At 39.6% G+C, this 71,754-nt stretch overlaps 2 protein-coding genes across 4 annotated transcripts; one reads left to right on the top strand and one right to left on the bottom strand.

The window, feature by feature from the left end:
- Nucleotides 1–27,270: 27,270 nt before the first annotated feature.
- TIMM21 (translocase of inner mitochondrial membrane 21) lies at nucleotides 27,271–33,602 on the bottom strand. The gene is made up of 6 exons (XM_030489559.1): nucleotides 32,959–33,602; nucleotides 31,255–31,317; nucleotides 31,058–31,155; nucleotides 30,003–30,076; nucleotides 27,850–27,955; nucleotides 27,271–27,756 (listed from the first exon to the last, which is right to left on the bottom strand). The coding sequence occupies exons 1-6, from the start codon at nucleotides 33,266–33,268 to the stop codon at nucleotides 27,664–27,666; spliced, it is 744 nt and encodes a 247-aa protein (XP_030345419.1). The 5' UTR covers nucleotides 33,269–33,602; the 3' UTR covers nucleotides 27,271–27,663.
- Nucleotides 33,603–34,136: 534 nt separating this feature from the next.
- FBXO15 (F-box protein 15) lies at nucleotides 34,137–62,675 on the top strand. Of its 3 annotated transcripts, none has more exons than XM_030489527.1 (10): nucleotides 34,137–34,392; nucleotides 37,641–37,760; nucleotides 39,652–39,756; nucleotides 43,898–44,140; nucleotides 44,418–44,627; nucleotides 46,597–46,726; nucleotides 49,152–49,234; nucleotides 50,437–50,582; nucleotides 57,470–57,594; nucleotides 61,249–62,675. In XM_030489527.1, exons 1-10 carry the CDS (start codon nucleotides 34,259–34,261, stop codon nucleotides 61,516–61,518), a joined length of 1,566 nt encoding a protein of 521 aa, XP_030345387.1. In that variant the 5' UTR covers nucleotides 34,137–34,258; the 3' UTR covers nucleotides 61,519–62,675. The 3 variants fall into 3 exon arrangements, with proteins under 3 accessions (XP_030345387.1, XP_030345397.1, XP_030345405.1); XM_030489537.1 differs by having other exon boundaries at nucleotides 34,252–34,392; nucleotides 43,898–44,020; XM_030489545.1 differs by lacking the exon at nucleotides 34,137–34,392 and adding an exon at nucleotides 36,033–36,092.
- The last annotated feature ends 9,079 nt before the right edge of the window (nucleotides 62,676–71,754 follow it).

Genomic DNA, 71,754 nt, shown 5'->3' with positions numbered 1-71,754 from the left:
TCCAGATCTGAGTCTAGTGAATGGTATGGAGTGTTTTTGCTTTCACATGTTCTCTTTTGTTAGTGTTCTTAACTTATTTTGCAAACTTCAAAAAATGAAGTCCTTGAGCTGCCTGTGCTCTGGATCTAAGCCACTTGTTTATTGTCTAAAGACCATATGTCTCCATCCTTGAAGTTAATCAGAACTTGACTAGACGTGACCCTGAGCAGCCTGATCTAATTTTAATGTTGAATCTATCTTCAAGGTTGGCAGGGATCAGAGAAGATGAGACCAGGATGATCCTTCTGACTATGAGTTTTTCTATGAGTTTGTCTGTATATGTCTATATGTTTATGCAAACAAGTACTGAAAGGAGGTTATTCCTTGGCTGCAGCCTAAGGATATGATTTTCCCTGAAAACATCAGTATGAAATTTGTCATAAGGCACTCTGGCTAAATCAGAGAGTAAAGAAAATGGTTGTCATTTATCTTGCTATTCTAAAGCATGTAAATGTGGAAAATCTGCTATAGAACAACCAACCTATGTGAGTAAGGGGCTACTATTTATGGCTTTCTGCAAGCTGAATTTCTTTTTCCCAAGATATTTGTTTCTTGAAGGAAAAAACGTAACATAGAAACAAGCTTGAATGCTGGGTGTTTTGGCATTTTTAGTTCCAGAACAGGCAAATCTAGAAGTCTTGCCTGTCTGTACAGCAAAAAATTACCTGCAGCAACATGACAGTGGTGGCAGCCTAAGACAGGGTGAAGGTAGATTGTTGGTATCTCCACCAGCCTGTCTTGATCAGCCTTTGCTGATAACCTGTTCATGATTTCCTTAGTTTTTTCTTTTCCTCCCTCTGTTCCTGCTCTCCTTCATCTTCTTCCTTTCTCTGCCAGTTGTTATTATCTAGGAATAATACTTAAATCACATATAAATCCTTTTTAAATGGCCATAATATTTGTGCTAAAATATATGTTCATAGGAGAAGAACATACTGTTAGGAGAAAAAGCCTCCTAGGACACGTGATGTATTACTGTGTCTTGGTTTTACAATATGCAAACACAGACCTACTCCAGTTTTTGGAACAGAATAAGAAATTTTGAAAGTTAACTGGATTTTGACAGCTGTTCAAAACTAGAATTATAACAAGAGTGCAATGTATTTGCCTTCACAGCACCCCAGCTTTCTGCTTGCCATGCTTTTCACTTACAACTGTTAATTTCCAAATCGGCTTTTTGGTCCCAGGACTTTAAAATCGGACAGAACAAGGTGTCTTCTATATCTTTTTTGATTACCAACAGCAACATGAGGAGACTAGCTAGGGAAAGAGCAGCTGGAAGTGTTTTTTGCATGTCTCAAAATGCTGCTGTTTCTTCCAAATTTCTGTAGTTTGAGGGCTGGTGGTGCAAATAGCCTTCACTGCCTCCTTTCCTGTTCTGTCATCAGGGTGATAGCTTTCTGTCCTGGTTTTGGCTTGGAGGCACTGCTGCGGGACCCTTGGACTGCTAAGCTTGGCCTAGTTTGGGATTTTCTTTTTCCTGGGAACACTTGTACTCCAGCCTCTTCCTTTGTATTTTCTGGTGTGATGTGATGAGACTAGAAACAAATTCTTCTGGGCACCCTTCTGCGAGAGGGAAAAACAGTCGTCCCTGTGTCGTACTTGGTTGCTACAACTCTTGCATCCAACTCAAGCCTGTTGCACATTTTGCAGCTCTGAAGGGTAGTGTGCCTACCAGCATTACTGAGAAGAGCACTGTAAAGGACTTCCCTCTAGTGATGAAACATGTCAACTGCAGATTATTCTACATATCTAAAGTACTGGCACAGTGGGAGTAGTTGTTTCTCCCTTTCTTTCAAACAGCCACTTTGAGAAGGGAAGAAAAGAGAATAAGAAGTTTATTTGATCTGGAATACTATGAAGTCAAAGTGTAAATAACAAGCTACTTTACCATAAAAACAAGAAAAAAGCTCAGCTTTTAAATTAGAAACAAAGTTGTGCACTAAATACACCTGTGCACGAGGTTTGTTATTCTGGATAAAAACCCCACTACCTCTTCCAGCAAGATGAGTATCATAATGTATTTTCTGGTGGAACAGGTAACTCTTTCATCAGTTCTTTGTTTAGTGTTTAGAAAATATCTTCTCCAGGCCTAAGACTGTCACTATTTTAAGAGTTATCATACTACACCAGGATTTTAAAATTATAGCAGAAGTAGGTGCTTGAGGGCTGAAAATGTTAGATTCAGGTGTGGACTCATCTAATTTTGCTCAGCCAATGAAGAAATTATTTACGTAACATTAGCAAAAAAAAAAAAACAAAAAAACCAACATTTGCCCATCTTTTGCTTTTATTATTTTCTAAAGAATTGTCACTTTTGGAATGAAAAGTGTGTATTATTTCCCCTGAATAATTCTGAAATGGCTATTCACAAATAAATTTGGTGGTGGGAAAAAGGTTTTTGGAGATATGAATTTTGACACTACTTGTAAAAATAGCTAGCCGGCTACAAAGGAAAAGCCATTAATGCATGTCCTGCAGCACAGCAGTGTAGGAACAGAGTCTGTGTGGACACAGAGTGCCTCCGTAGAAGCTGATGTGGAGACTACCCAGCCACCCCTTCACTAGTGGTTTATGCCAGATTAGACAGCAGTTAATTTACACCTTGCACACGGTGTCCCTTGCACGGATCTTCTTGGAGACAAGAAGGTGTGAACACAGGAACAAAGTTGTTAGAATTCAAACGTTTTGAGAAACTTGAGATAGGGATCACTTTTATCATAGTGATAAAAAAAAGGTGGTACGGGTTGGGCAGGAGTCACTGAGCACTGTCACTGCACAGGAGAGGATCAGAGGACATCTGGGGATTGCAGGTCCAGCAGTGCTACAACAACGTACCAAGGATAGGAAGCAATGGAAGAGGCTGCATGGGCAGTTGTGGAGCTGCCATGACCAAAGGTCTTTAGGATAGGCAGTTAATTTTTACATGTAATTTTCCCTGGCCTTGAATCAGGACTTAGACTAGCTGCCCTCTTATGGTCTTTCACTGCCTTACAGCTACAAGAATAGTAGCCATATAGTCACCACCCAATGCAAAGATGTTTCCTGTGGTTAAATCATAATGTCTGATGCCTGAGAAAGAGGTAGGTGTTGGCACTGTGGTCCCTGAGTGATGCATTTAAAGAGTCAATCAAAAATGAAATGTAAGTAAATGGGGCCTCTCTATTACTGGTTAATTTGATGAGCACAGAGAACTGAGTGATTAAATGATTAGGTACCAACATTTTTAACGAGTCAAGAATTACTCACAATTTACTAAATGTGGAAACACTGGATATGCAGCCTGATTTGTATAAATGGCTTATATCCTGGTTAAAACCACCTTCTTGTATATTATCCTTTAGCTTTCAGACAGCCCTCTGGGACACACCGAACACAGTTTTGGAAGGTTGCATTGATGTAACATGCAGCTTGGTAAGGGAGATCCATGCTTGATATGTCACAGAATCACAGAACGGTTTGGGTTGGAAGGACCATAAAGCTCATCCAGTTCCAACCCCCTGCCATGGGCAGGGGCACATTCCACTAGACCAGGTTGCTCCAAGCCCCGTCCAACCTGGCCTTGAACACTGCCAGGGATAGGGCAGCCACAGCTTCCCTGGGCAACCTGCTGCTTGGGCTGGAAAGTGCCCCACTGCCTCTGTCCTGGGTTCAGCTATAGCAGTCATTTTTCTCCTGCTTAGTAGCTGGTGCAGTGCTGTGTTTTTTAACTTTCAGCCTGGGAACAACGCTGATAACACCGATGTTTTTAGTTGTTGCTAAGTAATGTTTATTCCAACCAAGGACTTTCTCAGTCTCATGCTTTGCCAGGGAGGAGGGGAAGCCGGGAGGAAGCAGAGACAGGACACCTGACCCAAAGTAGCCAAAGGGGTATTCCATACCACAGCACGTCATGCCCAGTATATAAACCGGGGGGAGTTACCCGGAAGGCCCAGATCACTGCTCGGGTCGGGCTGGGTATCGGTCGGCGGGTGGTGAGCAATTGTATCCTCTCCCCTTGTTATTCCACTAATCGTTATTATCATTGGTGGTAGCAGTAGTGGTTTTGTGTTATACCTTAGTTGCGGGACTGCTCTTATCTCAACCCGTGGGAGTTACATTCTTCCCATTCTCCTCCCCATCCCTCCGGGAGCGGGGGGTGGAAGAAGGGGGGGGGGGAGTGAGCGAGCGGCTGTGTGGTTCTGAGTTACCGGCTGGGCTCAAACCACGACAGCCTCCAGCCTCCAGGCCATGGCAGTGGGGCTGAAACGCGGTGCAGGAGACAAAACCAACATGGTTTAAACATCCTGGTTTTGGCAATCCTTGCAGGTTTTCAAGACCCAGCTGGATAAAGCCCTCAGCAACCAGTTCTGGCCTCAGAGCTGTGAGCAGGAGGTTGGGGGGAGACCTCCTGAGCTCCTTTCCAGCCCAAATGGCCCTATGAGCCTGTGACCAAGTGCTGGGCTGCTCTGCAAGTACCTGCAGACTGCCCAGATCACATAATTTGTGAACCTTCTCTTCCTTTTCCCTATCCTTTCCTTTTTCCTTTCTTGATCATCTTTTTAGCTGACCTTTTACCTCCCTTTTTCCACCTCCCCCTATCTCTACCCAAGATCAATGGCTTGCTCTAATCCCTTTTCCCTCATTGCTCCTAGTTTTGCTGCATCCCACCTCAATTTCACTGTTTGTGATACCCTCAGCCTTGAAGGGCATTACTGAAGTGGATCCCCAGGCCTTGTCGGCTTTATGAGGTACAATGTACCCAAATTCCCCCCCCCACAACCTTCAGCTGTCATGTTGGCCCTTGCTCACACACCTTCCCTTAGCACCCTGTGAAATGCAGCCATCCCTCCCAGCACTCCCCTATAACTTTTGTCAGATTCTCCCATTGTTATCTGTCACCTCCAGCAATTTCTCCATGTCCTGCTGAGATATATTTGGATGTATAACCATCCTGCTGAGATAGACAGTGTCAGCATGGATCTCCCTTACCAAGCTGCATGTTACATCAATGCAACCTTCCTAAACTGTGTTCGGTGTGTCCCAGAAGGCTGTCTGAAAGCTAAAGGATAACATACAAGAAAGTGGTTTTAACCAGGATATAAGCCATTTATACAAATCAGGCTGCATATCCAGTGTTTCCACATTTAGTAAATTGTGATTAATTCTTGACTCATTAAAAAATTTGGTACCTAATAATTTAATCATCTCATTTCTTCCACCCAGCTTTCTCTTTCAGTGATCTGCCTCACCCCCAGCCCTCATCTTCTCTCCACACATTATACTCTTATTATTGAATGTGGTTTTATCCACATAATACTCAGCATGTGCAAGAAGATAAGGTTAACAAATATTTAAAGAGCTTCCACTGATTTTTTAATGCATTTTGAAAAGCAGTGTTTTCTTCAAACCCAGCAAGGGAAGGTGGGAGAAGGAGAGACATTACAGGAGTCATATAGGAGGGACATATATAGGAGTTGCCAGATATTATGCACATCCTGTACACTGTGGTCATTACAGCAAGAAAAAAGCCCAGCACCTCAGCCTCAGTGGTTATGCAAACACGTAACACCCACAGCAAAAACATCTTCCAAAGCTGGAAGGGTGCAGAATCTGAAAAACAATCAGCATCACTTTATCAAGACCTAAAAATTACTAAATATATAAACTGGTCTCTGAGGACTTTAGTTATATTTAAGAGCAATTCTTCTTGTCTACTTGACAACAAGAATGGTGACTTCCATGACAATAAATTTTGCATCCAGGCTGTATGTGAAGTCAATTATGCATATTTTAGAAATTAAAATGAATTATTTCTGTCTTTTAGAGGTGTTAGCATCACAATACTGATGTAAAAGACCCATCTGTAATTAGATCTTTTTCATTCCCTCTGATGAGATCACATCTTCAATGTTAATTTTGGATATATTACCATACAATATACTTCAGGGCACCTCACATCTTTATTTTCAGCAGCACGTTAAGTGTGTATCTATCTTCTCGGCTTTACTTGCTATAACGGGGTTTTTGTGTAAAAAATACATAATGTAGGCAAGAGCCATAAGGCAAGATCTCACAACAAATTATTTTCTCCTGCAAGTGCACTTAGGACCAGAATTGATGTTATTTGCAATCAGGAAGCCAGTCAAAAACTCTCAAGCCACTTCACAGTTTTCAGTGTAGTTTAAATAGCTTAATGAAGAGTAGGATATAATTGCTGCTGTCGGAACATTGAAACCTTCTCTCCTGCGAGACCTTAATTAAGGAAGATGAAAAACGAAAAGAGAAACCCCCTCAATCTGACAACTCTCTGGGAGGCTTTGCAGGGCTGACTATGCAAGAACTGTTTGACCTTGTAAATCTACCAGATTCAAAATGCATCCGAGAGGCAGTGTAGGTACCCAGCCTCATTCCCACACTTGCTTAAAATGTGTCTGTTCAAATCAAACATTCATATTCAGGTATATATATAAAGATCAATTAAAAAAAAATGGGTTTTAGAGGTTTTATTTGACTAGATTTTGACCAAATTAATTTTTTTACTGAATTGTCTCCAAAATACCTATTTTATGTCAGTATCTTTCTTTAACTATGTCTACGCAACGCTGTATGATTTCAGTTTCTTCAAGGCAAGAATTGTTCTCTTATAACCATTTTGACTTAAGGCATGCAGTAGCACTCCTTAAAGCAGGAAAATCAGACCAACTTCTAAGTAAGTACTTTACAGCTTTACATTAGCAGCAAGATGCCAAAGTAGCTTTGCCTGGCGTGTTGATAACTCCTATGTCAGGGAACAACAAGAAGAGATCACAAAAGCGTTAGATAAATACAAAGAGAAGAAAGCTGTTAAATGCATTTCAGTGGGTGTTTACATGTGTCAGATTACTATAAGGCAAGGCATACAAAACTGTAAAAATAAGCAGCTCCCAGAGATAAGCAACATGACACTGCATATGTTTTGGAGAAGGGTGAAATGTCCCAAAAGAATTAATCATGATTTATTCAACTTGAGTATAGCATCCACAATGCTCCTCATCCAAACTCATTCCTCATAAATAAGCTGAGAAATGAGAGAGACTCGACTAGGCAGGCAGCTATCACTGTTGCCCTTGTGGCAAGAGAAGGGGGTTATTAATTTTCTGCTAGCAACATATAAAGGAATAATACATTTCTATGCCCTGAACTATCAAATCAATCACATAAAAAACCAGACCAGCAATTCTTTTTCTTTGGGACATACCGTCTTCCATTATTCGCAGGTAGCAGACTGCCATCCCAGGCCTTAGCGGGAGCTAGTAGTGAACCAAGGTAACCCATCAACTCCAAGGGACATGTCTGAGAAAAATGCTATCAAACTTTCTTTGCAGTATGGCTGTAGTCACAGCAGTTCAGTCTCACAAGTGGCCCATCTATAAGCTGCTGATCAGTTTGAGTTACAGGCAATCTTGAGAGAGTGTTTTCTCTCAAACCCCAGGGGAATAAAGTCTGTACCTGCAGCTGGAAAATATTTAAGGTAACAGTAATACAAAACCATGGATTTTGCAGCCATAATGAGTTACCCTAAATACTGGGACTTAATTTTCAGAAATAAAAGTATGTCTGTAAATGTTTTTACCACATCAGAAGTTAATATCCTCTATTAAACCAAGGCAAACAGAGTGAGCTTGCTGACATTTGCACAAGACAGGTTCTGAGATGTCTGTTCCGCATTGTGTATGTCCTAGAGAACAGCACAGTATTTTATAGTTCCCTTCAAGTTTCTGGGGGAAATCTCTCTTGTGGCCTACAAAAGTACTTATTTTATAACATTGCTAGGGGCCTTTCCTGTAGCAGTTGATGATCAATTCAAAATAAGTAGCATTAAAAGTTCCCTTTTTCTTGTTCAACATGGCATTTAATATTTTCCAGGAGGACCAAATTTAGTATAAGGTCATCTAAAGTTTCAGTAGTATTAATTTTTATTCATTCCTAGAATTTTATCTTTTGGGAAAAATATAATTATTTGATGTGTTTCTCTCATGCAAGCTTCTCTCCCAGAAGGTCATACAAGAACTTGCACTTTGCTAGACCTTATTTTGTGTATTTTCTCTAAGTTATTTTCTATAAAGCAATAATTTGGCTTCTTTTAATCCTGTCAAGTTTTAATATGTCCTTTCTGTCATGTTTGAAACCTAAAAGCTCAGACACCAGGTACCGATGGTCTATAGGCTCATTACTGTACATTTTTTAGTTAAACAAAAGAAGGAATGGAACAACCCAGGAAAGGAAAGGAGGGAATTCTGGTGCTGTAGCTCCTTAGTGGTATAAAATCGTGGTTGGTACGCCCAGGTTAGGTAGAGGCTGAGCACTCAGTACAGCACTGGGGCACCAGGTGAAGCTGTCTTGGGGCCACCTGTGAGGGACATGAACAAGGGCAGCTTTTGGTGCCCCAGCGGGTGGAGCACTGCTAGAGACAAGGTCCTGGTCTAGGTGGCTCCTTGGTTTGGGTCAGTACAGCTTCTTCTCATGTATTTCCCTTTCCCTTACTTTGAAGTGAAAAAAAATCCATTGTGAATAAGAAGTGGGTGAAGCACACAAAGCCCTGAGCAACCCAGTCTGAGCACAGAGCAGGCCCCGCTGTGAGCAGTAGGTTTGGCTGAGGTGCCCTGAGCTCCCACCCAACCAGAATTATCCTGTGATCCCAAATGGCAATTTCTTTTTTCATGTGAAAGTACTATTCAGCCAGTTATTCAAAGTTGTGGTATATGATGCAGGATTTTGTAAGGGTAAAAGAAATTTTATTTGGGTGAAAGATAATTCACCTCTATCCCACAGTTGTTTAAAAACTTTCCCACTGCTCATGAAAATTAATTTTTCTTTAAGTTCTGATTATATAACTTCTGGTGACCTTCTACTGTATCTCGGGTATAAGGTTTTCCTAACCTTTATCTGCCTTTGTTATTAGTTCCTGCAGGGAATAGATGATCATGGTTTATATTTCTGGAAAGTCCCTAGCTGTTGTTCATAAATATTCTGCAGATATTTTCGTTACAACATATTTTCAACTTAGTTTCCATTTAATTTATTCCCACTTACCATTTGTTTGCATATTGGCAATGCTGGCTGTGGGATCTTCAGATTACTTTCATAAGAGTAGTCTGTCTCTTCCATGACTTCTCAGGTTCAGAAACACAGCTTGCAGTTTTGACATACGGTTGAAGCTGAAACAGCGGGTGTGCGTGCACTGGCTTTCTGCAACAAACATCCCATTATGCAAGCACAGCAAAAGGTCTTTGGAGTTTAAATTGTTGGCAACCTGTGAAGCTAAATACTGAGAATGGCTGCTGAGAAGAGAGTGCATGATTGTCATGGCTGGTGCCTGCAGAGGGGAAGTGTTAGTGAGGGGCAGGGCAAGGGCATTACTGCTATCTTCCTGGGACTCCAAGCCATGAATGATAACCTAATGTGCACCTAGGTAGGATCCATGTATTTGCAGATTCTGCTGTGGGGCTACGCATCCTGGTGGGTGCGAAGATGTGTTGGACAGTCTTGCGTATGTTGTTCTGACACAGTTTGGTAGCACTGGCATTGTGGTGTCCTGTGGGTACTTCACCTGTAATGATGCAAATGGGCATCATTAAGGTCAAAGGCAGCGTGAACAGCAGAGTCATCAAAGAAACAGAGATAGGTTGTCACCATGATGCAGGTTGTGTGGCATGTGGATTCAGAAAACATAGCTTGGTGTCCTCCCTGCCCCATGCAAAAGTGACAGACTGCACATGTGGTCTGCACAGGCTTTTGGGCAAAGCTGGAGGAAAGCTGTTGAGCATAGCTTCTGTGGGTGCTCACAACTTCTTGAACTGAAGTACATTTTGATTTTATCTGAGCTTTTGTCTATACAGAACAAAGTGTTTGTGGGCTGAGAGGGCATGATAGCTGGCCTGAGACACAGTATAAATCAAGATTGGCATGACATGATGCTAACATGCAGCTTCAATCTCAGCTATTGCAGGTATGTCGCCAGTACTGTTTTCTACAGTGAAGACATATCCTTAGTTTCACATACTGCCACTATACTCCTGGAGATATATGCCTTCAACACGTATGTGACTTGTGTTCTTTTTAACCCCATTTGGGTGTGCAGAAGCGGGGCTGGATGGTTTCAGAACCTGCTTGTTGCAAATTTCTGCACAAATGTGTGAATGCCAATTTAGATTTGCCAAACACTCCACTCCCATTTCTAGTAACAAAGCGAAGCAATTTTTGCAAGCATTTAATCATAAAGAGGTAGGGCATTCTCACCTGCTGCTTTGGAAAATAGGCATAACACATCAGCCACAGCTGTAAATAAAACATTGAACCTTATCATATAAAAGTAATCAGAGGCCTGTTCAGTAATTGGTAGTGTAGAACTTTCATTTATTATGACTGCCAGGCAGGAGCTGAGGTGAAAATCTTCATCTCAGTGAGCCCCTTTGTAACGAGCCCTCACTATAATATCTATTTTTACAAGGCTGCCATCTAATAACCTTCAATATTTATTTACACAATGCCCATCTAAAGACTCAAAGGACAAGAAGAACTTGAATTCGATCTTTTCCCTTTGCTGTTCTTTGTGAAAGGAGCAGGAGCGTGGAGCTGTACTCCCAGGTCAGTGGCCTGCAGGGGTCTCCATGCCTGGGGCAGTATGGACAGCAGCAGTAGACCAAGAATGTTGCAGCCCTCTTCCCTCAGCTGTGCAGAGATACAAAGCATGACAGATAAGGACAAGTGACTGCTGCCAGTGTGGCTTCATTGTGAGAAACAATAAAAGTAGTTGTTGTGGGTAAAAAACAGAATTGTGTTGCTGAAAACACTCTAGCTTTAATAAGGTATTTACTAGTTAAAAAAATGGATGACTACATTTCAGGAAATACATTGCAGAGGACTCTACAAGTGTGAACAGCTACTGTGATTTCATTTAACGGTCTTAACATTTTCTCCTTACTAAGAATTACAGTAAGAAATGTTGCATAGGTTGTATATTCAGTATACTGTCATGTAAACTAGCGTGCACTTTCTCTTGAATTTTGCCATTATATGCTAAAACATTTTGCATCTACTCTAGAAAAAGGTACATGTTTTGAACTAATAGGCTACTTCTGCTTTAACGGTGGTGCAATGTGGAAGGATTAAAAGTTATTCACTCTCAGTACTTACTAGGGTTTCATGGGCATGTTCTTGATGGTTATTGTGCAATGCAACACATTTTGATTGTTATGTTTGCAGTAGATAACATGTACTGCATAGACACTGTAGCTATTTCAAATTCTTTTTCCTGTGTTAATCAAGATCAATGCCTGCAGGCTGACCTGCCAGGATGAATTCCAAGCAAGTCTGCAGTTGAACACCCTAGGAAGATCCACCCAGTTAGAGGTAGTTCAGCTAAGTCAGTGGGAGTTCTGCCACTGACTTACTGACACTAAGGTACTACCCATGGGCTCTGAAAGACATTTTGTCAGTTCTCAGGAACTGTGAGGCGTATCCAGCTCAACAGTTCATGCCTTTGCCTGCTGTGGCCCCTTTGTCACTATGTTAATCTCAGTTATAACAGAAGATTTGTGCTGAATCTGTTTCCTGTTCACACACAAAACCTTTGAATTATTTGGCTTTAGCCAGAGTTAATATCCTCTTAGGGGCTATGTGAATTTGGTATGAGTCATAGTTTGTTGACATACAGCATGGAAAGAAAAATACTTGGATCTAGCCAAGTCTTCTGGTCATCAGGAAAAGTTTGTAAACTTGGCAGACTTGATTGGAAGCTGTTTTCCCATTTTTTAGTATGTAACTGTAGCTATGTAAAAAGTGATGCATGCTATAGACAAAAGCACTATTAAATCCTATACCTGTTTTTTGTAAAGAGAGCTGAACAAGTTAGGTTATGAATAGAGAAAAAAATATTGGTCTTGTTCAGAAGAAAAACCCAAAGAAACTGCATTTCCAGCTAACTTTCATCTGCTTTTCATTCAGGATAAAATGCCTGTCATTGCAACACTGTGATGTAGTGTGAAGCATCAGATAACCACAAAACAGTTTCAAAGCAGACATAATTCACAGGTCTGATTTTTATGTGGTGATGAATCCCCCCAAAAATGGAGTATCAGCAGATCTGAGGAAGCAGACATCGCTGTGTAGTCAGTTGATGTAAACCCTCCTGCTGTCAATATACTTCAAGCCTCCTGCATGTCATAAATTCTAAAGAAACCACCAAAGGGAAGAGATTTTTCAATTTCTAGAGGAGAAACAAACATTTTCTGTACCTCTATAAGAAAGAAGCCTGGCTCTACTTCTGTAGGAATTGCCATACAATTTTTATTGCTCTGTGCAGCCTCAAAGACACCATCTTCCATGGCTATGGAAAAAAAAAGGCTTAAGGTATCTAATCTACTTTTCCTACTTTATTTTCTTGTCTACTCCTGGAATTGGATTAAAATTGGAAAAATTAGCTTTCCTTTTTGTTTATAGACTTTTACATGCGGTGCTACTAGACTTGCATTGCTACTCTTGATTTTTAAGATGTGTGCATAAATCTTCTGTTTCTGGAGTCATAGAACCATGGAATGGTTTGGGTTGGAAGGGATCTTAAAGATCTTGTTCCACCCCCCCCCTCCCCCCCACCATGGGCAGGGGCATCCTTCCAGGGATGGGACAGCCACAACTTCTCTGGGCAACCTGTTCAAGTGTTTCGCCACCCCCACAGTGAAGAATTTCTTCCTAATATCTAATCAAAATCTATCCTTTTTCAGGTTGATAAAACTCCATTTCTTAAAAGTGTAATATTTTTTCAAAATCCTAAATTCTGGGCTTGCAAAATCTAGAAATATTCTTTGAAACATAACATTTATTCCTCATGGAGAATCTTCTTTTTCAGGGTTTTCAGTGAAACAGCTGAAGATAAGAAGTGTTCTTATGCAGATCACAAGGAACTTGAAGAGACACCAAGGCCCCAAATAAAACAGAAAGACCTACAGAGACACATGATTTTTCAGAACAGATGAGGCTGGATCTAAGAATTCTACTGACACTTTCAAAATCTGAGGATAGCAGATAATAAGAGATCCTGAAAGTGTTGTGTTTCACAGCTCTTCACTAAGCTCTGGAGTGCTAGAGATAACAACTGTAAAAATAATAATGTAATGATTAAGAATGTGAACTATTAAGAATATTTTTTATAGAAGCCTGAAAATGAGTTGTCATAGGCCACAGTAGTTCAGGTAGGAGCAGAGATATGGACAGTTGTGTCACTGAAATTGTTAATTAACACACATGTGAGTACATCAGGTGCTGAATATGCCACTGGCTCCTTCCAGTTCTGCCTGGAAATGGTTAAAGGGCGAGTCAGAGCAGAAGACAAAGAAGAGTGGGAAAACAAGTTTCCCAGGGCGTGCGGTAGGATATTTTGAATTTACAGCGAAAAATGTTCACTGTTTTCAGCATTGGTGGATGAAGAAATCAGTAATACCTGCAGCATACAGCTGCTGCTGCTCATGGGGAATAAATGCAGAATATGGCTAGACCTGTTCCCAGTAAAGCAATTAACTGTATTCTTTATTCATTGCTCTATTGCAGACCGGCATCAGGATGACCAAAAAGACAAAGCCTGACAGAATGTGATACGTGAGATGAAAAATGTGATTCTTTACTCTTAAGTAACTGTTCTCTAATATCTGTACTTGTGCATCTCACTGCTACTGACTCCTGTCTGATGGATGTTGTTTTCTGTTGCTTGCTTTATAGCCGTTCAGCACTTTTATTGCCCTGCCATCTGTTCTAAACAGTTAAAGACACTTTTATTCTCAATTTTTCTTCAGGGATGTAGAAGAGGCATCTGTCTCCAAACACTTAAAATCTCTCAATATACATTTGCAAATTATTTATGCACAATAACTCAGATACATTTTCAGGAAGATTTACAGATGTCTGACAAAAATGTAATTTGCTTACACCTTTAAATAAAACATTGTTGAAATTTGGCATACATGCCAACATGGAAAACTGCTCATTTTGTGTAAGAAATTCATAAAGCTAGGCTTGAATCTAGTAGAGTTCTCAACCCAAATCATTATCTTTAAACGTGCTTGTAAGTATCCTACTGAATGAGGACCCCTAAGTAAGTTCATACTGCATTTTTTTGAGCCTGTAGTCCAAACAGTGCTAAATCTACAGAACACATTTTACCAAGACTTTCCATCACAAAGCTCTGTGTAAACACCGATTAATCCAGTTACCACATTGGGAGCTCTGAAGTGGAAAAAGAGACTTGTTAAAGGCATCAATGTGGATTTAATGAGTCTAAGCTGGGCCTAAAACGAAGGAGTTTCAGTCCTCACGCCATGGAAATAAATCCTCTCCTGACCCAAGTGTATCAAGGGAAGAGATGATGGATCCCAATGGGTCCTCAAGGCTGTCTGCTGGCAGTCTCCTCCCCAGCATACCCATGCTGCAAAACTTGTACATGTTAAACAGGTGACCTAGGACAATTTGGTCATTTTTTGCAAATTTTTCAATTGCTAGCAGTGCATGGTTGTTTGCAATCATTCAATAAGACCTGCCGCTAAAAGGCCTTGGGAAAAACATCCTCTTCCATTGCTATAGACCTCCGCTCCAGCCTCTGTTTATCACCTTTCCTATGGCAATAGGAAAAACCAAAGGACTTATGGACATGACAGGGTATAACTGAGACATGGTGGCTGAAGGAGCCACACATCCCCAGGGTGAGCTGGGATGTGCTAATTAAACCAGATCTGCCAGTCTCTGCCCCTGACAGGGGCTCTGCTGCGGCTGCTGTAATTACGGAGAATAAGTGGCTGATAATCTCAACACAGAACAAATCCATGTTGGAATAGTTCTCTAGATAAGGTTTATTTTGTTTTGTTTTTCCCTTTTAGTTATTGATATTCTTCTCTACAGCAGAATCTCACAGCTCTGCTTAATCAAAGTCATGCCTTGGGCGCCCAAGTAGAGGTCCCAGGCTCCCTGCAGCAGCTGTGTTGGGTCTGCTGAAAGGATTTTGCAGCACTCAACTCCAATTCAGCAGCGAGCTGCTCAGCTGGCTTCAACCATCCTGAGCGTGAAAGATGCAAGGATCTGTCAGCACTCGGAAAAGTTTCAGATGTTACCATTTAAAAATACGACGAAAACGTTTTCCAAGAAAGCTATTGCTAGTTACTTGCCATAAATCCCATAGGAAAGGGTGAGATGCTAGGAAAAGGCTGTTTGTGAGGCTCCAGGGGATTTTCTGCTGCCCAGTGGAATATCTCCATGGGTCTGAACCAGCAGCCATGATAGGGTGGGGTATGGTCACCCTGGGTGCCCAGGCTTGGGCACCCCAAGGCATCTATTTGTGCCATGGCCCAGGAAGGGCTGCCCTGTCCCAGTTACTGGGGGAGAACCACAGGCGGGGGTATTATCTTCGGCCTGTGGGAAGCAGACAAGGGTAATTATCACTTTTTTGTGTATTGACAAAGTTTCTCTGGATTTTCATAGGAATAAAAGACCACATTTCTGCCACGGAAGCTGTCTGCAGGCAAATCCAAAATCCTCGCTTCAAATCAGAGGTTGCTGGAGCTGCCAGAATAGGATCTTTGTATATTTCATCAGGCAGGGGAGAAAGGGAGACACGTTTTTTTGCTCAGCCTTGGCCCCAGAAAACAGGCAAGCTGTCTTGGCTGAAGGTTTTGGTGAATGAATGTGGGGGAAAATTGGCTGATAACAGATGCTCATTGTGTAAAATTTAATTCCAAGTTGTTAAAGAACTGTAAGCAGGACTTCTCTAGCTTTTATAGTTGATGTTATCACTTTGTATTCATCAAACAATAACTGCTAATACTGCCTGCCTTCTGTTGTCTCTGTATGCCCTTCATTCTGTTCAGATTTCTAACAACACAGCAATGCCATCAAATTTGAAGTGCAGCAGCTGGAGGCAAAGACAGCATCCTTAATGGCACTACTTTCATGCAAACACCATGCTCAGGGAACTAATTGCAAAGTTCACTTACCTGAAAGATGGAAAATCATTTGGCAAACAAATGTCTTCACCAGGTCAGTACATTTGAGGTAGAAATACCTTACTGACCACAATACTTTGACTTACTTATTTATCAGTCGTTCGTGAGGGAAGATGGATTACACTGAAAAAAAGCATTAAACCAAAGTGACCAAGTCCATAACTGCTGCTCATGGGCAGCCCACAGACTCTTCTCCAGGCCCCTTTTCCATAAGACCTGAAAGCTCCTGAGTGCTGCTTTCCCCTTTGTGGGGACAACCAGGCTGTGGCCTCTGCAGCAATGCTGTGGGCGATGGTCAGGAAGGTGGAAAACTACTATCAGCCCAGGGCAGCTGCCCTTCCAGGACCATGTTTTTTGATGGTCCGAGCCTCCCAGGATCTAATTAATGAACCTGGGATATAAACATTATGACTGGAAAATGTCATGATACTTGAAACCTCCCTATGGCTTTCCTGACAGAGCTACCTGTCCCTCATTGTGACTGGTCTGGATCTGATACTGAGAAATCTGAGAGGGGTTTTAGAGATAATGATTGTTGTCTGAGAAGGACTGGAGAGTCAATGGAAGTACAGATATCCAAAAATAATTTCCCTGCTAAGTAGGAGTTAATTTGTTTACACTGGGCATGTCTGTATGAAAACCAGTAATTTCTGCAAGTATAAATGTCATATTCAGTTGAAAGAAGCCCCTGATATATTTTCTATGCAAACTCCAGGTGTGATTGAAGTCAAATTCAAATTTTAAAAGAAGCATCAAAAATACGTGCCATTAAGCCTGCAGATCTGTTTATGCAGTTGCCTCAACTGAGTAGCAGCGTCTATGGAAATATTTATATGTTCCATTAATTGGGACAAGAAAACAATATATACCTGTTAAGCATTGCACACTATCGTGACATTCTTCAAATAGTAATGCATTTGGTGTTTGCCTTCTCAGGACCTCACTGGAAATGCAGTCCAAACAAACTAAAGATGTGAATTGAAAAGTCAAGCATTAAACTGCATTACACAGTAATATGTGGACACTGCTAGCCGGAATTACAGTGTCCTTAATTCAATCTGCTTTAGTTCTCCTTGGAAATAAAATAAATTAAATAAAGGCCACTTTAGGCTTTTTAATTCTTAATGAGAATATCCACACAAAAGTGTAAAGAAATTAAACTAATCCACATTAAAATACTCACATGCATTTTCTTGAGGCTGCCTCCAGAAACCATACCTGACTCACATGTGGAATTCAGGGAAGATTTTAAAGGCTGACACATACAGCTCCTCTCTTCTCATTTATCATCTTTTCTCTCTGTATTGTTGCCCAGTCAGCAGACGTAAATGTGTGTCTGTTCCTTTAGCTTACTGCCATAACTAAACCCACTGTTGGTTGCCACTAGGGTTCTGTTTTTGGGCAATTAAATATGTGCTAGAAGGGTGGAGACCTAGCAGGGAAAGTGTCATGGTTGCTTAATACGCAATATCTTCACCCCCTCCCCCCCCCCAAGAAACAAAAATGAGGGGTTGCTTTATATTCACAGTCTGATTACGCTTGAGTAATTGCATAGGCAAAGAAACTAAGACGCAAGCGGTTTCCCCTGTATTAAAGGCATTTTCTAGGAGGAGAATAATTTTACAACCAGGGAGATTGCTGCATCCTCTCTTAAGCAGACTTAAGAGGGGATGCGGTTGCAGCATCCAACATGGCAGTGAGCAGCTTAGCCGTTAGGCTGTCCTGAGGAACACAGGCAGGACAGACACAACCATCACACAGAATTCTGTGACTGCATCTTGGGGAACACCTCCTGCGAGTCTCCAATGCAGCAGTGATGGGAAGCACCAAGCCGAGCAAAAGTACACAGACCTCTTGGGTATTTTTAAGTCTCAATACGTGAGACTTTTGTAAAACAGGTCATGACATGGGGGGTGTATGCAGCTTTTGGGCCACAAGATAAGGAGCTCAGCCTAGAAGGAGGTTTTGCAGAGGGTTACTGTAAGGTAATTTTGTGATTAAGCTTATTCTTGGTTAGCTGATCCTGGACATGCCCCATGCAAGTGAGGGCATGCTGGGGAACACGCAGAATGGGAAAACTGAAGAATGTGTTAAAAAACCCCTACATGCTTTGCTTGCATTTTCTTTGAGGTATGGGCTTGTCCTTGATGCTAATGCAGGTCAGTTACCCCTACGTCTGTCACCTTTACTGTTTTTCTTATCATCTCCTTGGATTATGGAAGAAAGTATTTATATTGTGAATTATGAAGCTGCCAACTACAAATCTGTTTGTTTTGTCAATCCTGTTTTTCAAGAAATCATTGAAACTCTTTCCTTAACAGTTATTTCTGATGAAGTATAGAAAACAGGTTGAAATTTCTGCTTGCAGTGTTGAGTAAATATATCATGTTCAGATCAGACACTCACAAGCTCCTTTTTAATACTAAAATATGCTATTTTCAGCATAAACTACAGTTACAGTTCAGTTTTCATGACTTGGAAACATATATGTTTGGGCCCTGAAACTGTGACAGCACAGATTCACAGTTACAGAGCCGTGCCTGAAGTGCTACAGGGAGGACTAGTTCGTGGGATAGTTTCTAAAAACTGCTGAGCTCCAAAAACTGCTGAGGACTAAGAACTCTATCTCATTATTAAAAATATCTAGTAATTGAAACAGATATCGGTAATTGAAACAGAAATAACCACCCTTCTTTGTACTTCCCTTTTTGTACAAAGGTTTCAAGCTAAAAGATCTGGCAGTGCAAAGCTGTCATTCTTTGGTGTCTAGGAAGGTGGTGCTAAACTACAAATTATGACCAAAGCCGAGGGAGCTTGCTTTCCTTGCAGGTAAAGGACTTAATGATGGTATAGTTAAGGTTTGTTGAAGCCTTGAAAGATGTTAGAAGGAATGCAAAGGGAGTCAAAAAGGAAGGTGAATGGGCTTAGGGTAATATTATTTAATGTCTACTAATGTAGTTCCCAGTTCAGTGTTATCATAGAATCATAGAATCACAGAATAGTTAGGGTTGGAAAGGACCTTAAGATCATCTAGTTCCAACCCCCCTGCCATTGGCAGGGACGCCTCACACTAGACCATGTCACCCAAAGTTCTGTCCAACCTGGCCTTGAACACTGCCAGGGATGGAGCATTTACCACTTCTTTGGGTAACCCGTTCCAGTGCCTCACCACCCTCACAGTAAAGAACTTCTTCCTTGTATCCAACCTGAACTTCCCCTGTTTAAGTGTTAGGAAAGCTCAATGCTTTCTGCAGTTTCACTTAGTTTTGCTGTATGAGAAGAATCAAGATCTGCTCTCAGCTTTATGGCTTTTATTCATGCAGCCCATTACATCATGGAGCAACATGTGTGCTCCCACTCATGGCATGTGGTGCTATGGCTCCTGTTTGTATCAGAAGAAAGCTGCATCCAGCTCAGAGAAACATATTTTATTCTTTATATGCATAAAGAAGTTCTTACTGCCCTTAAGCGATGGGTTTCATTCTGTTCATACAGAATGAAGCTCTATGGTTTGCTCTGTTTTTTAATCTGAGCTTAAAAGTGAGGTTCTGCTTCTTGTCACATTCTTTTTCAAGTCCAAAAAGCTTTTCACTAAAACCAGAGATTATTTGCAGTCCAGGGATATGGGGCACTCAGGAATACCAGGCTTGGACTACTGGACACTTTAGCCCTTCATTATCAGTGCTAATATTATCAGTTTCCAGTGAAACTTCCTGTATGATCATGGATTTCTTGAGGTATGGCCTGACTTTTTTCAATGTCATGACCTATTATGTAATGATTTCTTTACTCATCACTCTAATAGACAGAAGCGATGAGATCTTCTTCCTGGAAAAATACTTTTGAGTGCCTGACTTGAAATGTGTTTAAGAAATGTGCTCAAGAGTTTCTGAAAACTTGTCCCTCTGGATTTCTTAAACTCATTGTTTTATTCTGAGGTCTCCTGCCTACCTGCCCAGGCTTTCTGCCATTTCCCTTCATTACCTGATTCTCATAACACTCATTTTGTGACAGGTGATTATTAGAGCAGGGAGAAAGACAAAAATACTTGCTCCAGGCCCACGGAAGGGATGGATGACAGAATTTACTTCAGAATCAGTATTTCCTGAGTCCCAGCCCTGTGCTCATTACTGGTTTAAGTGATGCAGAAAGTTATCTGTATCATTACTGACAAGTCCTTATTGTTACAAAGCAAATTATTTCAGTATGAAAGTGCTCCTCATGTAACCCTGTGCATTGCGGCAGTGATATATAGGCCGTTCCAAAAATATCCATGTTATTTTTTGTCTTTAAAATCCCAGTGAGATCTGCAGGGTCAGTGCAGAAAGCATGGCCTGAGGAATGTGTGTGGTACGCAGAGGTCTGAAAGACCAGCCCACAGCTGGCCTCCAGCAAACCACCTCTTATTCCCAGGGAAGAGATCCTTGAATTAGAGACAGAAACCTTTCCCGAGGCTCCAAGACTGACCAGAATGTAACTTTCAGAAAGCCATCAAATGTCTGCCATTTGAAAGGTGGAGATTCCCACAAGTATGAGACCAGCAGGCACAGCAAGCAAAATACTTTATAAGTCATCTCAGTGACCTCAACATGGGTATATATGGGCTGGTTGCTCCCGAACTCTATCGCAAGGTACAGCAGTGGAGCCACATCAGACTGGGCATATAGCAGAAGCGTTTAATGCTCCTGCACAGCAAGATTGCTCACTGGCTATGGCGTTGCCAAACAATGTTCATAGAAGCGTGTTAAATCCAAAAAATTAGACTTCACTCTGTGGAATACACACTCATTTTCTTCACCTTACGATGGTTTCTCAGAGCATTAATTTTTCTTTGATCTTGTATGTGTTGATATTTATGTTGTGGTGGATAATTATTTTGTAGATGTCATGTAGGAACACTTTGCTTAGGCAGCACAGGGCCAGCCCTCTGTGGAAAGGAAGTCACTATGTCACATCCCTCATGTGGCTGGTACAGCACAATGGCTAGCCTGTGGGTAAACAGGGCTGACTGTGACATTGGCAGTTGGTTTAGAATTAATACTTTCAACATGAAAAATGCAAATTTTTACAAAACCACCAAAACCAAATCATTATATTTTCATTTTGCTATTCCATCCCAAAGGCTGACTGACAACTACCAGTGAAAGCAGCACTATTTTTCTAGCCTTTACCATTACAATGCAGGATTGAGTGAGGGATTATCAAGGAGAAACTGCCATCATGATTCACGCAGTGCAGCAGATATTAGAGATGACAGGCTCTAATCACAGCACAAGTTACATCCTTGTGCTTATCTGATTTTTTCTTGTTAATTCCCCTTGAAGCATTTGCCATTGAGAGATGTCTGGAGCTTTTGTATATGTCAGTCTTTGCAGGTTTGGATGGGGTGCTGACATCAGTTAGAAAATGAAGGGATCGATCTGACCCACCATCCAGAATACATCACTTGTGAGTTCCACATGGCTTATGCAGACCCCAGTGATCTCAGATCACAGTAGGAACGCCACTGGAGACCTGACTTGGTCTGTAATGGTAGGTGTCTGTTTCTGAATGGCCTCAGAAGCTGGTTTACTTTGATGTTATATGAAAAGCTTACCAAGGTGAGGTCAAGAACGTATATACATACATACATATATATATGTATGTAGGTATTTCTATTATGTATATAAAATATACATGATATAACATATAAGCTTTACGTTATATATTGATATATTTTTATGCATATGCATGTATATGTATTTATGCAGAAACATATGCCACATTAATATGCTAATAACTGCAGAATATGCAGAGGCCTGGTTTGGATGACATTGTTCTTTGGAATTAATTCCCCTTAATCAGGTTTTGATGGGGCAGGGATGAATTCCTTGACTTTTACTTTGGATATAAACCATTGTGTATCATATGGTATAGTGATCTAACCATACTTCCAGATTTTCATGGGGAATACATTGAATGCTATACTGCTGCTGTTACATTTAGAAATAAGACACTCAGTAACATCAAAATGATTTTCCTGAAATACTTTCACTTTATTTACCTTAACATATGGTAAAATATTTCGTAGCTGTAAGACTACCTGTCATGCAGATGCTGCTGAATTATAGGCTGTAAACACTGACTTTATACCGCCTTTTAAGTGAGTCAAGTATGATGGAAAAGTTGGAAAAAGCCACAGGAGAAAAGCCGCCGGCTCTAGAAACCTTGGAAACTGGCGGTGTAATATGTCTTCCTCAGCTTTCATTCTGCTGAATTAAATATAGGTAAAGAGAAATGCAGACATGGAAGCTAGGCATAATATTTTGAAGGAAAACAGAAATACATTTAGAGATTCTATTCTATTCTATTCTATTCTATTCTATTTTGGGGGCAGGACTCCCCCAAAAAAGGTGTTAAAAGGGAAATTCAGGGAAGAGAAGTGGGAAGAATGCAAAAAAATTAGTTAAGTAGGACACTTTTCACGGATGTTTTCAGGCAAAAATGTGACTTATTATGAGGCTTTTATGCTCAAGACAATTGATAAAAAGCTGCTTTCTGTCTTAAATCTTGAGCTGTCTCAGCTATTTTTCTCCATCACTTTTATCCTTACCACTGCTACACCCTTGAACATGGTGGCTCTGTAGCCTAAGGAGGAGGAGAGGGTACTTGGATCTCACCAGCTATTACACCGAAAAGCAGCTGGTGGCACACTGCAAATCTGCACTCTGCCTTCAGGATGTGGCTTCATGTTATTAAACCCAGGGTAATGCATGGCCCCAGACAGCAGTTCACTTCCAGCCCCTCTATGGCTGTTGTAGCACTAATGAAGCAAATCAGTTGTCAGGGAATATAGCCACGTTATGTATGTAACTGTAATAAGGCACTGCTATGGCTGAGATCGTTATGTTTCTGGTGGGGAAAAAAAAAAAAGAAAAAAAGAATTGGGATTGGAATTGCAAAGCAACCCCATTCCTATAAGTGAAAACATGCTTGGATAAATGAAGGTTAATAGAGTTAATACAAGAAGGCAACTCATGCTAGAGAACATAATTGTGATTCAGATAGAGGGGAATCGTGATTAAATGGAGATTGGATAAACATGATTATCCTGGAAATGTTTCTCAGCACAGCACCGGGAGGTTTTAAGATGCAGAGGCAGGCACTTGTACATGATCTGGAAGCAAAGATTATGTACACCGCCGCCAGCTCCCCTAGGTATTCCACCACTGCGGCTGGTTGCCCATGCTGCTGCACAGTGGCAGGCAATAAATTCAGTTAACTTTAAAGTCTATTTTGCCTGCAACTGTAATTGGCAAGTGATCTCCATCTTCATCCCAAACCCCAAGATTTCTCAAGCAGCAAACTTTTATATAGGTAGGTAAATATTCATACTTGCCGTATATGACAACTAAACCTGACACTTTCTATTAGTTTAAAATCCCTGATACTTTTTAGATGTATTGTCATCTCCTTTATGTTGATAATTATAAGCTTACTTACTATGTTTTCTCCACAACTTGTATCACTTTTTATGTGGCTATTCAAAATGAAATGCAGTTTGATACTGAACACTGAGAGGCAAACACGACGCTTTCCAAACTGAACTCCTTTACTGAAACAGGTACTTGTGTTTCTTTCTTTTATTTGTTGAGTTACAAATGTTCCTTGATGACCTATATGAGATGAAAGGAATCATATATATTCCTCCTAGGACAACCACAGACTTCCAAACAAACTTTTTAATTTTTTTTTCCTTTTCTTTCCTTTTACTTGAAAATATTTTTGCTACATTTTCAACTTTTAACTATGTATCATTATTAAGAAAATCTAAATATAGTGAATCTGAATACGGGATGGTATTAATTCACATTATTCTAGAATTCCTATAGATTATTCTATGTAACACATGCAGAATAAAAAAATCCCTAAGAATTTACTAAGAAAAACTATCAAATACTTCTGCTGTTCAATTATTTACAGTACAGGTTGGAATCATTGTTTCATGATTCTTGGTATATTGTATCATAACGACTTCCCAGCTGCCTAAGGAGAATTTGCACTGGAGCTCTATTATTCTCTATTCTGAGCAAGTGAACACCTCTCCAGTGGCTAAGCCTGTCCCCCCTCCCCCCCCCGAAAAAAAGAGGTTGGGGGGAGAACTTTTTGCTTTCATATTTCTCTATTTTTCCAGTACCAACTGTACTCCAAATCTTCAAGCAGACTTCACAAACCCATATACAGGGGCCAGTTATGAGCCCCTACTGTCATCTTTAAGCTTGCTCCTTGAAACTAGGTGGCTGATCATTTACACATTCGAATAATCCTATGCGTATTAGGATGGATGGCATCCCTTGTGATAGTGAGATGAGGCTGAGAACAAAAAGTGAACTGAAATTATTTGCGAAACCCCCCAGCACATCTTGTCTTTTTATTTCCACAGCTGCCATGTGACACAATAATTGTCTTACATTCCTGTCTCCTCTGCTTCTTAAGTAAGTTTGTTGAAGTTTGCTGTATCAGACATGCATTTATTTGCAACCATTCCCAAGATCATGACTCCATTACCTAAATCGATTGTTGAAACTTGATTTCTTTGCTGGAATTCTTTATGTATCAAGGCAATTTTTAAACTCAGTCAGTCATGCACGACATTTTTCATTTCCAGTCTAAAATTCCATTTCCTTAGAGAGATCTGCTGTTTACCGAAGCTTAGTAAAAGAGTAGTCATTTTTTATATTTTAAAGTTTTCATAAAATTAATTTCCTGAAGGTCTATTTCTTTCTGTCACAATACAGCAAGTATACAGAGAGACCTAGACTCAGAGGTCATGTAGATGACAGACTAACATTATTATTCCCACAAACCAGCTCAAAGGATGTTGGCTGCCTAGACTATACGCACAAGTTTTGGCATCCACAAAAATGAAGGCAGAGACACCAAAGTTAAGACAAAGTTACACACCTACCTCAAGTACATTTTGAGTAGTCTGCAACACAATGTTTCTGGAAAAACAGCATTTCAATGGTGAGTGAAATATTTTAATTTCCTAAGGGAGAAATGGGTTTTGAACATATGTATTTTTATTAATTCTGCAACAATCAAAACTTAACCCTGGAAAATGTGTTTAATTTCCATGAAAACATTATTGTTTGAGCTCTGACTTCCTGGCAGTGATTTTTTTTCCAGAGCTTTAGTAACATGACAGTTTCACATCAGAAAGTAACCTGCATATGCTATAATTTTGTGCTTTTCAGAGAAAAAGAGGAAAGAGCTTTAAAAAGAAAACACTTAAACATTTACTGCCTGAAAAGCAAAGCTGAACCTTCCAGTTACCTACCTTTCTATAAGCTAGCCTGTTGTTGACATGTTGTTGACATGGAGGTTTACAGTGGCTTTCAGGCAGCTTGATATGGTAGAAACTCATGAAGGCAAGGCAAATATAGTATTATATTTTCTAGTTTAAACTGTGTATTTTTATGTATCTTGCTTTGCAAAAGGTGAAGAACGATTACATTTTTATCAAGGTATAGTATGGGCTTAAGGCTAGTGATCTTAGATTATAAACTTATATAGCTGGCAGTATTTCTGATGTGCTGTGACAATCATGCTGACTTGCATTCATGACAAAACTCTTGCAGAGATGGTTCTCAGTAACCACCACAGTATGACAGATGCTTATAGCAAGTGAACATAAGCGGTGGCATGGTAAATATGGTGTGTAATGCTATCTATCAGTCAGTTTCACTGCAACAGGCTGCAGTGAAATGAGGATCTTAATTATTTTCTTCTTTTTTTTTATGCGGTTATAAATCAACTACGTTAGTTTGAAAATTTCTTCTGAATCAAAAGTTTTGGCAAGTGAAATGCTAAGAATTAGGAAGAGTCATAAGTCAAAAGGTGTTATTAACCCTACTGCTTTCAAGAAAATAACATGAAGAACAATGGGAATCAATTGCTTTCATTATTTAAAGACACTTCTTTAGATGGACATTAATGATGTCAGCAACTGTAGGTAAAAATAAAAGTTTTTCAAAGTTACTTCATGGTGGTGATACCAAGAACCACAACAATTTCTCATACTTACACTAGGGAGACACCAACAGGGAACTCCATGACTTTTGATTATATGTGAAATTATAGGCTTGTTAGTCTTGACAGGCATCCATTGAGGGATGAAAGCAAGCGGACAAATCTGTAGCTCTTCTGAAACTAATGGATATGAAGTAACTTCGGTCGATCTCAACTGATGTTCCAAGTTCTGTAAAAATCCCTTAGGCCTGCACAGTATAAGTCAGTTACATTGTGTACAGTGTTGAAACTCCAAAACTCCTTGCAGTTCAACACAGACTGACATTGGTGGCTGTTCTGCTAAAATGGTTACTCTGCCCACATGACTGTGATGAATGCGTGATTCATCTTCACTGAATACTTTCAAATATTATGAGGATCTGACTGAAGTCAAGGTTGTAGTGATTATGGCAGCTATCTGGGTGTAACAAAGTATTATGTTTAGTTGTTATGATTATGGAGGTGAGATTACTGGGAGACAGATCAATAGGATGGCTTAAATCCAGAACAGTATTACTGAAGGTCTACATATAGCATTTGTGGCATTGTATGAGGGAATATTGTATGAACTTTAGAACAGTCCAAATATACCATTAAATGAACTCAGAGTAAGGGCTGATAACTGAACATCAGCGTATGCTTAATGCAGGGATAACACACTAGTGAACTGAAAAACTGGTAACGTGATAGGTAACTAAATGCATTAGTTTGTGTTTTAAGAAAGTGGTTAAATGTAAGAAGCTAAAGCTTGAATGTTTTTGGTTGGTGCTGCTTGGCAGATCAGCTGCCAAACTGAGTCTGATTATTAATACACAGGGTTATGCTTGCCATCTGCCATGCTGCACTAAGGAAGAAACCCAGGTGAAAAATTTGGTCACGAGCTGAACTTTTAAGTTTGGGTAAACCTATATGCATCTGATCTCCAGAAGACCTGGATTAATTGATAGAAATACTGTGAGCAGTGCTGAGCGGCTACAACTCTGCAGAACAGCATGGCAAACGTTAAGTTGTTAAGTTATTTAGAAGACACCGATAATGAAGTCTTTATCTTCAGTCACTTGTCATGGGTGTGTTTCTCCACAGTTCCTATCCTTACATTCCCTTGGGCTAGATCTCCTGTGTATCGTTTTACTTTCTTATCTACAAAGGCATCCAGAATGAAACCAGTGAGTTTATCTAAACTTAAAATACAACTTTCTTTATTGCAGTGCTAGTGGAAAATCCAAGCAAAGGAAGACAACCCCCCCCATCCAAATCTAACATCTTGGTAGACTCAGCTTTTGGGTGTGCAGAAGTATTATCCAGCATTAAACTGTTTATTATGAGCCATTATTTTCCTATGTCAAAAGTATTTGCCATAAGTGATGGCTCTACTATTATTTCATTGGCTTCATTTCAAATCCCGTATCCGTTATTGTGAAAGACTTAATGGAGGCCTTGAGAGGCTGCATCCTCTAACACAACCCCACAGTTGCAAGATACAATCGAGAATACCAAACAACTCGTGCAGACTGGCGACACCAGTATCATCCAGTACTTGATCAGATGAGACAGCAACTTTGATCATTGGCTATCTGTTATCTTCTATGATAATGGTTCTTCTAGGATAGGTGTCAACGTCCACGAATATGTAGTGGACCTCAAATCTTCCTCTCTCAGGATTCTGTAAGGAAAACAATTTCAGGCTGGTTTTTTTCTCTTTGGTAGTTTAAACTCAAGATTAAGCTTGTCAGCTCTATCAAGCAATTGTACATACCTCTTTGACTTCCATGTGGACTGTTCCCCGCTTCCCTGATTCAGAGCCCTCAATATAGAACTTCAAACGCATGTATTTCAGTCCATCCTTTACGTATTCAATGTGACTAAAACAGCAAAACAAAAACCCAACCCACCCAGCAAGGATACATGTTATACGCTAGTTAAACTTAAAATTTAAACTTCTTCTTTAGAGAAACTGCTTAACTATTTTGTGAGAAAGTGTATTCCAATGCAATCCTTATGCTACTATGGGTTCGTTCTCTACTCCTCTTCCGAAGCTCTGCTGTGAGCATATAAGGACTAGTGGAGTTAAAAGAACTAATTAGCAGTTGAGAATTAACAGATGAAGTGCTTAAATGTCCTCACCCCAGCCCTCCCCTCAAAACTCAACAGCAATCCAGTGGCTGAAAATTCTGGAATTTCCTTTCATTTATTCTAAAGAACCCCCAGATTAAAAGCCTGACATGCAGAAAGGAACACCCACATCACCAAAACTGCCAGGATTTGGGGGTTTTTAGGCACTTAAAACTAGGTTACCAAGCCAAAGCACACAAACAATATTTTGTTAACTTAATTATCAATTTTCAGGTTGGTTAAATCACATCAAAACAAACACTTTACTATATGCTTGACTTATTTTGGCAATAATTTTGTTCTACCAAAGCTGTGTAACTTTGGCACTGATATCAGATCTCCAGTCTAAATGCTGATATTTAGACTGGAGTTAGGTTATACTCAGTATTAGACAAAGGTCATGTCACTTTCAAGGTGACCACTTCCAGAAACTAATGCTCGAACTAAAGTTTTGGTGCCAGTTTATGTTTCCTACTGAAATTACTAAGTGCTGCATACTACCAAGCTCTTATTTTCATCAGTCATGGCCAGATACATACTGTGAATTAAGCTTCCAATATGTTTAAGGTGACATTATGGGTTACATAGAACAAAGATGAATTAAGAGCCTTACTGCAGTAAATTCACATTCAAGGTGTTCATACACACACACACACAAATTGCCCTTTTTGAGACATTTAAGGTCATCCTTATACTGCAGACACAAACTCTACAATCTTACAAAGTCTTCAGCTCAAAAATTTATTTAACATACTAAACTTTCAAACTGATGGAAATTAAATACTAGGAAAGCTTACAGTGCATTTACTTATTTACACAGTTTCTTTTACAGACAGGTGCTTAAAACATTTTCCTTTTCATATCCTTTTCATTTAGCGGCTCCACTTTAAACACTTTTTTACAGTCTGGTGAAAAGATAAAACTTCCACCGGTAAATATCACTTTCCTCTTGAAAAAAAAAAATTCTCAATTTCATGGTTCAAGTTATGTATCTGGGCTTATGTGTCCCATCCTGTATGAAACCTCTGTGAGTAAATTCACGTCAAAGGACACAATAAAGACATAGCCCCTACTGGGTTATAGGGCAGGGAGATTTCACATTTTCTAAGAATTATTTCTGTTATTCCCCTCAAAAGAAGAATAATAAATACACTGATGAAAGGTTTAGGTGAGAGATGTTCTGTTAAATACACAGTATAGATGTGACCTCAAGTACCAGAAATCAGTTTAAGAAATGGGCAGCCAATACTGCAGATCAGGTTGGGACAATGTAATTGCTGCAGTGACTACAACCTATACAGTCAGACCCAGCTCAGCTTCAGAGCAAGCTGGATTCTTGAAAGTCTGAAATTTAGTACCTCCTGCTCTTTCTGGCCTGATAAAAACTACTGCTTCAAAAGGAGAAAAACTCCTCAAGAACAACTTTTCAAAGAACAATTTCACTCTATTTGAGGGTTTCAGACTTTAAACTTCAGTCAGATCCCTGCTCCCCAGATTCATGCCTAGGCCTCAGTACTGCTCCCTTCAGGCTCATACAATTTTTTGGAAAGCCCAGCTCTATGTTTACTGTGCTGGTTTTGAAGCACTCAAAATTGGCATTTTATATTGTATGTACACCGTATTTAGTGATATGTGCTCCACAAGACGTACTGCAAAATACTGTTTCCGTTTTCACTCAAAAGAAACAGGGTATGTCACATGCAGTTCATTAATCTAGATCTAACTTTCTATTATGTGACCCAAAATGTCTCTGCTGTGCAGAAACTGTGTCTGTATGGGGCAAACACCAAAGGGCACCTGACAAGCTGTCGTCTTCCTCTTCTTGTTGCCTCCCCATAACCTTTAACAGATTCACCAAAAACACCGATTATCTACAAGAGAAAAGAGGTTTGAGTTGTTAGAAGGTATCACATTGAAACAGATATTCCAGTACCAGCTCACCCCCCTGCTGTGAATGTATTTTCTTTCAACAAAATGCCCCTTTTAAGTCTGATGTGTCAAGGGCAGAAGAGTTAATGAAAGAGAACAGTATAAGGAAAATTCCTGTGCATTTCAGTGCTTTTCTTTACAATCATGTATTGGATGTCTAAAATAAATCCCACTATCTTCCATTTGTACTGTTCTCTGCCATTATGACATTTTAATCTGTCTTCTTATTGTGTATTTTATACTTTACCGACATTTTGTGTAAAAAGGAAAAGAAAGCATGAAATATTTGCTCGTCTCCTCCAAGACAGTATGTTTCAAAGTTTAAAATGCAAAGTTTAAAATGCAATTCCCCTTCACATTATCTAAAAAACATTAGAAATTCAATTTTTTTTGCCCAGATCTGTAAAGCCAGACCAAATGAATCTAGTTTTAACCTAGTTGGTTAAAAAGAGAGGGTGATTTTTACTGTGTAAACACTGCACAGAAGTTTTAATTCTACAAACTTGTTTCAAACTTGTCTCCGTTTTATTCTAGTGACAACTTGTTACTTCATTTCTAGGCTATCCTCAGCGGCATCTGTGGCAATCTTGTTTGAAAGCTATTCTGTGCATTTCTTGCTTTGCCTGAAGCAGTGGCTTTTAGACTCCAGTTTTAGACTGACTTTTGTTTACATCTAGCTATCTTATGTGACTGTGTGATAACATGACTGTTCTCTCTTTTTCTGTTAGCCATGGGAATGCTATCTGTGTTTCTCATGAAGAGTTTAAATTCCTGGATACTTAAGCAGTGCTTCACAGTATGACTGAACCTTCGTAAAGTGTCACAACAGACACTTGTGAGGTTCCTTGTGCAAACTTTTGACTCAAAGTGAGACAGTAAACTACTGAGAAACATAAACTTGTGACTAAGGTTCAAAAACCAACCTCAGGGTGAGATCTGCATTTCTCCAAGGCATCTCCATAGATCTTACTTGGACTAGAAGAAGAGAATAGCTCTTTAAAAATCACATAAAACAAACCACCTGTAACAGAAACAACAGCAAATGGAATGAAAATTAATCAAACCAGATGAAATTAATGAAAAGCATCTTCTGATAAAGAATATAATTTTTAGAAATAACCTGTAACACCAATTCCAACAAGCACCACAATAAAATAGGTAAAGTCTCTTCCAGCATCTTTCACTGAAATAGACAGAAAACAAGCAGGAGTTACAATCTTGTACAGTAAGATTTGAATAGCTTTCTTCTATAAATGCTCTTCTATTTGTCTGTAGCTCAAGCAACATTTTGGCATAAGAAAAAAATCCACCAACAGCTTCATAATGCCTCATCACTAAAAGAAAAGAGACCACGGAACATCTCTTTATCTTGTACGCAGCATGTCTGTATCTCTGTACTAAGCCTTACTATTTTCTTTTTTCCTACTAAGTGTTTTCAAGACCCAGAATAGCACTTACTGCTACTTTTTGTGTACATGACAGCTAGTTTTTTTTAAGAAGTAACGAGGTATTTAGCACTGCAGTACTCATGCTACCATGTAAACCCACAATCATTGCAATCCTTACACAATGAAAGGGAAAAGTAAAAAATGAAAAGGCATAAGCTTATAAATTGCATACATTGAAAATAACTGATTTTATGAGTTCTCAGTAAACAATAAAAAGGAGGAATATTAGACCAAAATATGTATTTTATTTGAGATCATTAACTGCAGTTTATGTGATTAATTTTTATCTATTAGTTTTTGTCTAAGGTGTCAGCATACACGCCAAAAAAAAAACCAACCAACCAACCAGTCATATGAGATTCTCTGTTACAAAACATTTTTGAGAACCTGGAAAGAAACTACTGATCTGCTTAGGCAATAAAGGTGTGCCTTTCAGTCAAATACAAGTTACCGGGGAAACTTTAATAACGATTTCTCCTGTAGTCTTCTAACCGAGGGTGTTTTTACCAAACCTTTTCAAAGCACTGAGGATTTTTGAGGCTAATTATGCAGAAACTACTTTTCACTGAAGTGAGTGAGAGCAACCAAAGTGACAGCCATCCTATAAAGAAACTAGTATCACATGTAAAGGCTTAACAATTTTGCTAGAAATAAACTGTTTTAACAGCTTCAAGGCAGGCTGTGTGCAATAGGTTTGCCGTTTGAAAAGGAAAATGAGAGGTGACTACATAGAGTCACTGCATATTTTGGGTTGGAAGGCACCTTCAAAGGTCATTTAATCCAACTCCCTGCAATGAGCAGGGACATCCCCAACTAAGTCAGGCTGCCCAGAGCCACATCCAGCCTGGCCTTGAGTGTTTCCAGGGATGGGGCATCCACCAACTCTCTGAGCAACCTGTGCCAGTATTTTACCACCCTCATTGTAAACAAGTTTTCCTCACATCCAGCCTGAATCTTCCCTCTTTTAGTTTAAAACCATTACCCCTTGTCTTATTGCAACAAGCCCTGCTAAAAAGTCTTTCTCCATCTTTCTAATAGGCCCCTTCTAAGCACTGAAAGACCACAATACTTGGAGCCTTCTCTTCTCCAGGCCGAAGCCCAACTCTCTCAGCCTTTCCTCATCGGAAATCTTATCCCTGATGTGACTTAACCACTAAATCAGCAAGCTGTTTGGAAGAAGCCACTAATTTCTGTTCTGCTTGTGCAATACATACACTGAAACGGATCAACTGCTGCAAACAATAGAACGCGGAAAGAAACGGGCGGGGTGTTTTAAATTCCAGCGTTTTGGGGCTGTACGATCTCAGCTGCAGCAGTAATCTTCTTCGTGCCAGAGCACAGTGTTCCCACTCACGAGTGACTACAGCCCGTCTTACCTCTCTGAGCAGCAGACAGCAAAGTTTCTTCTTTCCCAGCCCTTTGCACGGACACATGTTTGCTATTATCGCCAGGTTTCTCAGCTCTCAGCCCTCCCGCTTGCGTACCGATACTCCGCGGGCCGACCCGGAGCAGCAAGGCGCGCTCCCTGCAGTGGATTTGGTGCCGCCACCTCACGCACAGGCGGAGGCACGGCCCGGGCCCCGTCTGCAGCAGGGCCCAGCCGAGGGGAGCGAGCAGCCGCCTCCCCAGGGCGGCCCGCACCCGCTCGCCGCGCTGCCCGGCCCGCGCAAGGGAGGCGGGCAGCATGCCGGGGCTCGGCTCCCAGCCGCCCTCACGGAAGCACGGCCGAGCTAAACGGGAAGCTTCCGCCACTCGCCACCGTCCCCCCGGGGACCCCTCGGGGAAGAGTCAGGACAGCCCCCCGCCCCGAGCGTGTCTCCGCGGCCGCCGCTCCCGGTCAGGAGCCCCCATCACCCTTCACCGGGCAGCAGCCGCCGCTCGCCGTTGCCCCAGCGGAAATCTTGCCGCGGGCGGCGGGGAGGACAGCAGCGGCGGGCCCTGGGAGCGGTAGTTTAAACGGGCTCCCTCTTGCGCCCGCCACCAGGAACGGCTCCCGGCAACATCACTACAGCGACCGCCATGCCGAGCGCCGCCGCCGCAGCCCCGACCCGCCATCACGGGGCGGGGGCCCCCGGCCTCTAAGCGGGGGGTGACCCCCGCGTCGTAAGACCGCGGTCCTGGTCACCCTTTATAGGCATTTTAATTCATATATATAAATATATATTTTTTCTTTTTGCTCTTGCACGCACAGGTGCCTAACAGCAACGCAGGTGACTTTTCCATGAATGGATACCACCAGAGAACGTGCTCCGGCTTCCCGGGGACGGCGCAGCGGCTCACTGCGGGGCGGGGAGCGGGGGACGCCTTAACAGGGGCTCAGGGCGGGAGTCGCTGCGGTTCCCCAGTGTTAGCGCTTTCCGTGTGCCCCACACCGGGCTGCTCGGGTGCCCAAGGACCGCCGCGGCAGGGACGACAGCTGTCCTGCCGCGGGTCTGCCCCGCTGGCGCATTCGGAGCCAGCTCCAGCGCCTGCTGGGAGCTCTCGGAGGTGGCGTCGCGCCGCTCTCCCGCTGCAGACAAACTTCTTGGGGCAGAGTTCCCGCAGGTTGCCCCTCCCCTGGGCGGTGGCAGCGCCGCGGTACTGCAGCAGCTTCCCCGCAGCGTCACGTAGGAGGCGGCAGCGCCCGTCCCTCCCTCCCTCCCGCGGTGAGGCGGCTGTCCCTTGGCGGAGCCGGCCATGGCGACGGGCCGTGGCAGGGACCTGCGCAGCGCGGCGCCGGCAGCCGCCGTGGCGGCTTCTCCCGGTGCCGCAGAGGTCGGGCCGTCGTCGCCGCCTTTAACCCCCGGTGCTGCCTCGGCCGTGAGGCCCAGGTAACGGTCTCCCTGCCCGGAATGGGGAAAGGCTGCCAGGCGGCGTCGAGCGATGTTGCAGCGCTGTGCGCCCCAGAGCTGCCTGCTTGTCTTCGGGCACGTTGTCCATAGGGAGCGGTTTGATGTCTAGCTCCTGTTGCTGGTCTGGGAACCCCCTTTCACCCGCATCACAGCTGTGGTTTCAAGCCCTGAACTCGCCACAAATCAGGCATACTCCTTTATGGCCACAGTGCTTTCCTCTCTCTGGCCCTGTGGAGGGGATGTGTTTGTGGAGGTGACACCTTGTGATAGGAAGCACGGGCATTCCCACGTGTAGAGAAGGTTTAATGCGTTGTTTTCTGTCTGGGTAGTGGGGCTTAAACTTGGGTATGGGCTTGAGTTTAGAAGTAGTAGTGAGTGGCCTTTCAGTTTGTAAAAGGGGCCTATAAGAAAGATGGGGAGAGGTTTTTAGCAGGGCCTGTTACGACAGGACGAGGGGTAATGGCTTTAAGAGGGAAGATTTGGGCTGGATGTGAGGAAGAAATTCGTTACAGTGAAGGTGGTAAAATACTGGAACAGGCTGTCCAGAGAGGTGGTAGATGTGCCATCACTGGAGACTCCAAAGGCCAGGCTGGATGTGGTTCTGGGCCACCTGATCTAGTTGAAGAAGTCCCTGCTCATTGCAGGGGGGTTGGACTAGATGACCTTTGAAAGTCCCTTCCAACCCAAACTATTCTATGATAAGCAGTATCCTGTCTACAAAGTACTAGCTAGCTTTGTGGCTAATGTGTATATGTTGAGGGTAGTATATGGGAGGATTTTGTAGCACATGGGAGGATTTCATTGTGGAAAGCGTGATTTACTGTAATTCTTACAGTAAAGGTTCAGCTTCCAAAAGTTTAAATCTTTGAGGCAAAGTTGAGAAAGCATGATTTTCTGCTGATTCATTTGTACCACCTTGGGTTTCATAGCAGTTTCATCGACCTCATTTTTTTAACCTGTAAATGACATCCCTAATACCCACCTTTTTAAAAGAGTTTGGAATTGTTAGCTGAGAAGAAGAAACAAGATGTCAAAACATTACTGTAATTTCTGTTTATCCCCAGGTATGCATTTAACCTGTAGAGGAGTCAGGGTTTGTCAGTACTTAAAGCTCTGTATACTTTCTTTGAAATAGTTTTGTTCCCTGGCCAGCAAAAAACCCAATAGTAATTTGCAGATACCACAGGGTATAAAAGTGTAAATACTGGCACAAAACTGAGTCCCACAAATTGAAAGCTATTGAAATAGCAGTTAAGGTTGTTGGGCCTCTAAGCAGGAACATCTCGTTCGTCACTAGAAGTCTCTAAAAGAGGGGGAGTAACATTGATTTTTAACTTGGGCAGGCAAGCTTTGTCAATACAATGTGGAAGTGTTTTGTTAATACTAATTTCAAGTCTTAGCAGAAACAATTCTTAAAAAGAGTTTATGCAATGGATTTGCTGTTATTTCTTCATACCTTAAGAATATTTTTGGTTTGGAAGATGAAAAAATTAAGTACTTTTTTTGAACCGAAGCTTAAAAAAGTGATAGATACTATGTTGAAGTTTTCAAGGCATGTGTAGGCAGCATTTCTCTTACTTCAGAAATTTCTTCCGGTGGTGAAGAAGAGAGAGATGCAAGGAGTGGTTAAAAAGAGAGCAAGGACTGAATAGAGACGATGCAAGTTATGCTTGTACCAGGTAAAGTGTGTTGTAAAAACCTGGATTCAGCTCCTGATCTGAATTACTTTTGTACCTGGCATCTGTGCAAGTATGTCACTCCAGAATGTGCCCAAATTAAGTATCTTTGTGCTTTAAGCATACGCAGGGGAATAGGCTGGGACGTGCTGCCCAGAATGATCCAGAAATGGTAGTTCTGCTGCTGTTGGACATGACTTATATCCCTGAATCCCTTCAGTGGGCTTTTGAAAAATGACAGCCTTATCTTATCGATTAAGTGTACTTCTTGATAATAATGCATGAGTAAAACATTTGCTTGACCTTCAGGGTGTATTTAATGTACAGTAGTTGTTAATTTTGTCAGCCTATGAGTGAAGTTAGTCTGTTGTTTTAGCCAAGCTGAAATGGGTGTCATTTTGTGTTATGCTTATAACAATTTGCGCTAAAACTGGGATTTTTTAAATTTATTTATCTATTTATTTTACCTAGCACAGTTGACAATGTAGGGCAGAGTTGTTCTGTTCTTCTGATTTTTATTTTTCTTTGAGCACAAACCAGTCTCAAATCAAGAACAGTGTGCATTAAATGCACGTGGTACCCACGTACTTCAAAATGAGATTGTAATTTTTTTTCCAAAAATTAGTTGTTTGCTTGGAAACCCACAGTTGGATTGACTGAGTGTTGGAAAGTCAGTTGGCAGTACAGACCATCACTGACAGAGTGTATGGGGAGCTCTGTCTGCGTGGTGGCGTCAGTGGGTATGAAGCGTAAGGATTTCATTAAGTCTGAAACTCCCCTATGAATATTTTTGTGTGGTTGAGTGATAGTGTTTGTAATTACAGCTTCCAAAATTCTTACTATCAGGAAACTTGGAAAAAATGTGTGGCCAGTCGGATTTTTAGAATTTATTCGTGTTAAAATTACACAAAGTTGCTTTCTTTAGTAAAAGTAATTTTTGTTGAAACTGTTACGTGTTAATGAGCAATAAAAACATTGATACCCATTTTGCCTGTTGAACTAGCACTTACGTCGCAGATTTGTGGGGTTTTTTTGTAGGGGAAAATCTGAAATAAGACTATAACCTTGTTTCAAATAAGATTCTGCTGTGTAGTCCAAGGAATTCTGTTTGAGCCTTGTCAGTTTTTGAGAAAGTTTCAAGGTATTGTTTTATTTGATATCTTTCAATAGTTTAACAAATTTGTATGGCTCAAAAGCATCTCTGGAGTACTTTTGAAGCATGATTATGGTGGCCACAGTGGTGCATCTGTCTAAAATTAATGTATCTCTATTGAATTCAGACTGATTTGGTGGTGCAACACTGTTCCCTTCTGACTGCTGTGAGCGATTAATCATAGGAGAGACACCTGTGAGTTTAAATCTGGCAGGTATTTTAACTTGGTGACAATTGTCCAAATTTCTGAACTGATAATAATGAGTTGACAAATATTCAGAGAATTTATGTAGTGTGTTCCCTGAATCCCCTCTCATTTGAGATGTGGTGTCTTAAGTGTGCACAATACACATATTCTTTTTGTGATGATGTGATGCCTAAAAGCTTTTCCTTCTCAGAAATAGGTCAAGGAGCTCTGCTGCCAGGCCTCAGGGAGATTCTAGAGCCGTACATGCTGGAATTAAAAGTCTGTATTTGACACCTTCCATAAAACCAGAGTCTAATTTGGGCATTGAAAGGTGAGTATGTCTTCAGTTTAGGAGTAAGAGTGGAACACCCCTTGCAGACTATATGCCATTTTTTGACTGCTTACAGTTATTGAGTTCATGCCTTGGAGAGTTCCTTATCAAATATTTTGAGTTGAAAATAAAAGATTTGTTTTCCTGGCCTACTTTGGGATCCTGTGTTGACCTGATGTTTTCTGGTATGGTTCTTCCTCACGTCCTTTTTGAAGTTCATATAAAGTATATAGGTGAAGACTTCAGCAGCAACTTTGCAAATCATGGCCTGTGTTGTTCCTTTAGAATAAAAATTGTTATTATATTACTTTGATAAAAGCCAATTTGGAATTAAACTTCTATGTTTCTCTTGATGATTGTTGCTTTGTATAGAGAGGCTTAGGCTGGTGGAGTGGGATGAGAGGGGAGGAATACAGTGGCTACTGCACATTTGCTGCAAGGTAGATGTTTACCTTCCTGTTTGACAGTGAAAGGGTGCTTTCAGTGTAGTCATGTGTTGTTGCCTTTTTTAAAATTAGTTAGGTTTCTACAGAAGACATCTAAGAATATGTTACAGGAAAGATTAATTAATTTTGTAATACACATTTTGTAACTTCCTGTGTAGTCATTTTTCTGTTTTCCTTTGGATGGCCAGTTCAATCCCTTACGCTGTTAATTTGGTGTGAAAGACAAGAGGGGAAAAAAAGGGGAAAAAAAAGCTTCTTTCAAAGAAAAAATAATATTGTTGTAAAAACCACTGTTGAGAATTCTGGATCAAGCATATTATTTTAGTTAATCTGCAGCTTTTTAAGGGATCATTTCTAAATTCTCTCTGGAATAATGCACTAACTGCTTTGGACTTACAGTGTTTGAGTTATTTCACGTAATAACTGTGCAAGTTTTGGCACAATCATCTCTGTGTTAGTGCAGCTAGGATTCTGTGTTTTGATACAAACTTTGGAGTGTTGGCATTTATTCCATACTTGAAAGCTGTGTGCTTCTGGATAAAGTATTATAAATCATCAAGTGCTGTAAATGACACACTAGTAAATGGACAAGAGACACAGCTGAAGTGTTGACTTTCATAGCACCTTGTATTTTAAGTGGTGATTTTGATGTTACCATAGTTTCGTGCTCCAAAACTTAGAGTATAAAATGCATCTTTTTTAAAACTCTCTGTAGTTACCAGATACTACTCTAAGGGTATGAGGTTTCTGTCTGTTAATACAAAAATCAGATTATGTTGTGCTTGTACGTAGGTTGGCACCTGTATTTCGGGTAGCCTTACAGAGGCACAGAAACATTAATGTTCAGGAAATTCCACTCAGCTCTTATTTTGTATTTGACATCTTTCTCTTGGCATAAATTGCCAACAGCGAAAACTATATGAGACCCCTGAGCACATGTGATTTGGAGGTTTTTATGGGGTAGAGCCCTGTCTCACTGTTTGACTAGGACATTTATGTTGTGGTGCATCCTAAGCACTGACACCACAGTCAGGAGGAGACTGAGTATAGGCAGTTCTGGCAAATGCTAGTGGTTGTGGACTATGTGTTAAAATCATGGTACAAGCAGTGAGAAACTGAAGTTGAATGAGGTAGCTTCATGTCAAACTGGGTTAAAGTTAACAAAGTTTAATGAAAATGCAAAGCTATAACTTTTCACGTAATTGTGCTGTGCCACTTGAATAGGTTGTGGTGAATTGTTTTTAAAAAATGACTTATGTCAGAGATACAGATCAGAACCCAAACTCTTCAAATTAACTCTTCTGATGAGTTTTGATTTGTTATTTGAAAGCTGATAGTTTCCATCTCTTGTTTTGCTCTGGTTTGGAATTAAAATTCTTTGCCATTGTAATTTCTGGGGTTTGCAGGCAAGTCTAAATGGTATTTCTCTTTCTCTTGTTTTCCAGCATGCCATCAGAAATGTTGATAAAGATATTTTCCTATTTGGATGCTGTGTCCCTGTTGTCTGTTGGTTGTGTGAATAGACACTTTTATCATCTGGCCAATGACAAGTAAGGAAGAGGGGAGCGTAAGTGCTACTCTTAATCATGCAGCAGTTGAGTTTTCCTGAGTTATGAGTCTTTTCTAATTTAGTTTCACTGATGCCAGAGCACTGATGCATATACCTACTGGCAGTTACTCTGCTGAAAATACACTGCACAGCTCACAGTACAATGTGTTGTATGGAATTCTAGCTGTACAAGCCCTGTTGAGTTTAATGGGAGTTATGAGGCAAAAACTAAATACAGTGTTTTCAAATGTAGCTATTATCATTTTTTTGTTATTATTATTTGCATACATTTGCTTGTATTCACATGCAGCTGCACAGGCTTTTTGGTTCAGGCAGCCTTCTCTGGTGTGTAGCCAGTAGCTGTCTAGAATTGTAATAGCTTTCATAATTTTGAAGTCCTCCTTATTTAGCTCTTTCAGTCAGGATTTTGCAGAGGGTTTAGTCAGGTGATTCACTAGTGGGTTTTATCTGTTGCTCTTTCTGTCAAATTTTGGTGATTTCTAACGGAAAACAAAAGGGGTGAAGATAAATACTGTCACATTTTTTGTAAGCGATTGCTTATACAGAGATCACAGATTGCTTGTACCAGTATCATGATAATTTTGTGAAAGGATCAACAGGAGAGGCCCTAGTTGGTTTGTGATAAGTAGGACACCTGGGTATTCTTTTTTTTGTAGGATTCTGCTGAATTAGTGTTGTTTGAATCAGAAAATGTCTTCCTATATAGGAAGCTGCCTCATTTGGTATTAATCTATTTCTCACTTATTTGCCAAAACTTGTACAATGAATCAGTTAACATTGGCATTGACACCTTTCAAACTGATGAATTTGAAGGGAAGGCTATTACCCAGATTAATTTTTTTTGAGGCTGTCAGCAGGTGCATGTAGGTAACAGTTGTGTAGTTGACACAAATTATATATCTCAATATGCGTTTTCTACTTCAGGATAGTAAGGTAGGATAAAATCATTGAGGCTGTTCACGGGAAGCCAATTCATCTGTCTCCGTCTCAGCAATGTCTGTTTCCATTTTCTAATCTCGACAGAGATTACTGTATGTGCACAAATGGGACTTGAGGAAGAGATACTTTCCCTTATCTAGAAGACTGACTTGTCAGGGGTACTAGGTCACTTCTTCCCACTGGATTTCTACGGACCTTCTTGAGTCCCTGAATCTTGTGGTTTAATTAAAGTCCCTGCTTATCTCTGTGACAAATCTGATCTTAGTTTTTAGAAAGAGTATGTTTTGAGGATATTGCAGGATACTATCCTTGATGCAATAGGACCATCAGTCTTTCATTGTGATATATCTGTGCTGCCTAATGCAGTGCTTTGTCTTTGGGCCCTTCAAATAATATCTCTGCTTTAACAGTTCCTTGACACTGGTGTCTTTGATGTAAATGTTGAAGGTAGGGAATTGTTTCTGACCCCTCTTTCTGCACCCCACTTACCTCAGCATGCGGTATTATTCTAGCCTTCCTGTCATGCGGTGTAGGAAGCTCACATAGATGGTCTGTCTGAAAGCCTGAGGATTTTGGTCGCCAGCAGAAAGTGCTTGTGTAAGAGGAAGTGAGAAGCCAGAGCACAGGGGATGATCTTTTTGCCATTGTGGTCAAGTGATGGCTGACAGTACTGCATGTCCAATTCTGGCATTTTGAGTTAGCAGTAAGAGGCTGGGTTGGCTTGTTTACAATGTCCAATAAGAGGCATTGAGATGAATATTATACTTAACACTTTGAAGCAAAAGTGGTGTGTATTCTGCTGTAAAGAGGCAAATTCGTGCTTCCCTACTGGATGCCTTTTTGATTTGTCTGCCCTGAATTCTGAAGTTGAGGATGAAGAGGCAGTGATACCTCCCTAAACACTTGTGATTCCAAGTCGCCTTTTTTTCCCTCCTCTGCCTCCCTGGCCTGTTTGAATTTTTGAGCTTCTCGAACTGATTTCTCACCTGCTTGCAGAATACTGTTTTGGGAGAGGAAGAAGCAATATGTAACTGAGAGTGAGGAGAAGGGTAGTGGGTATTGGTGGTAAGTCTGTCTTCCTTCAGCTTACAGTGCCTGAGGCTGTACCTTCAAAATGCAGGAAATGTCTACTACTAATCCCTGTCTTTTCAGCAGCCAGCTGTTGAGTATCTCTTCCCATGTCTGTCTTGGGAAGGGGTTTCTAGTTAACAGGAGAGGGTTATGGGAGGACATCTTAGTGGACTTTTTGGCTGAGTAAGACCGGTTGGATGATACACTGCTCAATTTCCCCTGATGATGGTGTATCAAGGACATCGCTCCTCTGTTTTCATCACCTCGCAATTCTTAGCTGCTTTGGAGTTAAATATTTCCTCCCTCCATCAGAAATGTTTTGTACTATCTGGTAACTGGGTTGACTTTTCCTTTCTGGGTTCAAAATTGAAGTATCTTAAGTCTTTGTTTTACTTATGTTCTTCATATGTCCTACCCCCCCTCAGATTTTGGAAAGGAAACTTGGAAGGTCATATTGACTGTGAACCCCCCTTTACCCATCATAGAAACTTATGGGTCTGTGTGTTTTAAACAGCTTTGACTAAAAAAAATGGCAGCATGAGATTGTACATATATCTGCAGAGCAGCAGGCTGAAAGATTTTTGCAAAACTCCTGAGTATTTTTGCATCGATAAGAGAGAGCCTAGCTCTCAGCATGTGGTCTAAGCAGCTGATGAAGTGAGGGTGGTTTTCACGGGTAGGAGGTAGCGTGGGATGGATTCAGCTCTTGAATGCTTTAATTCTTTAAGGAGAGAAAATATGCATTACAAAGCACGTTAGTGTAAGTTTGCCTGGGGTTAAGTGAGGACTGGTAAAGGTAATCTTGCTGATGAATGGTAGAGAATTTCTCTTGAGAATTTGTTTCTGTTGCTGTTAATTTTCTCTAGTGCATTATGTAGACTGTGTAGCACTTTAAAATTAGAAAACTTATGGAAAACCTTTATTCACAGGTTGTTGTTTGAATTCTTGTCATTTCTTGTAGTCAATATTCCATAGATTGCTCTAGAGATATTGGAGTATGGGGGGTGGAGATGTGACCTCATAGTTTTCCTAACTGGAAAGAGGTGAACCCATCATTGCTGTTGCATGTTTATTTGATCTGTTTGAAAAGACATCTCTTCTGAGCTCTTCAAAAGAGAGTGCAGAAGTGATTGACACGACAGTGGTACCACCACCAAACATAGGTGACCCTAGTTGTCCTCTTCTCCCCACTTCCAGCTAGATCTCTGTGAGAAACTTGAGGGGTCCAGGTTGTTTTTGTTGAGTAAGAGGTATTAAAGCACTTTTTCTACTAGCGGGTTTTGTGTGAGGAAGATGAATCATTGTTTTGGGGTGGAATTTTCAGAAGTAACTGCTTAACCTTGATCAGTTTCCATTTAAGCCACTGAGTACGGCTATGCTGTCTCTGAGCTTCATCCTGGATCCTGTGTTTTCAAGCAGACAGACAGGACTTACCTTTCCTTTGTTTCCTTATGATAGCTTTCACTCAGATATGTACTGTTTTGCTTTGTTGTGTGTGTTTTTGTTGTTTGGTTTTTTTAATCTGCTTCAGTGAATGTGAAGGAAGTGGCAGCATAAGGTGAAGGAAGGCTCTTTAAAAACTGCATACTCTAGTGTGCTATTGAGAGGCATAAAATTTCCCAATATCTGATGATCCTACTTTCTAGAGCAGTCAAACATTTTCTGTGTATGTAGTTGAGATTTTTATCAACGTTATTGGCATATTGTAAGAATTGCGTATTTTTTAGTTGGTTTTTTTTTAATCCTGCATTGGAGCAGAAGGTTGTAAGTGGATTTCATTTGGTATATATAATCCAGACAAGAAACATGTTCAGAGATTACATATTCTTTGAGGTAACCTAATAAGCACATGAGAAATTCTGACATCTAGCATCTTTTGGTTCCTAAGCCTTCATGTTTGCACCAGGGAAAATGACCTCATATGAGCTGTTGGAAGGTCAAAATGGGGAAAAGTGGAGAAGTACAGAACTGTGCCTTTGCATTTCCTTGGCTAATGCTAATAATCTGGGACTTTATATGTTTCTGCCAGCTGAGATATGCATGTAAGAATAATTAAATAACTATTCTTGAAATTTAAGTGGTTTTTCTCTTTATTCTATTTTTATTTTCAGTGGAATCTGGCTGAAAATCTATTCCAGCTGTTTTCAACCAAAAAAGACAATTTGGAAAATGAAGTCTGAACAAACAGAAACTGTTTCCTTGGGCTGTGCTGCTCTACATGATAGAAAGCCTGGGTACTGGAAGAAAGAATACATCTTCAAACAAATAGCTCTTGTCAAAACTAGAGTAATGCAACTTGTTAAACCTGTAGATCCTTATACAGGTCTTCCATGTAAAAACAAAGAAGCTATGAAGTAAGCAATGCATTATCACAGGAGATGTTTACTCAAGAACAATGTACAGAATATTGATGGCTTTGGAAATGATGGGGGGATATGGAAATAGAGTTATAAAATGTATTTCATAACGGCAAGAAATGTGATAGCCTATAAACGACCTAGCCTGAAAAGTGTAAGTAGCAGTTAGTAGAAATGTAAAAATTCTGGGGAAGCACGGTGTAAGTTTTGCCATTTTGAGAAATTTATTTTATTTTTTTCCCTAAACACCCTTCTCTATATTTCTAAATAACAGAGCTTCTGGCTTGAGTTGGATAATTGTTCTAAAGGACAAAAATGGAAAGGAACATGTAATGGAGGAGGCAAACCTATCATTTAAGGACACATCTGTTACTATACTTTGGTATAGTACAGACTGGCCATGCTTAGACATCCTGTCAACCCTAAAACTATTTGGAGTTATACCATTGCTTCCTGACCAAAGCAGAGCTCACAGCAAGAATGGGTGAGTTTTAACACAGGATTTTTGATGGGGTTTTGATGTAGCTGGTTCATAATATGTCTGCAGGAGCTACCTGAACTTGGTTTGACTTAACAAGTTAATTCTTTCTTAGAAAGCCTCTCTGTATTATTTCTTCCAAAGCCTATGTCCTTCTCTTCATTGGTAGAGCTTTTTAGCAAGAAATAGATATAATCCAGCAAGATATGACATTAATTCATAGGTTAATGTAGCTACTGGCAAGCAAGATACAGACTGATAGGTCCTGCCTTGGAAAGCTGAATCTAAGGCATAGATACAAATGAGCATGAAACAAACATGTAGATCTAGGAGGATTTAGTGTGAGAAGGTTAGATAGGGACAGTCCATCAATGTTTATGTGGCTACAATAAGGTTACTAACTTTTTTTTCTATCTGATAGGTGTGTATGTGAATTTAGGGAGCTCTGTGTTTGGCTGCATGTACAATATAAGAACATGCGCATAAAGTAGCCCACAGCACAATGTGAGATAGCTGTTGTTTTGTAATTTAAGCGTGTACAATATTTTTCTGGCATGATCTTCTGAGAAAGGATATTTAAAAGTGTGTATTTGAGGTATGTATGTATTTGATTGCTGTCAAGGAGTTTTACCTGTTGTTTTAGTATATGTGGTATCAGCTACATGCTTCTTACACAAAACCCATAGCTGGTATAGCTCTGAAAAGAGCAAACTGCTCACCTACAAAACCCAGGGCTCCTCAGGAAGAAGTAATGTATTTGCCTAAAGAAAAAAAAAATACCAGAAGCCTTTTGTGTAGTCAGATACACAAGGCTTGCAGTCAGATTATGTGGAAAATGTAGTTGTTTTACTAAGATGATGATTCATATATAGAAAATAGTAAAATAAAACTTGCAGGCAGCTAGTATATTTATTTCACAGAATTATAAGTTGTTAGAGCTTGTGAATATACACGAAGGTAATGATTTCACAAATATCAGAATGTTACTGAGAGTGTTAAGACTATAAGGAGCTAGTGCAGGGACTTTGGTAAATTCCCTGTGTTTATACCAGCCTGCTTGACTTAAAAACAGAAAAGGTTGATGTCCCATCTCTTCTCCAAATCTGACAGTTCAAGGTGATGTGATGAAGTTGCTTTGGGTTGCTGTTTTCCTAGTAGCGTGTTGTGGTAGGTGATACTATTTGAAACTATTGGGAAAGCTAGGAGCAGTTTGGATTATAATAAGAGCCTAAATCTGCAAAAGGTTTTAGAAAAAGGTTATTTCTCCATTCTGAATAGGTAACACAGACTCTGCTTTCTGCTCTTTTTTTATGTATCATTAGCCAATAAGAATGCCTGTGAGGTATGACCTTTAGTTAAAGGGTATTATGGAGCTAAATTGCTTTAATTACAGGCAAAATCTAGAAATAATTTTCTAAAAAAAAAAAGCTTCCTGTAAGAGAAGCTTTTAGTTTATTATATATACAGTTTGATCCTTTCCTTGGATTTTTGCTTCTGTGGAGGAAGAACTTACCTTCTTAGTAGCTTGCTTCATACTGACAGATGTCCAGTGATTGCATCTAGTACCAACATAGTATTAAAAACAAATTATAAAGTAATTTTGTGGCCATTTTGAAATATTGGGCAAATAAATCAGTTTTTCTGCTTTTTTAAGGAGTATATTGTGAGTCCTGGGGTAACAGTTGGACTTGATAATCTTAAAGGTCTTTTCCAACCTACTTGATTCTATGATTCTATAATTCTATATTAGGCCATCCTATGGTGGCTTTTGTTTCTTGTTAGATTTTGAGATCCTGCTAGAATGCTGTAGTTGTTCAGAAGTAAAATTTATAGCTGTGCATGCCGAATGCTTTCAAAATCGTTTTCATCATGTGCGGTTGGTTAGTCTTCAGGGTTAAAAAATTAAATTAGGCTGAACTTTTCATAAATAAGGAGGCATAGTCTTGTTGCTACATTCTCTGTGTTCTTTTCAAAGACCTCGTCATCGTTCCTTAATTGCTGAATATCATCTTTCTAACCTGACTGAAAGAAGTGTAGAAGTTGGTGCTGATAAGCTTGTCCGGCTCTTCTGTCTAAATTCAGGACTTGTAGTAGCACTTTGGAAGGTAAGATAAACATTTTGTTTTGATACTGTATTATGACTTGAAGAAACAGATTATTTTGCCTGGTGGTTTGGGATTTGGGGAGTTTGAGGGGAGGAGGTTGGGGTTTAGTTCTTGGTTTTTTTCCCCACCTTCCTTTTTTACCTTGTATTTTGAAAGATCTTGTGTAAACTAACAGCAAGAAAATGCAGGTAGGGACAGCTAGTTGATGATTTATTGTATTCTAAAGAGCTGTTGCAGGAGTATCTGTACTTTCCGAAAAATCCACCTTTAATAAAAATAACAGTTATGTTTCGTAGTATATCAGATACTGTACTAATCTTATTTCTGTGTTCTGTTGTATTTATTTTGCACTCTTCACATGCCGAAGTTTGATATCCTAAAGACATTTTAAAGAGAATGGTTTCAGGAGGGATGTGCTTTTTCCCCTAACTCAGGCCTTGCCCTGTCCCCATCACTCAAAGCAATGAATTCCCACAAGGCAACTTTGCTAGTTGTTTCCTTTAATCTATGTTGCCAGGTAGTCATATCCTGCTCCAGCAGTAGGAACGCTGTACATTTTGCCCTTTTGGGGGTATTCAGTTCTTGCTATCAAGTGTCTAAGTTAAGCGGTTAGTCTGTGTAGGCTGCATGTAGAGATGAGTGTCTTTAGAGAGCAGTGCAAAACATCCGAAGTAGGTTTCTACTCTAAAGGAACCTGCGTGTTAGCATTGGATACACTGGCACCTAGTTGTCTGCCTGAAGTTGCATACAGTTAGGTGCTATGGAAGCCTATCTCAGGTGTTCTGCTCTTGGACTGAATTCAGAGGTGGCAGCCCTTTATTCCTCCCCCAGCCATGCTAATGACATAGACATATTATTTGGCACTGGCAAGGAACTTCCCTGAGGGAGTTTGTGAATAATTGCTCTAAGCTGTGTCATTTCCAGCTGCAAACTTGCTACCTCAAACGTGCACAATCACCAGAGGAATTGTTTAAAGCCACAGAAGGAATATTTATTTCACTCTTACTTAAAGGTGTCCAGTTCCTAGAAAATGAGACTGGCTGACCTGCATGAACCTGTTATGGGCTGTCTCAATCTGTGAGAAGCTCTGATAAGTGAACAGCCATTTCTTTTGTATCCTCAGAAGTTTAGTAGATTGGTGTCCCTCTGCTGTTGTCCCTATGGTCCTGCTAATGTGTCACTCCTTCCCATGCTTGGAAAGAGAACTCTTTCAGCACCTGGAAATGGTTCAGTCATAACTAAGTTCTCCAAAGTTTTTAAGCGTCAAGTGCCTTGCACTGGTATACTTTTCATGCTTACTTTTCTGAACAGCTGTTCTTATTTTTTATGTGGGAGAGTAACATTAGGCATTTAAGTGTAGGTGGGTATGATAATCATAAATGCCACACATCTTGGTGTTTTTCACATAGCTGCATAACAGAAATTGCTGATGCTAATAATTTTGACAACCAAGGACAGGTTATGTGGGCCTTTTGGTGTTTGGATAGAGAAAGACTGAGAGACTCTATATGATTGATAAATCTCTCTCATTACATCCTTTATAGCTGTAATTTTGCATTACAAAAAGTGCAGAAAAGTAGCTAAAGAAGTAGCTTAAAAAAAAAAAAAAAGAAAAAAGGTTCAAGTAGAGGATGTAATTTTCTGTTTGGTAACCCAGAGAGATGAAAACAACAGTTGCCCACTTTTCAGGACAGAAATAGACTGCTGGCAGTGAATAATTTATTTTGCTGTTGACTTACGTGTTTGCAAATGTAGGACTTAAAAATGCATTTTTATTTTTATTTTTTAAAGCTGAAATCCTAGCATTCTGTGTTCGTGAAGTAAATAGGTACCTTTGGCACTCTTTAGTTCTCATGTTGAGCTCTGAAGTTTTCTTTGAGGTATATAGGCCTATAGAAGGTATATGTTACCATTTTCCCAGGAGCATGTAATCTGGTAAGACATCCGGGGTTTTACTTTGATACTCAATACTTCTGTTGAGTCGCTCTGTATTCCTCACTGATGTTAGCCTCTTTGCAGATAATACCTTACATAAAATAAGCTTAATGCTTAGGTATTTAGTAGCTGGGAGTAAGGCCTGTTTGACTTCTTTTTAGGTATCTGGTTTAAAGTGGTAAGTAGAAGTTAGAGAAGTGCAATTCATGGATTACTGCTGGTAACTTTTACCCTAGCATAGCTAGTTTCCATCCTTTTCCTCATAATACAGAAATGCTGTGATCTTTTACATATATTCTGTATTCTTGTAGCAGTAGATACTAGCAGTAATAGGAGTCCAAGTGTTAAAGCAAGCCATTATTAACCTTATTAGAGTAACCGGCAGAGTAATAAGCAGCAGCATTTATCTATGAATTTTAATGCTCAGGAAGACCTTATGAAGAAAAAGTCTTGCCAGATGAAAATACATCTACTTTAATTAACTTTTCAGGCGAAAAATGAAATTGCTTTTGTTATGACGAGTCTGCATTATCATCAACTTTTTGAGAGAAGCACTTTGGGTTCTGCTACTGTGTAAGTTTTGGGTTCTCCTTTGTGGGTAATAAAGATAACCTTTTGAATAAAGCTTTGAGTTTTACAGTTAAAATTGGTAAGAGGTTTATATTTAGGCTGTAATTAACTGTTCTTGGTTAATATAAACAACAATTACAGTAACTATATACAAAGCTGTAGAAGTATTTTCATGCTCAAATGTAGCTATTGTTATGCTGTTAAGGAGATAATTTAGTCATACAAGTGTACCAGTATTTGCTGTATTGAAAAAGTTAGAAATACACTGCACATGCTTTCTTCCTTTTCTCAAGCAGACTTTTTGTTCCCTCTTCCTATCTGAAAGACCTAGAAAAGAGGGAGACATTTTAAGAAGTAGAATAATTATCTTTAGTTGTGCAAGAGGAAAGAAAAAAATTCTGATAAACTGGCAAGGTGCCTGCATTTATCTTTCAGCCCTACTGGAAAAGTAGCTGGATTTCCTATGAAGTATTTGTGTCTATGTGTATATTCCAGTGTACGATGTAATACCTGTTTATACACTGTAAACTATTTAAAAAGATGGTGTGTTTTACCTGTAGAGGATGATTTTGGGGGTTCATTTTTCCCCCAGTCCATCCCCTCAGCTTTCTGCTCAGATACTGTAGGATCTACTGGTAGTCTTACATGCCGGCTATAACTTAATGTGAAAAGAGCCACACTGTCTCCCTTGCTACCAGATAGGATCCTATGTAGGAGCTGCTCAGTTGCCTTTGGGATTTGGACTCTTCTGGTCATTTGTGTGCTGTAGCTTCTCTCTTAGGTTAGACACAGACAAAATTTTCAATAACTGCTGTTCCAGAGAAGTCTGTAGCTAGTTGGCTTTTAAATTTATAGTTCAGCTGATGTGTTTTTTGTTGGTTTGCTTTGGGTTTTGGTTTTGGTTTTTGTTTTTGTTTTTTTTTCATAAACAACTCGATAGTTTGGAGTTTCACAGATGTACCTTTTGAAGTTGAGTGCCATATTTTCTGCATTTGGCTAGACTGGACAGCTGATGAGAAGTATTAGACTCTTTATTAGCTTAAAAGAAGTATGATGAACTAGAGATGTTTGATTTTTCTAATAATTTTTTCCCCTCTTAGAACCTCTCCTAAGGTAGGGCTCTTTACTCTTTCTATTAAGTCTTTCCCCCTTGCTTAATTCTATTGTTATTGTTGTTGATGATTATCACTGTTATTATTTTAAAGTAAATATGCCCTTCCACCTCATAAACCTCTACTGGATGATGTTGACCCAGAATACGGACTACATGACTACAGTGTACATCTTGATATGCACGGTAGAAGCTGCACCTACCTGTGTGGAACATTTAAGAGCCTCTCCTGCAGAAAAGGTAGAGTTGGCAGAACAGTAAGGTCTGTTTTTAAAATGATCCCTGCTGTTATGTCTTCCTCTTATATCCAATATTTCTGGTTTAAGGGGAGAAACTGAAATGGATTTTTCAGTGTAAGGTGCATTTTTGTTTTCGTTGTGTGTTTGTTTTGTTGCTTTTTTTTCTTTTAGTATCTGCACGGTACATTGTGTGGTGTCATAAGCTTGTCTGTATGAAATCTGCCTATTAAACTGGCATAGTGTCAGGCATGAGATACAAGTTCTGCAGATTGTCAGGATATTTTTGTTTGCTTCAGTGCTGAGTTAATAATGCAGTGGCACGGCTTTTGGTGTACATTGATGTTCCTTCCACTTGTGCACTGTAAGGGAGAGTAAGTTTGTCCTCATACATTTTGGAGACCTATTTCTGTAGTATTCTTTTCAAGTACTTTATGTGCATTGACAGATTAAATATTTAAATACGTTTGTAGAAGATACTGTGAACTGTAAGTTTTATAGCTTTTATTTAGGTCAACTTAAGGTTGCCTAGTCTGACATCCTTTCGATGTGTGATAAACTATTTCAGTGATTGTTTTTAACTGCGCTGCTTTTATTCAGTTCTTAGCATTTCTTTTAATGAGACATAATTGGCTATCCTTGCTCAGGTACAGCCCAACTTAAAAGTTTTACTAGGGTTTTGCAAAATATGTAGGTGATCTCTCTTTTGACTTAACTTCAGCACAGTCCTGCCTACAGCTACACAGCTGTCTTTTTGTCAGCAGAGACAGATTAAAATACTAAGCTTGAACAATTAACATTGAACACTGTAAATCAATTACTGCTCCCCCGTATTTTTCTGCTAACAGTACTAATGAGCCTTCTGTTGGTTTCAGAGAATACTGTTTTTGTTGATGACAATAGAGGGCACTGTTACCAGGCTTCAGTGCTTCTACAGTGTTAGAGCAGATTTCCCCGTGTGACTTTAATTTGTTTCTGATGACTCCAAGAACTGCCATTTAGACTGTAGCCTTCTGCACGGTGTGGAATGTTGTAGTCTTTTGAATTTGAAACGTGTATGTTTTCAGATTCCAGAAAAGCTGCAAGCTTGAAATAAAGGAATACTTATAAGGGTAAAACTTCAGTGAAAGTCTATCCATGTAGCAATAGAAATCTCTCCTGAGGTGTTGTTCAATACAGGAGTCCTCTTTATATCCTAAAAAAAAAAAGTAATTTTATCTTTAAATTGGCCAGAGAGATGGGTTATGGGGTTTGGTGGTGGTTGTTGGTATTTTTTTTTTAAGGTGAATGTCATGTTTTGTTTTCTAAACTGAAAATTTTGTGCTCCTAGCAATACAGCTGTACAAAAGAAAGCAGTATGTGGCACACTGTTTTGTTGGTATCACTCTTTTGAGGCTTAAAAGCTACTTCTGTTGAAGGTTAAGCTGATGTTTATGCAAATAGTAGCAAATGTCCATGATACAGTTGTGGTGCCATCTCACTTTGCTAGTTAGGCAGTCTGTTTTATGACCACCAGTGTTTTCTGAACTGTTTCGGTTTTGTGTCCTGTAGCTGTGTGACAGCCATGAGATTCTTCTCTGACAGGACATCAGGCAGCTGAAGCCATGGTTCTGTAGGCAATAAGCTCGTTTGTCATCTAGACCCTTCCATGTACTTGCACAATCGTAGAATCATAGAATAGTAAGGGTTGGAAAGGACCTTAAGATCATCTAGTTCCAACCCCCCTGCCATGGGCCCGGACACCTCGCACTAAACCATGTCACCCAAGGCTCTGTCCAACCTGGCCTTGAACACCGCCAGGGATGGAGCATTCACAACTTTCTTGGGCAGCCCATTCCAGTGCCTCACCACCCTCACAGTAAAGAACTTCTTCCTTATATCTAATCTAAACTTCCCCTGTTGAAGTTTGAAGCCATTACCCCTTGTCCTACCTCTACAGTCTCTAAGGAAGAGTCCCTCCCCAGCATCCTTGTAGACCCCCTTCAGATACTGGAAGCCTGCTCTGAGGTCTCCACGCAGCCTTCTCTTCGCCAGGCTGAACAGCCCCAACTCTCTCAGCCTGTCTTCATACAGGAGGTGCTCCAGCCCTCTTATCATCCTCGTGGCCCTCCTCTGGACTCGCTCCAACAGCTCCATGTCCTTTTTGTATTGAGGACACCAGAACTGCACACAATACTCCAAGTGAGGTCTCACAAGAGCAGAGTAGAGGGGCAGGATCACCTCCTTTGACCTGCTGGTGATGCTGCTTTTGATGCAGCCCAGGATACGGTTGGCTTTCTGGGCTGTGAGCGCACACTGAAGCCGGCTCATGTTAAGCTTCTCATCAACCAATACCCCCAAGTCCTTCTCTGCAGGGCTGCTCTGAATCTCTTCTCCGCCCAACCTGTAGCAGAGCCTGGGATTGCCCCGACCCAGGTGTAGGACCTTGCACTTGGCTTGGTTAAACTTCATAAGGTTGGCATCGGCCCACCTCACAAGTGTGTCCAGATCCCTCTGGATGGCATCCCTTCCCTCCAGTGTATCAACGGAACCGCACAGCTTGGTGTCGTCGGCAAACTTGCTGAGGGCGCACTCAATCCCACTGTCCATGTTGCTGACAGAGATGTTGAACAGGACCGGTCCCAACACCGATCCCTGAGGGATCGTTACAGGTTAACTGACCACTCGTTACAGGTTTCCAGCTGGACATAGATCCATTTACCACAACTCTTTGCATGCAGCCATCGAGCCAGTTCTTTATCCACCGAGTGGTCCATCTATCAAATTGATGTCTCTCCAATTTAGAGACAAGGATGTTGTGAGGGACAGTGTCGAACGCTTTGCACAAGTCCAGGTAGATGACGTCAACTGCTCTGCCCCTGTCCATCAGTTCCGTGGCTCCATCATAGAAGGCCACCAAATTCCTTTTGGAAAAAGTTTTATTTCCTCCATGATTTGTGTTCAGAAGTGATGTAGTGAGGCAGCTTATGGCTGTCTGCTGTCACGTATCTTCATGGTAATTTGTTGTCCACTTTGCTCCTTCCGGTAAACGTGGTGTTTCTGAATGTGTCCAACAGAGTAGGTTTGTCCCAGCTGGTGGTATTTGATGGTTTGTGCTTTGTTTTTAGGCTCCATTATAGTGATACTCTTTGTCCCATTCTCTGGGCGGGCTCTGAAACGTGGAGGTCTCTGGCATAGTGAGAAAGAAGTCTTGCTCTTTCTTAAAATGCTCTACCCAATCCAGATTTATTTTAAATTACGGATATGACATGCCAATTGCAGTTTCCACTACCTAAGACACACAGGAGTTGTCAGCTACTTGTCAAATACTTACTTTTTTGCTTCCGTTAGGAAGCTGTAGACACTCCTAGGTTACCAGGGAGTATCCATTTGTTATTCTGCAGAATAACTGATTTACTGCTCATGTCTAGTTTTCTTTTTGTCTGCTTTTTGTTGGTCTTCATTAATGTTGTTCATAATCTTGTTGCTCTATTTTCAATTCTTTCTTCAAAGTTCTTAACATTAAATTAAAAAAGTTATATCACAGTTCGTCGAACCAAGTGGATGGTGTATATATGGCTTAAGATTTTTTTGTTTTGTTTTATTAATACTTGCACTGCAGTAACTAGCTGGTTTGCCACTCTTCCACTCTTTTGGCTGGTTTTTAGCATTATATTTTATGCTACCTTCCATTTAAACAGAATTGGTAATATGGTCTTGTTGATGGATACTGTAGGGTGAATATGCTAAATACTTTAAAATGGAATTGGAAGTATTAGAAAACTTCTCTTGTCAGGAAGCTATGACAGGCTTTTCATATGACTCATAGAAGCCATGATACTACATCTAGCTTTTTAATAAACGTTCTTGAAATGTATTTACCTAGGGTTTCAACTTTTTAAGCATAGCTTTGTAGCCATTATGTTAGCCTAAGCTTTGGCTTTTCAGTGTTATTCCTTGTTGGTGTAAGTTGATATGTCATGCTTGCAAAATGTAATGGGGTGGTTTTTATACGTTTAAAGAGATTTTGAGATTCGTTTGTAAAATATCACATCATATATTTGAAATGTTTTTGCTTCACCTTGAAGACTGATTTGCAAGTTTCAATGACCATTTCAGCATGGTAAGGCCAGTTGTTGCCACCAGAACTAGTGTTAAAGCCCAGCCTTTCCTGTGAAAGTAGCAATCAGATTACAACTTGCAATAAAGGCTTGGTTAGCAAAACAAACTTGCTTGCCTTTTAGCTAAAATAAATGCCTTTGAACTATTGGGCTGTTTGTTTCTTTCCCTGAGGTTTGCCTGTGTGGTACATGTTCTCTACATTGGTATTCTCTTTATGTGGAAGTATTTGTTCCCTATGACCTATATTAACCTGATTAAAGGGCTGCTTTGCTGCTATATGTGTCTTGCATAAACTCTAGACTGTAGATACTAAAAAGGGACAATGAAACAAATTCTAGATAAGACTGAAGAAAGCCTTGTCCAATTTCCTTCCTCTGTTTCCCTTGGTATTTTTAACGCAGCTTGCTCTGTCCTTTAATTTCCTTTTCTCATCTGACTGTGATGAGGAAGGGGAGTTTTCAGTACTTAGCACTTCAGCTTCTTGCTGATTTCTAGGCATACTTTTTCTTTCTTCTGGATATGAGGTTTACAATGGAGCTTTTATATAAAAAAATAAATAAAACAAATTAAGGACTGGATTAACTAATCCATGAATAATTGACCTTTAGATTCCTAATCTGTGTTACCTACCTCCAATTCTAGCTTAAAATTAAGAAGTAACTGCAATACAACTTATACCTTCACCAGGTGACCCATCTAGCAGTGCAGCAGTTCATGTTATTAATGCCATGCAATAGTAGTCATGTCCTGGGCTTCCTTAATTTATTAGCAGTATGCTTTTTTTCAATCTGTTTTTAGTCCATTACATTTTTCATTTGTTTTGGATGGGTGAAAGGAATAGCTGCTTCCATTCGAATCTGAATGGCAGATAACAGAATGGTGCTTGGGAAAAGTGCTTGTTGACTGATGATGTTTAAAGTCTCTTGTATAAAAGCTCAACTCTAAATGTGGGCTTTCAGTGTTCACTCAGTAAAGCTTGACTATTTATCTAACGTATTTTTATCTGGAACGGAATCTTGTCATTGGATTTGATTTACTGAGGTTTGGAACTGAATCATTTGGGCAGGTATCGACTTAATAGCCTTTTCTGCACTTTGAGCTGGGTCCTGAAAGTGAATTCTGCTTACATTTTCTTCACTGAGTTCTTGAGGACTTCACTGCAAGGACAGTGATTATCACTGGAGTGATGCGTTTTTCTTCAACCATACAAAATACTTCTGGGCATAGTCGTGTGGGTTTCACTGTGTTCACACTCTTATTCCAGACAGGGTCTGTACTGAAAACCTGCTGCTTCTGTCCTCTAACAGGTGTTGAGCTGCTTCCTCCACACAATAAGTATTCTTAGGACTCCCCTCTTGTGAGTGATGTCTTTCCAGCATTGGTTTGTGGCCAAGCATCTCTTGGGAGTTGGCCCCACAGTACCAATTCAGAGAAGTTTCCAGCTTCTGTGGTAAACGGGAAGCTCTCTTTTTTGGTCACTTTGCCTCCAGCTGTCTGTCTTCAGCAGCCACCAGGCAAAGGCTTTTGCTGCTCCTTCACGCAGGCTTTAGCTTTTTAACTCAAAGCCATCCTTTTGATGTTGCTGCTTCTGTCTTCAGCCTCGTGCTGCTACTTGGGCTTGATTGAAGGAGAGCCACAGGCAAAACACTTTTCTCTTTTTTCACCTTTGCCACTTGCATCTTAAACCTGTACAAGCTCCTTCAATTATCATCTGACCATCCAGGGCCTGCTACTGGATCCTGAAAAGCAGTATTTTCTTAGGAATTTCTTCTCTCCCTTCCTGTCTGTCTTCTGCAAGTCCTAGGTACTTAATTCCTTTCCATTTTCTATTTTTATTTTTTCTTTGAGATCTGTAGTGCTTTTGTTTGCTCTTTTAAGAGATTATCTCTTGTTCAAGGGAATTTGTTTAAGGCATGTCCTACTAAGAAATCTGGTTGTGTCACTCTGTGATGCTTTCCCCCACACCTCCCTTTGTGGTCAGGGATCTTGTTTGTTATGATGTACACCAAATTATAATTAGACCATTAACTTTCCTTCTCGGATAGCAAGGGAAAAAAGAGCAATTAAAAAAAGTTGATCTGGGAGGAGAAGAAGACATGCCAAAGAAATATGGTTATGTGTAGTGACAAAATAATAATAATAATAATTAAAAAAATCACAAAGAAGTCTTAATAATTCTGTCAAAAAAAGAGCCTTTGGAAAGCTATTTGAAAAAATGAACAAATACATAATTTGAAAACTTGACTCAAATCAAAGTATGCTGCTGTCAGCTTAAAAGATGCGATATCCTTTCCAGGGAGGACTGATAGTTATCCGTATATGCTGTTGTACAGGTTTATTTGAGTTACCAGACAGAGCAGAGAGATTTAAGAAAAGAGGTGTTGTGTGTATCTGTCTTGTAATTTACTTTATGCATTATGTGTTGAGCTTGACTCTTGGAGAGTGGGCAGTGATGGAGGCACTGGTGGCATGAAATTGAAATACTGAACATGGAATTTACTCCTTGCATCCTTGCATAAGTCCTTTAGGTGGTATTCAGATTTTTATACCCAAATACACCCAGTTGTTTTTTATCTGCTGCTTCTATTGTGGATCACAGAATCAAAGCCCTGAACTGTGACTTTAATTCTCTGCAATGTGCTTGTTATCTAGCTGTTCTGTATTGGGGTTCTGTGTCAGTGAGTGGGAGAAAACCGAAGACACAAAGACAAGCAGAGAGAACATTTACAGTATACTTGGGCTTAGTTTGATTTGTAGTAGTATAATGTTATATATTGTTAATATTTTCAGATGACATTGCAGATGAATATTTGAAGCTCACAGCCGTAAGCTTAAAGGATAATACGAAGCACTTGCCTCTTATTGGGACACCTGGCTTATCCTGGGAAACTGGTGTGTTTAAAGGCAATGTAAAGGTCAGTCAGAAATATTTTTTGTTTCTGGAAGTGCTTATCTCAAAACAATTATGTTTATGCATCCTAAATAAGCTAATTAGAAATTATTTTATTTGTGGAAGGTATCTGTAACTAGGAAAAAAACGCCATTGAAATATTGCAAAAAATTGTGTGAATTTTGAGGATAAAAAGTTTTACCCTTCCTGTCTTAGAGTCTAAATTGCATTATAGACATGTGTGGTGACTCCAGTGCTTTCCCCTCAGCAAAGATGCTGTGACTGTCCAGCACTGTTTGTTTGGAAATGCTGGACAAAAAACGTACTGCCCATGTGCTTTTTTTTTGTGGGGGGTGGGGGAGAGTGGTGTTGATTTTAGGGGTTTTGGTGGTGGATTTTTTTGTTTGGGTTTTTTTGGGGGGAAGTTTTTGTGGGTTGTTTTTTTTTTTTTTCTTTTCCCCTTTGGTTTGATTTGGGTTTTTTTGCAGGCAATAAGTCTTGAAACCCAGGAGAAATACTCTGAGGTTCTGCTGTAGCGTGTATGTGCAGTGAAAGTTGGAAGCTGTTGGAGAATGTTAAAATGCTGATGGAGGCTGAAATATAGTCCACATTCATGCAGCCAGCACCTTGCTCTTGAGTCATGTATATGGGTCAGCTGGGTTAACCGTTCGTATTTGAGAGGAATTCTCACTCATTCTCTTGCATAAAACTCCTACAAGAATTAAATTATTTTAAAGAAAGTTTGAATGTAGTTGTATAGATTTTGCAATAGCAGTGAAGGCACATATATTTAAATGTACTTCAGTTACCTGAATATTTCAGAAGTACCAGAAATTCTGATAGATGTAACTTAAACACTACTGAAAATGAACTGGGTCAGCACTTGATTTCAATTTTGACACTTTCTTTGGAAAAAGTAAAAATTGATAAAACTGTCATTTCTGCTAATCCTGCCTAAGTGTGTAATGGAATACTTTTTGATAACGTCGTATTTTGCTCATAGCCATTCAGAGACTTGTTTTATAGCCTACAGTGTCAGCCAGCTGTCCTATGCATGAGGAATTTTAAATTTTTCTTAAAATTTAGTAATTTACTAGTATTTGGTAGGAACATCAGCTACAGTTGAGCTTGGATTACAGTTTCCATTCAGTCCTGTCTCTAGTTGCTCATGGTAATTTTTTTCTTCTTGTTTGCATAGTGACAAGTTTGTTCACTTGCATTTTTTGTCAGTTTGCACTGAACTTTTCTGAGTTGGTTGGTTGGTTTCAAAAAACCAACAAATCTTTCCCCTGTGTGTTTTATTGAAAATATTGTATGTTGCTAAATAGAAGGAATTCAAGTTAACAAGAAAACACTTTTACAGGAATTGTTTGTCATCTTTCTTTGATTGCCATGAATGTTCATTGAAAACCATAATGCAGAATAGGTGCTTATTCAGCCTTCTGAAAAATTTCAGACTTGAATTAGGTTATTTAATTTTACTTTCTTTTTACTGTGTATCCCATTAATTTCATTAGAACTATTTGCATGCTTAAAGTTAGTAGGATCTTGACACTTAATTACAGAATATGCTTCATTTGCTTGAAAAACATACAGTAGGAGGTAGGACATTTTGGTGCCATTGGGCAGACACCAGAAAATTAAGACTCCTGAGAGACCTTGTTGTGGCTTTTCATTATATAAACGGGGCTAATGAGAAGGGCTGAGGGAGATTTTTACCAAAGACTGTAGTGATAGGACAAGGGACAACAGTTTTAAACTGAATGAGGGTAGATTCAAATTGGATGTTAGGAAGAATTTATTTATTTATCTATTTTCATGATGAGGGTGGTGAGGCCCTGGCACAGGTTGCCCAGAGAAGTTGTGGCTGCCCCATCGCTGGCAGTGTTCAAGGCCAGGTTGGATGGGGCGTGGAGGAACCTAGTCTAGTGGAAGGTGTCCCTGCCCATGGCAGGGGAGTTGGAACTAGATGATCCTTATGGTCCTTCCAACTCAAACCATTCCAGGATTCTGAATGATTTACAGCTGCTTGGCAGGATTTTTATTTCCATGAAAATAATCATGAGTAGTACATAAATATCTGGCAAATGAACTGTCAGAGGAAACAGAGAGCTATGGCTGTAGTCTTCAGTTTAGCCTTGTCTTGTGTGCTTACACCAAAAGATTTACTGAGTATTCATTTCTAGGAAAAAATAAACAATACCAATATTATTTTCTATTAACCATTCATTATATGGGAAGAGCTTGCACATGTCAACACATAGCTGTGGGTAGAATTCAGTTTGGCATTTAACATAAATCTGTAAAACTTTTAAAACTTGGGAAGGCGAAATAATATCAGCCACAGTAGAACATGCCACTGCTTTGAATTTATTTGAGTTTTGTCCGATACTCTAAGGAATTAAAAAAAAAAAAAAAGGCTATTTTTTTGGCATTTCTGGGTATTTTTTATAAAAAAATTAATTGCTGAAGTACAGGTAGTTGGAAATACATGGAAAGAAAAAAACCAAACCCCAACACTCAAGGCCACCCTGGTTTACTTTTCATAATTGACCTTTCATATGCAAGATGTCAGGCCACAAAATAGTAATTCTTCCTTGTTTCAAGTAGATTTATAGCTCATATAAGTTATTAAATGATCATCAGGTTTGTTTTGGATTTTGTATTTTCAGCACAGTCTACAGCACCAAACTTCAGAAAATTGTATGTATCACGTTAATGCTTATGTTTGCGCCATCTGCTCTGTATTGTTTGATTGAAGTGTGGTAATAGTGAAAGAATGTTAAAGCAATGGAAGCACAACTATGTAGTACAGTGAAATAAAGCATTCCAAATTTTAGCATGGAATATATGATGTTGGTTTGTTTATGCTTTTGGAGCATATGATACTTCTGCAAGCAATGCATATATACAGCATAATAATCTGATTCATTTAGTGATTCAGAACTCATGAGAGTAGGTAACAGCTGATATTAACCATGACCCACAGTCCATATGCTTTTAAGGCACATGTGAAATCATCCATTTGCAAGTGGCCAAGAACTGGCATCCTGAGTTTTGCATTAGAAATTGATGTAATTGTGTAGTGTTATAAAGAAATATTTTCAAGGCTTTTTAAAAGGAAGAGTTTTTTGGTGGGTAGAAAGATACCTTAATATTACCTTTTGGGGAACTGTAGCTTGCAGCCATTCAAAAAGTGCTGTACAGCTTTCATTTATAGTTGACATATAAGGGTAATTGTTGTGTGTGTACGCTGCCTTAGGGATGGTCTCTCTGAGTATCTTTGCAAAGATTGCTGCATTCACACAAGTTTAGCACCTGAATGTAAACTTAGGTTTCTTTCTCATATTGAAAGGACTATTATTATTTGAATGGTAAGGTAACTAATAATTGAGAAACACAGATGCTAAAGTGTTTAAGAAATAATATCTGAATTGAGTTGGTATTGCTATCTTCTGTAGCACAGTTTTTGATGTCCGTAGGTTGCAATTTTGCTTTCTGTAGGAAACCTCTAAGTATTTCTTGCTTTGCAGTGGAGCACTCTCAGTTATATTTTGAGTTTTTAGCCTTCGTACCAAAAATTGCTCTCTGAATCCTTGATACTTCTCCTAAAATCAGGGACAGATCTACTTACTGTGCTGTGGCACAGGGAAATAATCTCTTCTGTTTGTGTTTGTAGGACTGCTACGTGATGGATGTTACTCTCTTGGATGAAACTGGAAAGCCCTTCTGGTGTTTCAGTGCCCCAGTCTGCATGGTTCTGTCTTCCAAGACATCTGGTCTTTATGACTACATGGGTCGTATCTATACCACAGACTATGCAGATTCAGAGGGTAAAGTCTGTGTTGAGCTGGTATGGTTGGAAGAAACCAAGGAGTATTTTATAGTCAATTTGGTGCTTTATGTAAGCACCAAAAAGGTAAATGACTGGTTTGGAACAAATTACTGACTTAACTGACCAGTTATTTCTTGTGACCAAGACTGTTCTGCAAGTTTTTCAGTAGCAAGTGCAATTGTGGTTTTGGGTGTTTTAATTGACATTGGATGGATTGAAGAGACATGTTGATGTAAGTGAGTGTTTTTCTTCTCTGTTGAACATCACATGGTTAGTCTGTTTCTGGTACTGTTAAATTATTTTTAGGAATATCTTCTTTATAGGTACTTGTTACCTTGGTTAATGTTTCTCGTGAGAGCAATACTTAATGTGAAGGTGCCTTATTACGTAAGCCACAGGTTTTTTTGAGAACATTGACTCTTACGTCTAGCAGTAAAACAGCATGTGTGCTGTTCCCTTCAGATTTCTTAGAATGTTATTGGTAAATAACAGGTTTTGACAGGTTTTGTTAAATGCAGAAATACCTTTTTTCTTTATTCCAGAAAATACTTTGGTGTATTCTAGTAGAGGATTTAAAAGGCGGACAGAAAGTCATAGATCTGAACAATATGGCAGTTAAGGCATTTGTTAAGAAAATAAAATAGAATATCTACTATGAAATTTCTTTAAATTCCTTTTTGTTCTGTTTTCCATTGTTCTAACCTTCTCTCTGATTTGAGCCTCGATACTTGTCTCATGTACTGGTCTATGAATAAGTGTCCCAATTATCAGCACAGCTGAGCTGATACCTGCTCTTATTGAGTGTACATAATATTCAGTTGTTTTGGAAACAATGCATATCTGATACCATTTATCTAACAGTAAGTATTTATATAAAAATGGAATGTATGTGCCTGATCTTTCAGGTTCCTTTATTTGCTAAAGTAACTTCAGGACCTAATCTTCTACTGCCTGTACAAAAAAATTCCAGAATGACATGATAATGGGACTCCAGTCTCATTACATAGCATGTTACAAATCACAGCAAAGTCGTGTAGTTTCACGGTAGTCTGTTAAGAAAAAAAAGCACAACGATATTGTTGACTTCTGTGACTTTATTATGGTAGTGATTACCTTAAAAATAATTTTTCTCCTGTAAGTATATTAACTGGTTCATGCAAGCAGTGTTCATGTATAAGCACTTGTACTTTGTACTACAGAGACAGTAGCAGATCTATACTATAGTGTTTCTTAATGTAACTTTTAAAGATAATAAAGTTAAGGCTGATTCAGTTCTAGTTTGACTTGTATAATGTTGCCTAATGAAGAAACTGAAACATTTCTGTGTTTGGTGGTTATCCAGTGTAACAAGCATTATCAGCTGCATTTTGTCTCCTTTTTTATTCACTGCTTATGATGACCGGGATCCCTCAAAGCAGTATAAATGTTTTAACAAGTGGACTGGGTGTGATGAATGCCAGAACAACAGACACTGAAATTCATGCTGCACAGACAAGTGGCCAGTCAAGATATTCTTTTACTTGAAGTTACACTTTGAGGCACCACCTTTAGCAAGGAAATGGTACTTCAGTCCCACAGTCTTCTTAGTCGCTGACCTCACTGCTAAGCTTGTAATTGAAGATGTAAAATTATTCTGGCTGCTTTGATCCTTTGAGATGTGCAAGTACATTCTGTGACCTGCTGTGAAGCTGCCAAAGTCAGTGGGTGCTCAGCAGCCATAAAATAGTAAAAGTTCTGTTGCTGCTCATTCTAGCTGAATTTTTGTTGCATTTCCAATGTGGGCTGGTTTTGGTGTTTGTGGGTTTGTTTGGGGTGTTTTTTGTGGGTTTTTTTTTTGTGGGTTTGTGTTTTTGGTTTTTTTTTTTTGTAAGAACTTTCTTTTCTTTAAAAATTAATTTCAATTTCTAAAGTTTTTGATAGTTTTATACAATTTAGTGTTCTGTAGAAAATTCTAGTGTCACTATTGTAAATGAAACGAGAGAGTATGCTGTCCCTAGCCCCTACTGCAACGTATAGTAACTTGCAAGTTTGCTAACCGAATTAATGAGGAAAAGGGTAAGTCTAGCAGCACTGTCAACCTAAAAAGTGATACAAAGTTAGCAGAGTTTCCTCAGGCTATTGCTACCTTACATCTGCTGTTCATAAACAAGAATGTGTATGTGCAGCAGACCAAGCAAATGGTGGTTCAGCAGTCTTCAAAATCAGACGTAACTGTTACAGAGTTTTTCACTGAAGTATCAGGATCATAATCTTGTCTTTTCTGAAGATAGGGAGACTAGGAATCCATTTTTTCCTCTTCAGATAGGCCTGAGGTGGACCTAAACCTGCTGTAGTGTTATTATGTGTACACTGGTTTCATTTCAGCTGACAGTTGCTTTTAACTTGCTCAGCAGAAGCAAATTCAGTATTTACCACCTGTATGATCAAACCTGGAAAGTTACATGTGGTTTCACTCAAATTTTCATTTCTTCAACTCCCATCTTCCTTTTTTTGTATACACTGAACCTCCACAAAGAAGAAGGATGACACTAGGTAACCACACTGGCCACACTGGTTCCAAAAAACTGCATGTTTTGATAAATCTTCAGCTAATTTTCTGCTAAGCCCCTTTTTATATACCTGTTGCAAAAGGCAGTAGGTTGATTTGCGTGTTCCACTCTGCGATAAAAGATTCGTGCTGTATAAAAGACAATTGCTAGAACAAACAGGGAGAAAGGAGGCACAAGTTGGCATCTGATCATCACAATACACAACTGGTCATGACACTAAAAGACATCACATTTTTCTCTTAATGTCTCAGGTTTTCTTGCAGATGCTTTCAATGATTTTGTTAGTGTTCAATACTGAAGACAGGACAAATTCTTTTTTGTAATTGCATCATTTATCCAAGTAGTAGGACAATTTCTGTGAGAGAAAGTATAATCACTTGTAAGTGGAAAAAAAAAAATCAAAGTTCATGATTTTACTTGTGTATGTGTGTGCTTCAGGGATCAACTCATCCAAGTAAAAAGAGAGTAAGCACCACCGACTTTCAAATATGTATGTTTAAGTACTCTGCAGCAGATAGATCTGTAATATTTTTAAATGGGTGATTTACCTGGTAGGCGAGCATAAAAACTGTACTTATGTTTATTTTATTGCAAATGTAATAGTGCTCATTTAGCATAATGAGTTTAAATTGCATTGAAGAGGACTCGGTTAGTGTGAGAGAGTGATTTAATGAAAGGGCTTTTATGAGTTTATTCCAACAGTGGAGGAGTTTTCGTCTTAATAGAACTACATCTAAATGTTAATTCTGCTATTTGTCATTGTTTTGCCAGATGTCTGCTGTGTACCTAAATGGTCCCATATTCTGTGTTCTTGATTTCTTTTCTTTTTTTTTTTTTTTTTTCTTTTTGAAACAGGTACCTGTAAATGGAAAATGTCTTCAATGAACAATTCATTAATATTCTTGGGCGCTTAATGTGATCTTTCATTGATACAAGCTGGAACTGTGTTGGTTTATATCATCTGAACAATTGTCTTTAATTTTAACACTGGCACTCTGGAATCATTGCTTTTTACTGTGGTTGACTTACTTTAGTGGGAAACTAATAGCAGCTATATATTTCTGAAGTCTTTGTAGTGTAGGCTAGTAATCACAGTATTTTTCTTCAAACTGGCCTTTCGGTAGTTTTGGATTTTCTTCCTGTCTTTTTCCAATTGCCATTAGAGAACCAGCTCTGCTTTCATAATACATTTCTGTTCCAATGCACTTTTGATACATGTGATTGAATACAGAAAGCAGTTGTATGATGAATAGCCTCATTGCAGATAACTTTTTTCCTGCCTGGCCTCTCTCTGCCTATTTAGCAGGCATGTTTTGGTTTGCATTCACCCATTAGATATTTGGGTATGGTCTTGATTTCATTGAAATTGTTCTCATTGTCATATGCTTGCTTTTTGAGACAAGGACCATTTTTGGGTTTTGGGTTTTTTTATTTGTGTTCAGCTACATGGCTATCTGATGCTAATGACTGAGTACTCAGCAAAAATATATGTACAGTATAATAAGGATACTGTGAGCTGAAATGGGTTAATTCTGTTTCAGATTAAGAATCTAAACAAGTGACCAAGTTGTATGTCTTAAATGTATCTTAATGAGTTACTGTCCAGGAACAGTCATGTAGTAGCCTACCTTGTATTTACCAGGTGTTCCAACACATTCAAACAATTAGGAGGAGATGTAGGTAAAAGCATTTGCTCTTCTGCCTGTCTGACATATTACTACAGATCAGCTGATACGCAGTGAATCACTATGTTGTGGTAACTGAATCTGAATTTCTAACTGCATTAGAAGCTGCATAGACAAAACTGTGTTTTGAAAATTTCCCAGAAAGGCAGCCGTTTCCTGGGCTGCATCAAAAGCGCCACCAGCAGGTTGAAGGAGATGATCCTGCCCCTCTACTCTGCTCTAATGAGATCCCACTCGTGTACAGTTCTGGTGTCCTCAACATAAAAAGGACATGGAGCTGTTGGAGTGAGTCCAGAGGAGGGCCACGAGGATGATAAGAGGGCTAGAGCACTCCCATATGAAGACAGGCTGAGGAAGTTCGGGCTGCTCAGCCTGAAGAAGAGAAGCTGCATGGAGACCTCAGAGCAGCCTTCCAGTATCTGAAGGGGGCCTATAAGGATGCTGGGGAGGGACTCTTCCTTAGAGACTGTAGTGGTAGGACAAGGGGTAATGGCTTCAAACTTCAACAGGGGAAGTTTAGATTAGATATAAGGAAGAAGTTCTTTACTGTGAGGGTGGTGAGGCACTGGAACAAGTTTCCCAAAGAGGTGGTAAATGCTCCATCCCTGGCAGCGTTCAAGGCCAGGTTAGCCAGAGACTTGGGTGACATGGACTAGTCTGAGGTGTCCCTGCCCATGGCAGGGGGGTTGGAACTAGATGATCTTAAGGTCCTTTCCAACCCAAACCATTCTATGATTCTGTCATTAAATTAAAATGAGAACAAGCAATGATTTTTAATCTCTGCTTTTGTGTATTGGGTTGGAGGGACAGTAGTATGAAAAGTTAAATCCTGACAGTGTTTCCTGTCTCTTGCTTGCACCATAAATCAGAATGGGAAATGGTAACAACAAGGCTAACTGGTGAGTTGTGTGTGGTGAGGAAAGATTTATTGTACTTAATGTCAAAGCATTGCTTCTTCTGTTCTTACTACAAATTATAAAACATTTAGGAAATTTTCTCATGCTGTGCCTCTTGAAATGTCTGAAAAAGGAGTAATACTATTTTATATTAATGCTGCTTCAGTTGTAGAAGTGTTTATTACAAAGTTGAAAACTGTAATGCTTTTAAACACACCAAAGAAAACTAAAATGAGAGTTATTCTTTCTAGGTTTAAGTTGTTTATTTCCTTTTGAAGAGAGATGAACATTTTGAAGGGAAATGCACTTATGAGTCAGATACTGATCATATATTAGTAGGTAGAATTACTTTTGTTTCCCATACAGACCACTTGGAATGAATGTTAATATTTTTTTCCTCTCCTGATTCAGTCATGCACAAAGTTAAATTCAGCTGTCTTGATGAAATCTTGTCCAAAAAAATGCAAGGGAGGGAAGAATGTGTAATAGCTGGATAGTGTTCTATTTATTCATTGGAATGCCAAAAACCAGTTTAGTCTGTAGGGATTGGAAAGTATTTGACTACTAAACAAAAAACGCCAGCAACAACCTCCTCAAGCTAAGGCAAATGCTTAGCTTGTTAGAGTTTAATGTCATCAATACTTCTTCTGTACCAAAGATAAAAAATACATTTTTGTAAATCCGCTGAAAAAACTCTCTTGATGTTCAGAAAAATCTGGAAATAATGTATTCTTGTTCATGAGTATCAGTGGCTCTTTCTTCATTCTTATCTCACTTGGTTTAGAACACCTTGATTTAGAACTTTCCTTTTTTATTTCTGTTAGAAATGTGCAAAGAGAGGTGTTTGTGTGTACCTAGTGAAAACACTTAACAAAAACCTTGAAAGAGAGGTAAGGTACTCTGAAGTGAAATCATTCTATTCCAATTTTGCTAGTTATATGATATGGTAAGTAAAAGAATGTTTTTGAGGAAAAAAAACCCCATCATAGTAATTATACATGTCCCCCATGTTTTGTTCAAAGTTTTACACACATATATAAGGATCATGAAATTTTAGTTTTATTTCTATTTTAGAGTAGAATTGTAAGAGTGGAATTTTTTTGTGTTCAGAGAGACTGAACTTTGTAATGTTAACATTATGCTATCCTGAAAAGATGTTTAATGAATAAGTAATGGAATAATACAATACAATACAATGGAATAATACAATTACTTAGTAATTTTTTTTTATTTCATCATTTTATTTGTATCTGCTTTCACATATTGTAGGACATATGGTGAAGACTCAATTGGAAGTACCCTGTCTTTAGGAAATAGCAGAAGTAATCAACATCCTGCTCCTTTTTTTGAATGTCAGCATTTCATTTTTACAGCTTATATAAATTCTTAAAAAAACCCAAAAACAGTGGTACAAATTTGCTTGCATTGACAAGCCATTAAGTTACCGAATGTGATCTATGTTTTGCTCTGGGACCAGCAGATTTATGTCTGACTCTTACCCGCTTAAGTTGTGTCTTAAGCGGGTGATACTCTACTATAACAGTCCATTTTCTGCTTCACTTCTCCCTCTATGCTATTCTGAAGAAATAATTATATACATCTTTTCAAAGTCCCAAGCCCAATTAAAGATTTGCAACACTTTGCAGAATAAAGATTCATCTGATGTGAAATGATTGGTTCAGCTAATTGAAAAGGTGACCAGTCTGAGACTACTGAAAATGAAGCTTGAGGTTAGGATAGTATAACAAATCTAGCAAGATTGAAGGGTGGGCGAGGGGAGTCACACACTAGTTAGTTTCCCACAGATATGTCTATATAAACAGACTTTGATATGTACAAAGCATGAGCAAAGGTGGTTATTTTAGCCTTCAGTTTTCACTGATTTTTGTTATCTATGTAGGAATTTCTGGAGCACAAGGATTCTTCTCTGATTTATTCCTGAAGGATCTAAGCTCAAGTATTGGACTCTAGTTTTATGCAGCTGAAGACCTCTACATGTGGGTTGGTTTAGAATTCTCTCTGGAATCGAAGTGCTAATTAACCTGTCTGTTGTTGAACTGTATATGAAAAAGTTTGCATTGTTTTAGGCAGCTCTATTCCATTACATGCCAGTCTGCAACAGTGAGTTCTTTCTGAAAAACATGAATTCAGAAATTTATCCTTTACTGAGAAGTGCATTCATACATTACCTCATCCTCAGTAGGCAGCAAACAAAACTGGAAAAAGCCTCAGTGCCATAATGTTTATTGCTTTCGAGAAACAGAGGCTTTTTTTCTGGCATTCCCTCACAATGACTGTTTGCAAGTACAGTGTAATCTCTGATGTACTAGGAGCCTTCCATTTAAGTTACTAAATACACTTATATGTGGAATTTTGATTTACTGTCACAGAGCACACTTTGAGACTCTTCTGCTGTACCTTGGTCCCTCATTTTGCTTCTGCAGCAATTTGGGGCAAATTGTATACAGTAATATTTCAGTGCAGAGGGGAGGATGTCTGCAAATTTTAAAGTCCAGAGAGAGGCCCATCTTCAAGTCAGACTGCACATCCATATTTGTGTTACATGGGACATATATTCCAGGGTTTATTAAAATTGGAGTTGCAGTCAGTGCTTTAGCTCAGCTTGCTCTGTTTATTCCTACTAATTCAGCAGTAAGGATTTCCAGTGTAGATGTCTCTTATAATCTCATATCTTTGCGATCTGAAATAAATCATCTAGCAGTGAAACTGGGCAGAATTACATTCAGTAAGAGGAAGAAGATTTAAGGGGTTTTTATGTTGATGGTTTTGCCATGACACTTAAAAAATCGGATTTAAGCAGATGACCTGTTTCCAACTAATACTTTGGTATTAGCATAAAACCAGTCTTGATTCTTGATTTTTTTTTTTTTTTTTTTTTTTTTTCTCCCCCAGAATTTAGATAGAAACTAATTCTTGGACATTAGCAGACTGCACCAAATTTATGACTGCTTGATCCAACCAGAAATAATGCACACTGTTGGTTGTAGCAGCTACTTTTTCCTCTGTGATTCTTCTTTGAAAAAGTAATTTCTTCTTTTGTAGAGGCAAGAGTAACAGAAGTTCATTTACCCTGAATTAGTAATTATATCTATGTAATAATTTTGGCCAAGATTTCATTATATTTATTTTCTCATAGCGTAGGCATACTTACGTAGTTAGAGAGTATGTGTGTGTCGTGTGTGAAAACTTCTAACTCCAGGTAATTGTAACACTTTTTGTAGCTGTGAATAATCTGCTGCCTCCTTTAAATCTGCAATTTGAATCTTGGCCCTTGGAAAAAGTTGTTTTTCAAGACCCAGAGATTATTTTAAGACACAGGATGTCTCCCCTCTCCACTGCCCCTTTACTTTCCCCCTTCCCCCTTTTTTTTATTTTTTATTCTTTTTATCCTCTAGAAGCCTGTGTCACATCATTGCAGCAAATTTCAGGGCACTTTCTCATTTTACCTTATTTATTTATTTATTCATTCATTCATTCATTCCTTCCTAGTCCTATGGAAGCACCCACCACCTTTTACTAACCTTGTGCATTTGTCATTCCAGGTAACTCCTGTGCAGAGCAATCTCGTTCCTTTCATTTCCTTTTCTCGTTTCAATATGATATATAAAATAACACGCACTAACTTGCACACAAAGTCTTGTTCGTGGAGAATGGCTGGCGACAGTTCACTGTTTTTCATGTGGGCAGCAGCTGACATCTGTGCAAGGTCACCTGCAGTTAAGCATTCATTTTTTCTACTGTTAGAGTGCTTTTTCTCAAAGCACCAAAATAGTTGGTATTCTGGCTGTCCTTGTAACCTGTTTTCATTGAATGATTCTGTCTTGCATATGCTCACCTGCTTTCTCTTTTTCTCTCCTGCTATATGTATTTCTTGTAAAGGTGTTTAAGGACACAGAGAAGTTCTTTCCTACGAAGCGTGTATAGCATAGGTAACAACTGATAACTTTTAGGAACTGGTTGCTACCAGTGTTTCCCATGTAGCAGGCAAAGACTTGAACTAGAGAGCAGCACCGAGTTTCGCTGTCTTAGAGGAAAATGAATGTCTCCCTACCTTGGCTTCTGCCGTGTACCTCTTTTTGTTTCCCATGGAGGTGGCAAAAGCCTGTAGTAATAGGATTCCTGCCCTAGATAGCTCACTGAGCTGCACAGAGGCAGGTGAGATAAATCTAAGGCCTTTGAGTCTTAGATTTATGGTACACATACTCTCTATGGTGAAGTTTCTTGCACCAAGGTAGAACAAAGAGCTTGTTAAAGAGCTTGGCATGAGATGAGTCCCAAAAGAGAGGTGGAGTTTGGGTGGAAGCAGAAAGTCAGTGTGGATGGCCTGTGGAACACATTGGTTTGTTGTAATCCTTATAGAGGTGTGAATTTATTTCCAGGATGTCTCTCAAAACGCAAAGTTTACCCATGAGCAATTACCGAGCAGTAATTTATTGGACTTTTGGACTAGCCCCTCTGTGATTTAACTGTGTTACTGATGATACCAGTCTCCTGTGCTACGAAGGGCTGTTGAGCATTCAAGAAATGCAGTGTAAGGCTGGTACAACAAATGTAGCCAGTAGACGGTAATCTTTGAAGCTCCTCCTTGGAAACTGCAGCAGGAGGCTGCAAGGAAAAGGTCACTGTATGTGATGGTACATACAAGGGTTGCAGCCGAAGGTAGAAAAAAGTCCTGTACTTCAGGCTTCAACCTCAACCTCTTTTTTTTTTTTTTTTCTCTTTGAGGGGATCAGGGGGATGTCCCTTGTTCATTTTTCTGCTGAATATTTGGCAGGTTTGCTGCTGGGAGCTGCCAAGATGGTTTTTTTAGCCTCATCAATGTCAGGCGAATGGTCTGGCCACATAGTAACTATGATAAATCTTGTTTGATCTCTTTCCACAACTGTGGAACTGAATATCTTATAAAGGTGTGGGGCAGTTCCTGATGTCCTTGGTAAAAAAAACAGTAGCTGCCCAGTGGATTAAAACAACTGAGAGAAGATTCCAGTATAATATAAACTTGCAAACCAGCAAAGTTTCTACAGAACATATCACACTGGTAGCATCTGCTTACTACTGGCAGAATTGGACAGGTTATAGAACAGGTTTCAGTGATTTGTAAGGAAAATGTGAACTGAAGCGTACGTTTAATATATATATGGTAGTGGCAATCCGGCAACAGGGACTTGGTGAACTTTTTAGCCATCTATTCTGTGAGGG

The sequence above is a fragment of the Strigops habroptila genome, chromosome 1 (assembly GCF_004027225.2).
Source record: "Strigops habroptila isolate Jane chromosome 1, bStrHab1.2.pri, whole genome shotgun sequence".
Classification (NCBI taxonomy): domain Eukaryota; kingdom Metazoa; phylum Chordata; class Aves; order Psittaciformes; family Psittacidae; genus Strigops; species Strigops habroptila.
The sequence above is the reverse complement of the archived record's forward strand: the minus strand, read 5'-3'. Positions and strand labels throughout refer to the sequence as shown.

Excerpts from the sequence above, each read along its gene's own strand:
- TIMM21 (XM_030489559.1), bottom strand. The coding sequence starts at position 33,268 with ATGCTGCCCGCCTCCCTTGCGCGGGCCGGGCAGCGCGGCGAGCGGGTG. Across the intron at positions 31,156-31,254 it reads TGTTGGAATTGGTGTTACAG|GTGGTTTGTTTTATGTGATT; the intron begins GTTATTTCTAAA and ends TTTCTGTTACAG. Across the intron at positions 30,077-31,057 it reads AATGCAGATCTCACCCTGAG|ATAATCGGTGTTTTTGGTGA; the intron begins GTTGGTTTTTGA and ends TTTCTCTTGTAG.
- FBXO15 (XM_030489527.1), top strand. The coding sequence starts at position 34,259 with ATGGCGACGGGCCGTGGCAGGGACCTGCGCAGCGCGGCGCCGGCAGCC. Across the intron at positions 46,727-49,151 it reads TTGTAGTAGCACTTTGGAAG|GCGAAAAATGAAATTGCTTT; the intron begins GTAAGATAAACA and ends TTAACTTTTCAG. Across the intron at positions 50,583-57,469 it reads GAGCCTCTCCTGCAGAAAAG|ATGACATTGCAGATGAATAT; the intron begins GTAGAGTTGGCA and ends TAATATTTTCAG.